This window comes from Maylandia zebra, linkage group LG6 (assembly GCF_041146795.1).
Source record: "Maylandia zebra isolate NMK-2024a linkage group LG6, Mzebra_GT3a, whole genome shotgun sequence".
NCBI classification, from domain to species: Eukaryota; Metazoa; Chordata; class Actinopteri; order Cichliformes; family Cichlidae; genus Maylandia; species Maylandia zebra.
The window spans coordinates 3,367,867-3,439,955 of NC_135172.1; the positions used below are offsets into that span (position 1 = coordinate 3,367,867).

Here is a 72,089-nt window from a genome sequence, read left to right on the forward strand (position 1 = left end):
ACACAGCTGGGAGAGATCAGGGCTAACGAGACAGGGGGAACAAAGCTGCACATACTAACATCAGACAGGAACAAGAACCTTCAAAGTAAAACAGGAAACAAAACCCACTTTACTAAGACACAGACTAGACAGAGACAGACTTGACACTGACCAAAGGCTACTAAATGATAATCATAATCACAACAGTATCAGATCATAAATCATAATATAGAAAAACACCAAGATAACTGAAACACCAAGTACCAGAGAAACATAAAGGAAAATCCATGATGCAAAAGTACCAAAACATAATGAACTCAAAATACTGGGTCCAACGGACCCAGAACCGTGACACCTAGTGTTAAGAAGTTCTATTTCTTTCTTACTTCAAATTCTGAGGCGCAGTTTGAAGTTGTAAACTAGAGTGTCCAGCACACCTCTGGATAATATTTGACTCAAATGTCAGAGTAGCAAACTCCCCTCTAGCTACATTTCATAGATGACTTGTTGGTTAGTGCCACTATGATTAATAGGCCTTCTTGCTGATTTAGAATCTTACCACTATAGAGTATATAGACTGCAGTCTTTGTCGAGCAGTCAGACATTAAAAATAAAGCAAAACAACTCTCTCAAGTTCAATTATGCAACGTATGTGTTATGTGAGAGACTCAAGTCTAATGGCTGCAATGTGGTCATCTGTTTCTGCAATGAGTTTGCACTCCTGGCTCATTTTAAACTGAATGTCAGGGGTTGAACTTTATCAGCAACTGTTCACTGAGTGTGTGTGTGTTTTAGCCTTGAGCGATGCGTTATGGCTTCTTGTCTGCTGTGACTGAGGTTTCTGTCTGTCATGTCTCTCACACTTTGTTTTGAGGTTGAATCGAGCTCGTCAGGGCTCTGTCTATTTTACTATAGCTTTCAACATAACTCCCATTAGTTTGATGAATTTGAGTTGCTGACTTAAATCACACTACCACTGAGAATACTTGGACACATGGAGTCTTGTTCAGGATGAGCCACATGCTGTGGAGTTAGACCTCATGTTCCCACTCAACTCGATACCTGTATCTACACCCAGATACGATTCCTGCCTTGAGTCATCCAGATGACTTAATTAGCGCATCCATATCGAGTGTTTGCGTAGAGAGTAGATTAATATGCTGTCAGGAATAACAACCACTGTTTAGGTCACCTGAATGGAGCAGAACAGGCTGGAAGCATGGTGCAGTTTCTCTGAGTTGGTGGTACCACAGAGTCTTTTCCCCACAGTCACAACATGCATGTAAGCGTGTTTATCTAAGCTGATTGTAGCAGTGAATGTGAGCAAGAAGGGTTGTCACTCTGTCTCTGCAATATTCAGGATATTCCCAGCTTTTCCTCTAGTCACAGTATTTACACACATCCACTATCTCACAGCAGTAGCTGCTTAACTTTGGGAAAGCAACATGGCTCAGTTGTGGTCTGACATAGTGACTGATTCTAGCTGCAGTCAGTTGGTTCTGACGATACTCTGCAGCTTCCATGTCCACAGAACATTCAGTCCATTTTAAATGGGCTTTGGTGCAGAGACGCAGACGGCAATGTTCACATGTGGCTTCTTCTTTTCACACTGCAGCTTTAACCTTTAGCTTTGAGGGCTCTTCCTCAACTTCCTCCGACCACAGGTACAACATGCCCAGGACCCACTACAGTTTGCATACAAGGCGGGTGTCGGAGTGGAGGATGCCATCCTGTACCTCCTACACAGAGCCCACTCACACCTGGATGGGGGAAAAGGCACGGTCAGGATCCTGTTTCTTGACTTTTCCAGTGCCTTTAATACCATCCGGCCCTGTATGCTTCAGGAAAAACTGAACAGGATGGAGGTGGACCCCTGCCTGGTGGCTTGGATCTCCGACTACCTCACCGACAGACCACAGTACGTCAGGCTGAAGGACATCACGTCTGACACAGTGGTCAGCAGCACAGGAGCACCACAGGGAACTGTGCTGTCCCCTCTTCTCTTCACCCTGTACACCTCTGACTTCTGCTACAACTCTGAATTATGCCATATTCAGAAGTTTGCAGACGACACAGCCATCATGGGGTGTATCTGGGATGATCAGGAAGAGGAGTACAGAAGTCTGGTGAGGAACTTTGTCGCATGGAGTCACACAAACCACCTGCAACTCAACACCTCAAAGACTAAGGAACTGGTTGTGGACTTCGGGAGGTCCAGAGAAGGTCCACTGCCGGTTCAGATAGAGGGGGAGGAGGTGGAGGTGGTCAACAAGTACAAGTACCTCGGGCTGTGGGTGGACAACAAACTGGACTGGTCATGCAACACAGAGCACCTGTATAAAAAAGCCCAAAGCCGACTGTACTTCCTCAGGAGGCTGAGGTCTTTTAACATCTGCAGGAAGCTCCTGAGGATGTTTTACCAGTCAGTGGTTGCTGGAGTACTTTTCTATGCTGTGGTGTGCTGGGGGAGCAGCACAGCAAAGAAGGACTCATCCAGGCTGGAGAAACTGATCAGGAGGGCTAGCTCTGTGGTCGGCATGAAGCTGGACACTCTGGTGACAGTGGCAGAGAAAAGGACATTAAAGAAACTGATGGACATTATGAACAATGCCAGACATCCTCTGCACACGGCCATAAACAACCAGAAGAGTCTGTTCAGTGACAGGTTGCTTCTCCCCAAGACAAGAACTAACAGACTTAAAAACTCCTTTGTCCCACACGCCATCAGACTGTTTAACTCCTCTCTGGAGGGGAGAGGGAGGGGAAACAGGAGGACAAAGGAGGGGGGAACAACTAAGCTGTAGTGCCTCTTCACCTCACTGTGCAATACTTTTGTAAATAGTCAACAGTGCAATAGACTCAATACTTGAAATGTGCAATTCACTTGTATTTTTATTTTTTATTCCTATTTATTCTATTTATCCCCTTTGTATATTTTATTTATATTTGTCTCTGTATTTATATATGTGTGTGTGTGTGTGTGTGTGTGTATATATATATATATATATATATATATATATATATATATATGTATATATATATATATAACAATTCTGTAACTGTAACTTCGGTCGTTGCTGTGCTTTTTTTGGAAGTCGAATTTCCCAGAGGAACCCACCCGAGGGATTAATAAAGTTCTATCTTATCTTATCTTATCTTATCTTAACCTGCAGGAAGGCACAGTACTGTATTCACAGGCAATGATTTGTGGAGCTGTTCCTGAGCCCATGCAGTGGTTCCCACGACAGAATCATGCTTGTTTCTAAATGCAGAGCCTGAAGATCACGGAGGCCCACTGTTGATTTTCAGCCTTGAGATTCCTCCAGATTCTTGGAATCTTTTTTAAAGTGATCTTCAAAGTCTTTGTAATTTTATATTATAGTTTTTTACATTATAGTGAAGGGTTAGGGTTTCCCTTTTTGGACTGCAGTTAACGGTGGGTTTATCTGAATTTAACTGAATCATTGGTGTTGTGTTTGCTCTCATTTGTTCATATAAAGTATTTATAAAAAGTGTGTGTGTTTAAAAGAGCCTAATTAGAAAGTCTATACACCACAACAAACAGTGGTCACTAAATTTTTTAAATGAGTGAGTCTTTAATAAGACAAGCTGGCTGTAGTTAAACCTTTACTCAAAAAGCATCTCTAGACCCAGCAGTCTTAGCTAATTATAGGCCAATCTCCAACCTTCCTTTCATATCAAACATCCTTGAAAGAGTAGTTGTCAAACAGCTAACAGATCATCTGCAGAGGAATGGCTTATTTGAAGAGTTTCAGTCAGGTTTCAGAGCTCATCACAGCACAGAAACAGCTTTAGTGAAGGTTACAAATGATCTTCTTATGGCCTCTGACAGTGGACTCATCTCTGTGTTTGTCCTGCTAGACCTCAGTGCAGCGTTCGATACTGTCGACCATAATATCCTATTAGAGCGATTAGAACATGCTGTAGGTATTACAGGTACTGTGCTGCAGTGGGGCCTGTTTTATCTCAATGACCTTGTAGTACCATATCACCCTATTAGAGCACTTCACTCTCGCTCTGCAGGCCTACTTGTTGTTCCTAGAGTATTTAAAAGTAGAATGGGAGGCAGAGCCTTCAGTTTTCAGGCCCCTCTTCTGTGGAACCAGCTTCCAGTTTGGATTCAGGAGACAGACACTATCTCTACTTTCAAGATTAGGCTTCAAACTTTCCTTTTTGCTAAAGCATATAGTTAGGGCTGGACCAGGTGACCCTGAATCCTCCCTTAGTTATGCTGCAATAGACGTAGGCTGCTGGGGATTCCCATGATGCACTGGGTGTTATTTTTTCTATCACCTTTTTCTATGTGTTTATACACCCATCTGCATTTAATTAATAGTTATTATTAACCTCTAGCTCCCTTCCCCAGCATGTCTTTCTGTCTTCCTCCCATCATCCCCAACCAGTTGGCCCCGCCCCTCCCTTTTTTGTTGTGATTTGGTGCTATATAGATAAAATTGAATTGAATTGAACTGAATTCATGAATTTACTGCAAGTTTGACTTTGGCTGGTATGTTCCACTCTGTATTGACTTTACAGTGACAGCTGTGAGTCTAGTACAACTATTTTAAGAGTCTGTCTAAACAAGAACAAAGTTGTGGACCACATGAGCTGGACAGCAGAACCATGACTCTCTACTTTAAATGGTTGTCAGTTTCCTTGATGTCTGAAGGTCAAATAGTGTCTGTCTGTGTGTCTTTAACTTTTATGACTTATGTAGTCACGGTGAAGATTAGGGATAACTCAACTCGACCATCTATCCAGACCTGTGTGGGCCTCAGGTGCCGTTTCACTGTAGAGACTCACAGGAATGGATCATTTTGATAAGCCCATTCAGCTGTTATGGTTCCACTGATTGTTAAATTGATTAGACATGACTTCAAAGCATGCTTAAATGGCACAAGTTATGTAACAATGGGCCCAAAGCAATGACAGCAGTCACTTTCTGATGGTCTTTAGACAGAATGCAGGTGTGGATTGTCTTTTGGCTGCTTCTAGTTTGGTATTAGTTATGTTTCTCTTAGATCTTCTGTGTTAGTCTGTCATGTTTCTTATCTTCTTGTCCATGTCGTGAAGTTGTGTTGTCATGTCTCCTGATTTATTTTGAAGGTCTTTGTCCTATGTCAGTGTAGTCAGCTTTGCTTCCTTTGTCTCGTTATGTCAGATTAGTGTCAGCTGTTTCCCCATTTGTTTCCATTTCCCCTAACCACCCTTGTGTGAATTTAGTCTGTTCATTCATTGTCAGGTCGTCAGCTTTTCTTCGTCATGTTTCCATGTTTCCAGGATTTTCCATGTTTATGGTTTTGCTCTTTGTATTTTTTGATCAGCATTCAGTTTTCCAAGTTTAGTTCGAGTTAGTTTCCCCCCGGTGTCCGTGTGCCTTTTGGTTTGCAATGTTTTTATTTTTTATTTTTTCAGCCTTATTAAACGGCTCGCTTTTTGTTAACATTCAAGTTTTGTTCCACGTTCCTTGGTGTGTGCGTTTAGAGTCCTCTTTGTCACCCCATTCAGTCTGCCTCTGCCAGACTGTGACAGCAGGTTTATGATGCTTTTGCGCTGGCTTCACATTTCAGAACTGGAAGCTGTGCATGTCCACTGTTTAGATACGGTTGATGATCACGGACAAATCATTTTTGATATGGGTGGTGTGAGTCTGTCTGTCTGTAAAAATTAGATTAAGCAGTTAGTCAGAGATGGCGAAGCTTCAAACGCCATCACTAAAATAACTGTAATTCAAAAAAGGCTGAGACTGGATGTGATTGTCTCCATGTACGTGACCGTCCAAGAAACCGTGAAAGGATGTGCTCAAGTGCTCCCTCCCTCCCTGTCTGTGTGTCCAGGGAAATGGCTCCCATATTGTCTGTCTTGTGACCGGCGTCCGAGAGCTGTCTGGACAGGACGGACCAAAGCGGCTGCTCGTCGTAAAGCTGTCTGTGATTGCAGCAGCAGGGGGATCACAAGGTGCCCGCTCCTCTCTTGTGGACTCTAAATGCCAAACTGCGTCTGCTGTAGCCTTTGACTTTTATATAAGACGCAACAAGCAGCAGGAAACTTTACCGATGCCTGATTATTTGATAGTGCCAAGAACATTTGTTTTTAAAGTTAAATAAAAGTGCTACACACACGTGTCTGATCTCACACGATGCATGTCTCAGGTGGTGTTGACAGCAGCATTACTGTCTTAAGACCTGCGAGAAGTAACAACATTGGCTTCATCAGACAGTGAAAGTGATGGCACTTTGAACAACGTCCACTGTGTTTGTGTAATATATAGGACGAGTCAGATTTATTATTGTTATCGGGGGCGACCGTGGCTCAGGGGGTTGGGAATCGCATCTGTAACCGGAAGGTCGCCGGTTCGATCCCTGGGCTCTCTGTCCTGGTCGTTGTGTCCCTGGGCAAGACACTTTACCCTACTTGCCTACTGGTGTTGGCCAGAGGGGCCGATGGCGCGATATGGCAGCCTGGCTTCTGTCAGTCTGCCCCAGGGCAGCTGTGGCTACAACTGTAGCTGCCTCCACCAGTGTGTGAGAGTGACTGAATAGTGGTATTGTAAAGCGCTTTGGGTGCCTTGAAAAGCGCTATATAAATCCAATCCATTATTATTATGGGCCATAGGCTTTTTGGACATCTACACCCATGAATGCAGCCATACGCGTTTACTATTGTGTTACTTTAAAAAAGTGTTTAACCCTCTGGGGTCCAGGGTATAATCGGCCATTTTTAACTACTTCTGATGTTTCCTCTACATTTCACCTTCACTAGTTACTTTGCCTTGTTTGGTGTCATTCTTTTCAGCACAACCTCACGTGTCTGAATTTACAGTTATGTTTTCATTTTGACTACTGTGTTAACACAATTGATCTAAAATCAGACAAAATTCAATAAGATGCCACACAAATTATTTGTGTCACTTCAAAAACATAATTTCTGTCCACTATAAAGGAAACATCACAGCCTGATACCTGCAGGTCTGACAGCAGCAGGTGTGTCACTGCTGTTTCTACCTGGAGACAGCAGTCGCCTCATTGTTCTGACACACAACACAACACTATCCACAACACTACACACTAACTACACAAGACAACACATTAACTACACACTCCAAACATCTCTCACATCTCAAAACTCTCTCTCTCTCTCGCCGTCACTCCTAAATCTTCCTAAACAACCAAATGTCATGTTGCCATATCAACATGGTGCATTTTTGCCATACCATATGGGCATTACTCTGATAATAAAAGTGTTCAGCAGCATTGCAAAAGACAGGGAAGTTACATGTTACATGCACAAACTATCACATAAAGTGTCTCTGGAAAAAAGAGTGTAGAAAGGCTGCATTCACCATATCGTAGCCAGTGTATCCCAGTACAAATGCACATGCCCGACCCAAAAATAGAAATGATGGCAGCGATGAAGTAAAAGATATGTAACACTAGACCGTGTCATCACTGCGAGCCAGTGAAGGGGTTGGATCGCACATCGTGTTTCACACATGTCTGAAATATAATTACAGAAGTCGTGGGATGACAGCTAACAGAAAAACATTAGAGACGTGTACCTTTTATCTCTTGGATTATCGTGCTTTAGTAGTTGTGAAATATACATACCGATCAGTCGTAGTTTTTTTAGGCATGCTATTCAAAAGTGGACACCAACACAAAGCCTATGTCTTTACGAAACAGGAGTAATGCAGCTTATTTAAGATTACAGAACCACGAAACAATCTAGTATAAGATTAGTAAGTATGTATAATAAACCTTTCTCCATATTTCATAATAATGTGAAGCAAATTCAAAAGATGGATTCTGTTCATCTGGACGTTTTCAGTGGGAGAACTGAAAAGACCACGAGTGGCTGCGATCACTGCGATAGCTTCAGTCATTGTGCAGATGTACTGTTTAGAAGTCAGCTGAGACTAAGGAAGTCACCTGGATGAGTGATGAAACATTTCTCCCACTGAAAACGTCCAGATGAACAGGATCAGCTTTTGGGATTTCCTTACCCGGATGACTGAACATGCATCATGACATGAAGCAAAGTCTTGTGCTGAAATCTGGTGTTCCTTCAAGAGGATCAAGTCCAAATACAAACCCAACATATCCACAAGTTCGCCAGCAGTTAGTTACACCCTCACACCTGAAACATATTCCTTTAGTTATCATCCATTTCATGTGCAGATGTTGTTCAAATCTCGGCCACTAATCGAAGCAAACATAAAGTGAGCCAGTCTTGTCTGAATACAGCATTTTTATCACAGTTTAAGAAATCTCACCAACAATGGCAGAAAGAGCAGAGACTCTGTTTTCTAACAACATTTCAAAGTTTCGACATCTTTTCTTGTTGGCTCATGTTATTCATCCATTTACATTTTAAACAGCATCACTAGGAGAGCGTGCTGTCAACTTCCTTCCTCACCTTAACGTGAGCGTACCAGTTTATTTATCTCCAGCTAACAATGAGCTTTATCTTTATATGAAGTTAAAACTGATGCATATGTCTAACTGATGCTGGTATCAAAACACATCCAGAGACAGGGGTGAATTCTTACAGCAAAAATAAACTCATGAAGGCGCTGCTCTGACACTTCGGTCTTTATATACCAACATCTTTGTCTTCTTTTCTTTATAAGATGTTGTTAGTGGACAGAACAGCTTATGATCCAATAATTACGCGTGGTTCTTCCTATGGTCAAAGCAAAACAGAGAAAAATCCTAATGCGTTAGTAGTGCCTCTTACTTAATGTTTAAATCAACAGTTTTCTTGTGGTAAGGTAATATTGCTGTACAACAAAAACAAAGTAGAGTAAGTCAACTACTGCAGTAATCCATATGACAAAACGTCCCCAGCTAAATAAAGAGAAATCTCACTTTCTCATGTACACAGGATGATGTCAGAGCCTCACAATCTGAAATGAGGTCTGAAACAACTACTGATGGAAAGTAAGAAAAACGAGGAACAGACATTAGGACAGTGAAGCTCTGACTTTGGTCTGATGCCAAATGTAATTTTTTTGTTTTAAGCCCCAAAAAAGGCCCCAAAATGTTTTTTGTTCACACCATGACACATGTAGACAAGCATTCATTCAGAAGACACATTTTAACCACAACATTGTTCTCTGACGTAACATCCTGTTTGATTTGAACATAGCAGGACAAAAAGACAGAACAGGCCCTATAAACTGACCAACAAGCAGAGGGAGGAAGTGCTCTGATGCTGAACTAAACCCGACTGAGATGCATATGAGACATATGTGTGTATATGATCAGGCAGAATCACTAGTACACTACCATCTTGGAAGGTATGAGTTTCCTATTATCACATTATCACTTACAAAAATATAACAATAATATAAATATAATAGGCATACATGCTTACATGCGTGTAGTATTGGGTAAAAAAGGGAAATAACCTTCTACACAGTCTACACAACGCTAGGTATTTCACCAGATGGAAACATTTTGTAAATAAAGAATAAATCACCCAACGCTGTTAAACCAGATTCCCCTCTTAAGTTTAAGTTACACCCTATTAAATTTTCTTTTTCCTTCTGTATAATTGTTATATTTTACTAATAAGAATATCCCTGAGTATCCATGCTACTCTTGTCTGTTACTCACTGAGGAGCTGATTTTGTGAGGTTGCTGCTGGTCCTTGGAACTCGCTTCTTCCCGCCGGTCTTCTGCATCTCCTGAGTACTCTGTCTGAGTCACAGTCTGGTAAAGAGTCTTAGAGGTGTTTAAAGTAAGGGAAGACAGACCAAAGCTAAAGTGTAGAAGAGCTAATAAGTCCAAAACATTTAACCTTGAAACATTTCACAGCAAGGGAGTTAAACTGTGAATAGTGAACACTCTTCCCTTCGCAGGCAGCACAGTTTGAAGTGTTATGACCCTGCTCTGTCTCCTTTTCACTCCCTCCCACCTAAGCATTACACACACACACACACACACACACACACACACACACACACACACACACACACACACACACACACACAACATTAACTTTTATTACCTCACTCAGACATCCATACCCAGAGGACCAAATATATTCCTCCCTCGTTTCTCCCACTAAGGTAAAAAGGGTTAAAAAAAAATCATGACACAGAACTAACAGGATAAAACTGAGACATATGCCTCAGCTTTCCAATGACGGTAAATAAAACATCTGGCATTCCCAGTTTTCATGTCTGCATAATTTAACTGGTATTTAACTATCTGGAAAATTTCTTTGTAGACAGTCAGTGTGGCAGCTTCCAGGGATATCCCTCTCTTGCAGGATGGCAGGAAGTACTGGGTCACAAGTCAAAGCTTGAGTCTCCAGTTACACCGAAGCGCTGATTCAGAGGAGGAAAGTGCAGGAGGACGGTGAGAAGACAGACGACCTGGAACGATGAAAACAGAGCGACACGTGAGAAGAAAGCAAAAGTAGTGTGTATACTGGGAGTGAGCAGGAGGGAACACCCTGAGAATATGAGCATTAGCAATAAATAAATATAGTCAGTCGGCTGACTGCCAGGGTGGAAATGGACCCAGGAAGAAACCTCCTGCAGAGCCAGGCTCAGGGAGGGGCAGCCAGCTGCTGTGGCCGGGTGGGGGTGAGGGGAAAGAGAGCAGAGGGAGACAGGACACACTCTGATAGAGAGGGCCAAAGATTAATCATTACACACTTATTAGTGATTAATCAATTATTATTTGTCTAATTATTTAATAATTAATTACATAATTAAACACCAGTGTCAAAATAGTGGTGTCCAAGTCCCCAGCAGCTGGTTCCACAGGAGAGCAGCAGGAAATTATTCAACTCTTCATCTCTTTAATACATATATTTATTTTAACTAGTTTGTGTCATCTGACTTCTTGAATGAATACAGCTGGGTTTAAAGCTGGGCTTTGTCTTTAAAATGTTTAAATTTAAAATCATTCTCCCCCCCATTCTTATTCCTGTCTCTCTGTAAATAGTTATATTTGATATATTTATGTTTAATGTTTGAGAAGTTTAATATTATTTCAAATACATTTTTGTAATGACTAATGTCTCAGTTCTACTACACCGCAAATACTGGCACACAACTTGACATGTAGAATTGATTTCATATTATACTAATGAAAAAATATACTAGGAACACAGTGAAGGCCAGTTATTTAAGAGAATAAAGAGAGGTTAGGTTATTTTGGAGGCAAGCTCCATTTATTAAGAATTTTTTTAAAAAGGCAGGAAAGCTCTTCAGAGGTTTGTGGGTGGCTCAGAGCAGTTGTGGGGAAGTCGCTGGGACTTCAAATGGGCTGCTCTTTTGGCTGCCAAGACGCTGCTCCCTCCGCCGAGAAGTGGGCCATCGCCCTCACCAGGACAGCCTCTGTGGAGTTGTTGGCTGCTACACGACCCAGGCCTGTTTTGAAAATGAACCTGTGATAAGACAGCATATCAAGATAGAATTGTTATTATCATATAACTAAAGATGAACCAGACTGTTCACAGATCTAGCTCTCAGTTTTAAAAAGCCTGGTGACTGTTATAGAGTCAGCTGCAGGGATTATATACAAATATTCAACTGGTTCTATACCAGAATTAAACCAGGTCTAAATAAAACAAAAGAAGGACTTTATAAGATAAACCTTCTGAGTATCACTACAAAGATTACCTACAGTGGTCCTCATACCACCGTTTGATATCAGCAAACATCGAGAGCATACACTGATATGACACCACAGCCATGCTATCATTCAAACACTGATAACAGCATACATCGAATATGGACTTGATGAGACCTTTTGAGTATGACTATAAATTTTATAAACAGTTGTCTCTAGAGCAGGGCGATATGACCAAAAATATTTATCACGATGTACATTTGAAAATTTGCGATAAAGATATAACTGACACGAGACAAAATACTTTACAACTCCTCAACTTTATTAGTGCAAAAACCCATCAATGTATTTTCACTTAAACAAGCAGCTGTTGTTTATGTGCATTAAAGTTGTATAAAAATGTAACAGTGCAAACTCCTCGCTGACAGTTTAACCAAAAGGCATTTCCAGTGGAAACTGGCCGACACATCCTCAGCATAACCATGTATAATAGCCACAAAACTTAAAAAGAGCTTATACACACACAATACGGTAACATTATGTTGAAGCACAGTACGTATCACTCCGCGAGGCTCCGCCTACGACAGCCGTAACGCTCCCACAATCCATCAAGCGGTGCGGCTTCGTAGCTCAGCAAAGTCGTACTGAAACATTTGACAGATTTTCGAGCGCCGTGCACATAAAATCGTTGCAAATTGTCCCTAATCATCACAAAGTATGGCAATGTGAACACTGCATCCATGTGACCAACGATTTTGATCAGTGTTGTCACAAGTTGTTCTAGTGTAAAATCTTCTGTGGATTGAATTGCTGGAGTCTCCCATGAAAGCCGTTTCCTCCTCCACAGAGTCGACGACCTTGCGTTACTGCTGAGCTCAGCTCAGCTAACTGTCAATTTTTCTCCTCGCACCAAGGAGGCTTATGCCAGCCCACATCAGGTGCCTGATTAGCAGCACAGTGAGCATGGACCCAGCTATAGTGCATTACCATGTCCAGACTGAAGGCCAAGTTTACAAATGCTGCACCATTTAAGGGAAAATAAACAGGCTTTGCAGTGATATAAGATTTATTTTCAAGGATCATTGTTACGTATTCCATAAAGTATTTTCTCATCTGCCTCCACAAGCACATGAACTTTAGTGCAATCCCATTAATAATTGATAGGGTTTAATATGATGTCGACATTCCCTATAACAGCTTCAACTCTTTTGGGAAGGTTTGAGTTGAGGAGTATGTTTATGGGATTTTTTTTTTTACCATTCTTCCAGATCAGTGTTTGTGAGATCACATACTGGTATTGGATGAGGTCTGCTCACAGAAGTTCATCCCAAAGCTGTTCTACCGGGTTAGGATCAGGAATATGCACAGTTAGGGGCCATCCCCACAAACATCTTCATCTTCTACAAGCTTAGTTGGCTATAGTCATTTCACCACAGATGAAACATCTGCAGATAATTGGGCTACACAAAGACCCTGGCACAGAGTCGTCACATGTCACTGTGAGGGTGGTGACCAAAATCTTGCCACAAAGTCGGAAGCATGTCTTTGCATGTTAAATCATGAAATGTTCTTTTCATGGAACCAAGGGACAGAGCCCAACTCTTGAAACAACCTCACACCATAATTCACCAGACGTTATACTTGGCACAATAAGTGCCATTCTCTTGGCAACCATCATACCCAGACAGACACATGTGAGCCAGCACTCCAGAGAGCACGTCTCCACGGTTATCAAATCCATTGGCAATGCTTTGCATTGTGCTTGGTGATGTGAGAATTGGATGCAGCTGCTCGGCCTTAGAAACTCATTCCATGAATGTCTCTACGCACTATTCTTGAGTTAATGTGAAGGCCACATGAAGTTTGGGGTCTGTACCGTTTGACTCTGCAGAAAGAAAGACCTCTGCACACTATGCATCTTAGCACCTGCTGACCGAACTCTTTGATTTTACATGGCTGAAAACGTCATCGTTGAGTTGCTCTTCCCATTTGTTTCTACGTTGTTTTAATACCACTAACATTTGACTGTGGAATATTTAGTAGTGGGAAAATGTTATGACTGGACTTGTTTCAAAAGTGTCCTCCTATCACAGTGCCATGCTGGAATTCACTTCTACACAATGTTTGTGCAGAAGCAGTCTAATGCTTGATTTTAAACAACATGGAAGTGACTGGAACACCTGAAATAAATGATTTGGATGGTGAGTGAATACTTTTGGGAATATAGTGTCTGCATTTGCTATTACAGTGATGTTTATTCCCTGTTCATTTGGAAAAATTCCACATTTATTTTATGGCATAACATTTTACCACTGTGTTGTTTTCACTTATGTGATGATGGTGTTAACTAGTAGTAATATTAGTGTTCGTAGAAGATCATTTAAAGCACACACAGAAAGTGCATCAGAGCCATTCTCTATGAGCTTAATGAAGCATGTGAATTTTAATTGAAAATGGTTTTGATGACACTTTTATCTGAGCGCTAGTGCTGACTTATTACAAACTACCCAGTAACCAGTGTTGAAGGCTGTGGACACAGGACTCATCATACAAGTAAGTGCAGCCTATTTGCTGTCAAAATTTGAAAGAGTTTTGATATAAACCCTTAAATATAAACGTTGTATATTAGAAAAATATACTTTCAAAACATTTACTTTCTAAGTTAAATCTAAACCTTCCTTTTCAAAGTAATAATAGTAAATGTAACTATAACAATTATAATTAATTCAATTATTATAATTATCAATATATAACTATAATAATTGGTCCATTATTGCCATAAAGGTAACCAGTTGCTTGCTTGAGACAAAACAACCACAAAAGAAAACAAAAGAAAACAAAAGGTAAACTTGACTTTTTCCTGCAAAAGCACGAATGTTATAACAAACTCTGCTGTATTGTGTATTTCTTGTGTGACAGTGACTGGGTTGCTTAATGGGACTGCATTCATTGACTCTCCATGGTCAAATCCAGAAAAGTGGGTTCTGGTGACTGTGTTGGGCTTGGAGATGACCATGGGTGTTATGGGAAACAGTTTAGCTCTGCTTGTCAAAGTTCTGGTAAGGAGGTTTGATTGTTCCTCACACTGATGTTTCATCTTAGATATCTTTGTGTGTAGAAAACCAAACCACTAGAGGAAGTTTTATCAATGTTATTCTTATAGAAATCAATATTTACCATTAACTGACAATTACCAGTGGTTTAATTGTTATTCACTTGTGTTATTATATCAAAAGCAATGCCTCATTATGAAAACACCCTTCTGCTAGTAAAACCTTGTCTATTATTAGCAGATTTTAATTTAAATATTTTAAATTAAGTTCTTAATCAACAAGAAATGTTTTCCTGTTCCAGAAATCTTGAGGTTTGTTAAGATGAAACTTTGCAAAGCTAATACCTACTGCCATGCTCTTTTAAAGAGGAGAGGCTTTCTTCTGACAAACAAGTCATACTAGTTCTGTCTTTTTCTAATAGAACTGTCTGTCAGGGTTTCTGGGTCTTTGACCCAGTATTCTTAGTTCATGTTCACTGTTTATATTCTGTCTGCTTCACCTCCTGTTTTATTGTGTTAGCCTTGGTCCATGTGCATTATGTTCCGTCCTCTTCCCGTTTATCATTAGGTCATTATGTTCAGCTGTGTACTCACCAGGTTCTAATCTCTCATCACTCAGCCTGTGTATTTATGTCCCTCAGTTCAACCAGTCCAATGTCGTGTCATTGATGTTATTGTGATGTTGTTCTCGCCGCTGTTAGGTTGTCCTCTGTTCAGTTCCGTCAGGTCAGCCGGTCAGTTGTCAGTCAGTCTTTCATTCATCCATTCAGTCAGTCGGCCAGCCGGCCAGCCGTTTCCTACTTCTGTTCTGTTTGTTCACTCCGTTGACAATAAAACACCAATCTTCACCTACCTGTGAGTCCAGCGTTTGGGTCCTCCTTCTTTCGTCCACGACCTCATCCTGACAGAATGACACGACCCGTGCCACGAAGACACGATGTGGACCCAGCGGACTCGGACCTCTTCGAGCGGCAGGACGCAGCGCTCTCCATTTGGGTGGAGAAGCTCAGGTGGAAACAGCGGCTCTTCTCAGAGAGGGAGCACGTCTGGCTCTGGGCGGGCCTCGGAGACGCCGCGGTCCTCCACCTGCTGCCTCACCTGCAGCGGAGCATTCGCCGCGGAGAGTGGGCGTCACAGGCCAAGCTTCGGCCGCTCGCTCTCCCGCTGCTCCGCTCCTCGCTCGCCCGCCAGCCGTTCTACTCACCGGACCTTCAACCTCGCCATGGCACAGCGGCTCCGCCTACCACCTCGGCTCAATGGAGGCTCCCGTGCCAGAGGCTCATCTGTTTACCCCGCCCGCTTCCTCTACCCGGAGAAAGCGGCACACACGCCACCGTAACATGGACTATTTCCAGCCACTCCCGGCGGTGAGTCCCAGTGACTGTTTGCCACCTTCCTCAGTTGACTCTTCACATAAGATAAATGATAGACGCCTCTCCGATTCATGGGGAACGTCCCTCTTGGACGACAATGTGGACTGGGTAGACTTTTTCTGCTCTGTTTCCCCAAAGACAGCTCAGTTAAAGACTGTAAATAGCGGTGGCAGGAAGACCAGAACACTCCCCAATAAACCCGTCAGTATCACTCACCCAGTCGTTATTTCCACACCCATTATTCAGCCATTTCCCACCAGCATGGGGGCCCAGCCTGCGCCCACACCAGTGCCAGCCCCCAGGAGGAGGGCAGCTGTGACCCGGTCTGCCTCCACACCTGCTTCTGTTTCTCAGGTGGGGGTGACTGGTGTCCAGCCACCTTCCGTGCCCGTCCCAGCGCCCAGGTTGAGGGCAACCAGAACCCAGCTTGACCCCCCTGGAGGCTTGGAAGAGCTAACCGGTCCACCTGCCACTTCACCTCTTCATCATCCACCTGATCCAGCTTTTCATGCCCTCGCACTATCACTGGTTAGGCTAGCTGAGGTGTCCCCTGCTCAGGCCCCAGCTTTATTAGCCCAGGCTGCACTGTTGTCCCCTTCACTAGCTCACTCTTTAGCTCAGCCATTAGCCTCACCGGCCTCTGTTTATCCATCAGTCTCCTTAGTCCAATCAGTTCACTCACCTGCTGTTCAGCTTCCAGTCCAGTCAGTTCACTCACCTGTAGCTCGGTCTCCACCTGTCCTCCAGTCACCTGTAGCTCGGTCTCCACCTGTCCTCCAGTCACCTGTAGCTCGGTCTCCACCTGTCCTCCAGTCACCTGTAGCTCGGTCTCCACCTGTCCTCCAGTCACCTGTAGCTCAGTCTCCACCTGTCCTCCAGTCACCTGTAGCTCAGTCTCCACCTGTCCTCCACTCTTCTGTAGTCCAGTTGCCTCCTGTTTCCCAGTCGCCTGTCCACCATCCCGTCCAGTTCCCGGACCTGCAGCCACAGCACCCAGAGCCAGCTGTGAGCTCTCCTGCTCCTCAGCCAGGGGTTTCCGCGCCTGCTGGCCCGGCCGCTCCTCAGCCAGAGGCGTCCGCGCCTACTGGCCCTGCCTGTCTCCAGCCAGAGGCCTCAGCTGCACCCACACCCGGCCCGGCCTCTGCCTCAGCTGCACCCACGCCCGGTCTGGCGTCGGCCTCTGCTTCTGCTCCGCCTGGTCCGGCTCCAGCCTCAGAGCCTTCAGCCTCAGAGCCTTCAGCCTCAGTGCCTTCAGCCTCGCCTGGCCCAGCCTCGTTTGGGTCTGGAGCTAAACGGCCATTTTCTAGACCGCTGGCTAGGCCACTGGCCGGGCGCCATCGCCGTCGTGGGCGGCCCACAGACCCTCTTCGCCTGAGTGGCCGCCGTTGCCTTCCGCACGGCCGGCCCCCGGACCGCCTTCGCCTGGGTGGCCGCCGTCGCCTTCCGCACGGCCGGCCCCCGGACCGCCTTCGCCTGGGTGGCCGCCGTCGCCTTCCGCACGGCCGGCCCCCCGAACTGCGTCCACGTCGCCGCCGTCGCCTTCCGCACGGTCGGCCCCCGGACCAGCACTGTCATCGTCGCCGTCGCCGTCCGCACGGTCGGCCTCCCGAACTGCGTCCACGTCGCCGCCGTTGCCATCCGCACGGTCGGCCCCCTGAACTGTCTCGTCTCGACCGCCGCAGCCGCCCACCGGACCGGCTCAGTGGTCACTGCTGCCTTCCACGTGGCCGCCCTCCTGAACTGTCTCTGTGTGGACTCCGTCCCTCCGTCCTGGGCCCCCTCCGCCCGCCCTGTTCTGGTTTTTCGTTCTTTTGGCCGTCGGGTGCCGGCCTTTGCGGGGGGGGTACTGTCAGGGTTTCTGGGTCTTTGACCCAGTATTCTTAGTTCATGTTCACTGTTTATATTCTGCCTGCTTCACCTCCTGTTTTATTGTGTTAGCCTTGGTCCATGTGCATTATGTTCCGTCCTCTTCCCGTTTATCATTAGGTCATTATGTTCAGCTGTGTACTCACCAGGTTCTAATCTCTCATCACTCAGCCTGTGTATTTATGTCCCTCAGTTCAACCAGTCCAATGTCGTGTCATTGATGTTATTGTGATGTTGTTCTCGCCGCTGTTAGGTTGTCCTCTGTTCAGTTCCGTCAGGTCAGCCGGTCAGTTGTCAGTCAGTCTTTCATTCATCCATTCAGTCAGTCGTCCAGCCGGCCAGCCGTTTCCTACTTCTGTTCTGTTTGTTCACTCCGTTGACAATAAAACACCAATCTTCACCTACCTGTGAGTCCAGCGTTTGGGTCCTCCTTCTTTCGTCCACGACCTCATCCTGACACTGTCATTAACTTTTACATTTAACATGCTAACTAAGGTCTGTAGAGTTGTAACTCTTCAGTTCAATTCAGTGAGCTAGGCCCTTACTTTTATGCACCTGTGGCAATGGGACTAAAAAACATTTCAATGTACAAATGAAGAGGCAGCATAATCCTTTTAAATCAAATCAAATCACTTTTATTGTCACATCACATGTGCAGGTACATTGGTACAGTGCATGTGAGTGAAATTCTTGTGTGCGAGCTTCACAAGCAACAGAGTTGTGCAAAATACAATAATGTAAACAAGCAAAATACAAGAATGGCTACATCTGAAACTAATAATATATGTACAATATATAATAGTATATGCATTTCTGGATGTGTATACTAAATATTTTTCTGTGTGTGTGTGTGTGTGTGTGTGTGTACACATATTTTACAAATTAAATAGAGTAAACAATAAATAGAATATATAAAATATACAGAGTTGAATATGTGCAAAACAGTGGCATTACTGTACAGTATGGAGTGCATAATGTTGAAGTTCCAGTAGTGAAGCTGAGGTGTCTATGACGTGTTCAGCAGTCTGATGGCCTGGTGGAAGAAGCTGTCTCTCAGTCTGCTGGTACGGGACCGGATGCTGCAGAACCTCCTTCCTGATGGAAGCAGTCTGAACAGTTTATGGCTGGGGTGACTGGAGTCCTTGATGATCCTCCCCGCTTTCCTCAGGCAGCGCTTCCTGTAGATGTCTTGGAGGGAGGGAAGCTCACCTCCAATTATCCGTTCAGAACACCGCACTACTCGCTGGAGAGCTTTGCAGTTGTAGGCGGTGCTGTTGCATAATCAGGGTGTTTGTCAGCTGAATAAATGTCCATGTCCACAGCTTGTTTAAAAATATTGATATAAAATCAAGGTGGTTTATGCATCAAAACAACTGGTTTAACTTACATGTCAACCAGTGTGTTTTTCTTTAATAAGCTTCTAATTTGGTAAGCACTTTTTTAAAGATGACTGTATGTTCACTCCTCCTCTTGTGTCATTGATTCTAAGTGCCGAGGAAAGTTCTGCTGTCGTTGCTGGTTTCCTTTTATGAGTCTAACCCTCTCAGACTTGGGTAAAAATGCACCAACACCAATGGCTATCCATTATTTCATTTGTTCATTTATTGTATGCTGGCTTTGGCCATTTTTAAAGGGTGTTCTAAATAAATATAAATAATACTACTGATTAATTAATAATAATAATAATAATAATAATAATAATATTTATAATCATCTTTATACTTTTCTTTGTTTGTTGGTTTCTCAGTGTCATGATAACTAACTCATTTCTGATAATGAACTGTGTTGTCAAGGCTCCTGCCTCCTCCTCATCTCGTCCTCCATGCTGACCATACTCACAGGAGGTCAAAAGTCCCCGTGGTGTGAGGTGGTCACCCTGCTAAAGTTTGTGCTTGTCAGCTCATCTATAGGGAGTACAGGTACTACACAGCTTCATACACATAGGACAACAGGGCTCTGTTCTGTGTTTAAACCCTTGAAAATGGAGCTTGGCTAAACATAATGGGCACTGAGTTTAATGTAAGGTAGATGTTCCATTCAAATGTTATGAGGTAAATAACTGAACCAGACAACTACTTAACTGAAAACTTTTACTGAGTTTTATTTCATGCTTTATTTCATTCAGTGCTGTGTACAAATGTCTACCCTTTTAAGACTAAACCAGTAAAAAAAAAAAATTTAATTTAATAAAAAATAACGTTTGTCCTTTGAAATCAATACACAGTACCTATTTGTAGGTAGTAATAATAATAAATAAATCTAAATGAGGTTTTTTAAAGAGAAACAAGAAGAAAAGGTAAAAAATAAAATGACAGAGCAGAAGTAAAATAAAACAGGTCAGCAACCTGTAACCACACACACATGAAAAGCAAACAAACAAAAAAACAAAACAAAACATACACAAACGAACATGCAAGCTTGCTGTATTGTGTGTGAACGTCTTGTGAAAACCAAACTTTTCCATAACTTTATGAAGAAATTCCCATCCAACTGAATCAAATGCTGCTTTTCTACAGCCAGACTCAAACATAGCCCCCACTTCTTCTCTGTTTACACATTCAGTGGGATGAAAAGCTCTTCCTATATTATCATGAGTCTTCCTATACTGGGTGATTCCAGACTGGTCATTGATTAAAAAATACATCACTTCCAGTCTTTTTGCCAAATGGTAGTATACATTTTATAGTCCCGGTCCAATACAGTGATTGGTCTATGTGCCCCCCATTCTATTATGTCCTTACCAGTAGTTGACTTACACTACTCATTGGACCCTTGTGATTTTGAAGAGAAAGGAACAGCATCACTAACAGCGTCAGCTGTGTTTGTGCTACACGTATGCCGATCTCACAGTGTATATTGACTTGACACAACACAGGGATCCAACAGGCTGTGGTGCATTGCTCCAGCTTTTAGCTCAAGCTCCAGACTTTACCAGCCCACACTCAAGTCTCACTGACTCTGCTCCCAGACCTTCCTCTCCAGCGCCCTCCTGCCCTTTCAATCTCTGACACACCCTGCACGTTTCGTACAGGCCTTGCTAGTTGAAGCTCCTGCCACACACCACATCACACCATGACGGCCAGTTGGCCCTATACAGCCTTTTGTCAGGATACTTAATTAGGTCAATTAGTCAATCTTTTGGTTTGGGAAACATAATCTGGCAGAATATTCTGAAACTCGTGAAGCTAAAACAGTTCTGAATTTACACAAGCTTTAATACAAATAAACCAGAGCTAGCAAAACATTTAAAACACAATAAGAATGACTTTGTATTGTTTTATTTCATGAATCTAGGTTGTTTTTCATGTTTGGGCCATTGTAACAACATTTTAAGGTAAATTAAGATATACTTTATTTATCTTACAGCAGTCCTATGTGTGCAGAGATCAATTGGCATCAATTCGATAGATGGCGCCATCTTTGTTGTCATGGTGACAGCATGTTTGGCTTCTTGGGTTACAGGGGTAGTTTTTGGGAGCATCCCTGTTGTCTATGCTTGGATCAGGTATGTAGCTAACTGAAAGCCTTCACATGTGCTTTGCAGTTCTCTGTTCTTATATCCATGTCAGTCTTACCGTCTTTGATTTCCAGGTACGATCCTGCTGAGACTCTCTGTACTGTGTTCTGGGAGAGCAGCTCCTCAGACATGCTGGTCTACAATCTCTGTGCTTTCTCCATTTGCATCTTCTTCCCCTTACTGCTCATCTTTGGCTGCTCTGTAATAATGGCTACTGGCTGCCACTTCAGTGACAGGTAAACCAGCTGAAAGAAGTGCAAAAACAGTTTGAGGCAATGTTGAATAGTAGCAACTGCTTATCAGACGTTGATGACTGTCAGTTATACTGTTATACTATTCTTTCAAAGCCTAGTTTATTAATTGTCTGACAGAAATCAAGCAAGGGTTAAATGACATCCTCCTCCAGTTAGATACAAATAAAACAGAACGTTTGATTATTGCTCCTGGCCATATAATCTCAGGAATTAATCAGCTTCTTAGACTCTTCTGTTCAATAAAGTCTCAGAAATTTGGGCGTCATATTTGACAGGTAAGGTCGTTTTGCGAACCACCACAAACAACTTGTTCTGAATAGTTTTGATGACCTAAGAAATTTCTAAACTCAGACTACTGGTGTCACAGGTGGAACTTCAGATGATTATTCGTGCTTTTACTGCTTCTTTTGTGGTTTACTGTAACAGTCTTTGGTAACACTTTCTATTACAACTTGGTAATAAAAAGGTAACAGTAGGGTAAAAAGGCAGAAAATAGAAACATGATATGTGGTAATTTCTAAGATATTACCTCAGATATAACCTCATGCTTCTTCTACAGCTCTTGGGTCTTCAGGTCAGGGATTGCTGTTGGCCCCATGTACTAGGATCCAAACATGTGGGGATTCTCTTCCATTGTCTTTACGCTGTACATTCTCCACTGACTCTTTTGAAAAGCAGCTGAAGATATTTCTACACAGACAAGTTTTTAATCCATTTGTTGTTTTATGTTTTCAATTTATTGTTTTATATTATTATTCTAGGCAGCACGGTGGCACGGTGGTTAGCACTGTTGCCGCACAGCAAGAAGGTCCTGAGTTCAATTCCACCATCAGGCCGGGGTCTTTCTGTGTGGAGTTTGCATGTTCTCCCCGTGTTTGCGTGGGTTCTCTCCGGGTACTCCGGCTTCCTCCCACCGTCCAAAGACATGCAGCTTGTGGGGATAGGTTAATTGGATAATCCAAATTGTCACTAGGTGTGAATGTGCGAATGAATGTGAGTGTGAATGGTTGTCTGTCTCTGTGTGTTGGCCCTGCGACAGACTGGCGACCTGTCCAGGGTGTACCCTGCCTCTCGCCCTATGACAGCTGGGATAGGCTCCAGCGCCCCCCGCGACCCTGAAAAGGATAAGCGGAAGCGAATGGATGGATGGATGGATGGATATTATTATTTTATTTTTATTTCTGGTTTTATTGTGAAGCACTTTGTCATTTTTATCTGTGAAAAGTGCTAAATAAATAAATAAATAAATAAATAAATAAGCTTGCTTACAGTCAACAGCCACATTCATTAATTCCTTAATGATCTATAGCACTTGGAAATTTGCTAGGATTTACTTTAGTGGCCTGGAAAGTAGGAATCTGTTTATTTTAAAGGTTAATGTAACCTATAAGAACTTCAAAAGAGGGGATGTTAATACCCATACAAACAGCTCAGTCAGTAATAAATAATCACAGAATCAAATTCTTAAAAAATTTAGGAAAAAACTAAAAGCTTAAGATAATCAAATCTAAACTGTTGCTATTTATCTACTACCAGTTTTGCTTGCTTATTTTTGTGGACGTGGAGAACACCCTGGTCATAGCTTAATTCTTCTCCCATGCAGGATATAATCCATTTTGAGGAGGCAAACCTCCTTACAAAGTTCCCAAAAATTCATCTAAGTTCCGATCCAATGGCAGTGAGCAAAACTAGGAAATTTTATTTGTGATCTACAGTGAGTTGGGAACAATAAATCCTCTGGGTTTCATGCTGTGAAATCCTCAAATAGCCACAAGTTATTTTATTTTTTCATTATGTTGCACATTTAACTTATTTGTTCATTCTTACCATTGTTTCTTTGTTCTGAGTCTCCATGTAGCTCAGGTGTTGGAAAGGGCCTGCCCAGCATTTCCTGACTTTTAAAGTGCTGATGATGTCATGTCTGACATCACCAGGCTAAACTAAGAGAAGGGTTTTTTCAATAGGAATGTTTTCTTTTGTTTGTTTCAGGACTATGTAATGATTTGTTGAGAATATCTTTCTTATGTAGAGACATTTAGCTGTGTAAATGAGTTAATCAGGAGGGTTCTGAGGTTTATGTGATTCTTAGCTATCTGTGTTGAGTTTAAGATTTCATCTTAAGCTAGTGGTACTGGCTAGACCAGGGGTCAGCAACCTTTAACACCCAAAGAGCCACTTGGACCCGGTTTCCATGCAAGAGAAAACACTGGGAGCCGCAAATACTTTTTGAAATCTAAAATGAAGATAACACTGTACATATTGTTTTTTACCTTTATACTTTGTGTGAACAACTAAAGTAAGTAAAGTTTATTTATTAAGTGCTTTTCACAGACAGGCAGTCACAAAGCACTGTACACAAATATTAAAATAAACAATACAATCAATAGACATTATACAGAATGTAAAAGATCAAATGTAAAGAATGTAAAGAATATAAAATACGTGGATCAACAAAAGGCTTGTTTGAACAGAAAAGTTTTTAACTGCTTTTTAAAAGAATCCACAGAGCAACTAAGGTGTGTTGCTTAAATCCATGAAGTTGCAGAGAAAATTACATTTTATTTATGTAATTAACACATTTTGAACTCTTAAAGAAATACAACAAAAGGAAAGACACCCAGCTGAACTAAAATGATCCAGCAAACAAAAACTGTTGTGAGCCATCCTCATATCGCCTTTGGGCTTTTGGAGCCTTGACCTGACTTTTAAAAAATAATTGGAAAAAAAGCTGTATGCTGCTGAAAAAAAAATAGATATTTGCAAAATTCTGCCTAAATATGTATTTTGCCTGGTTAATGTGCGTGGCGGGGCGTGGTCTGCAGCGCCGCTGAAGGGGAGGCGGACGCACCTTGGTTGTGTTGGTCTGTGTCGGGCTGTGAGCTGCAAAGCTACAGCCGGCTGTGTGCGTACAGCAACCGTGTGTGAAAAGTGGTCAATAAAGAGATGCTGAAAAGCGTGTTCGTGGAAACATCGTCGGGTCTGCCGTGATATGTTTACAATGAGACTTATGGTCCCGAACCTCTGCGCACAGCGTCTGCAAATTGGGGCTTTCATCTTTACGCAGGACTGTAAGCTGTCGTCTGTGAGGCGTGAGCGGTGTTTATTTTTAACATAGTTCACGGTGGAGAACAGCTGCCGACATAATGTGGATCCGAAGATCCACGATTGGCCTACCTGGGGTCGAAAGTCTCGATAAATGCACGGCGTTTCGACGGGTACACCGGCTTCTGCGAGTGTGACGCTTATTTTGACGATGAAAAAATAATAAGATATAATTTTATTTTTATATTTCAAAATCACAATAATCTTCCAATTTAGAACTACAAGTTAAAAAACAGAACTAAACACAAATAAAATACACTTCAGCTCAATACTTCTAATTTATTTTCCCAAACCACCCAGAGCCGCAGTATAAGGACAAAAGAGCCGCATGCGGCTCCAGAGCCACAGGTTGCCGACCCCTGGGCTAGACTAAGTTAAGGTGAACTGACAGTCAGCTGAGACTGACTATATACAGTGGCTTGCAAAAGTATTGGGCCCCCTTGAACTTTTCCACATTTTGTCACATTACAGCCACGAACATGAATAAATTTTATTGGACTTCCACATGAAAGACCAACACAAAGTGGTGCACACGTGAGAAGTGAAACGAAAATCAGACATGATTCCAAACATGTTTTACAAATAAATAACTGTAAAGTGGGGTGTGCGTAATTATTCAGCCCCCTGAGTCAATACTTTGTAGAACCAGCTTTTGCTGCAGTTCCAGCTGCCAGTCTTTTAGGGTCTGTCTCTACCTGCTTTGCACATCTACAGCCTGAAATCTTTGCCCATTCTTCTTTGCAAAACAGCTCCAGCTCAGTCAGATCAGATGGGCAGCGTTTGTGAACAGCAGTTGTCAGATCTTGCCACAGATTCTCGATTGGATTTAGATCTGGACTTTGACTGGGCCGTTCTAACACATGGATATGTACAAACTGGAGCAGTTATCACCGGACTCTCCCAAGTTCATCCTGGGTGATTTCAACCACTGTTCCCCTGACAAGTCGCTTAAAGGATACCAACAGTATGTTACATGCAGCACACATCAGGGGAAGACTCTGGATAAATGCTACAGCTCTGTACCAGATGCATTTAAAGCCCCACTCCTCCGCCCTCTCGGCTCAGCAGACCACCACACCGTGCTGCTGGCCTCTGCTTACACCCCAGTCATCAAGAGGATTAAAAAGGTCACCAAAAACATCAAGCAGTGGACAGCGGAAAGTATCCTCATCCTACAAGGATGTTTCGAAGCCACTGACTGGGACAGCCTTCTTTCTCCCTCTGATGACATCAACGAACAAGTCATGGAGTACAAAAACACTGTTGAAAAACAAATTCCCCACATGGGACCTCTGCTCAGCCTGGCAGGGCCTCAAAACCATGGCCTCTGTGGATACTGTGGTCACCACCCCCAGAACCATCCAGGTGGAGGGCAGCAACCCCTCCTCCCTCCCTGATGACCTCAACGCTTTCTACACCAGGTTTGAGATGGACAATATCACCCAGCTTGAGGAGTCCAGATCCTCAGTCAAACCTGGCAGCTCTGCACTCACCTTCAGCACTGAGGACGTGGTGAGAGCCCTCAGAAGGACCAGGGAGAGGAGCTCACCCGGCCCTGACAACATCAGCAGTCGAGCTCTGAGCCACTGTGCAGGGCACCTAGGAAGTGTGTTCTGGACTCTATTTCAACCCTCAGTCGACAGTCACACCGTCCCCCAGCTGTGGAAACACTCCACAGTCATCCTCATCCCCAAAAGAAACAACACAAAGTCTCTGAATGATCTTCGTCCCGTGGCCCTCACCTCCCTGGTGATGAAGGCCATGGAGAAGATCATAAAACAGCACATCGTAAGAGCAACTGACCCCCTGATGGACCCACTCCAGTTTGCTTACCGTGCACGCAGAGGTGTCGATGATGCAAAAATCTTCATCTTGGACTCCATCCACAAACATCTGGAGCTCCCTGATCGCTCCGCCAGACTTCTGTTTGCTGATTTCTCATCAGCGTTCATCACTCTGCAGCCTTATATCCTGCCCACTAAACTTTCCTCCTGATTTTTCCTGGATGATCAGCTAATCCTGTGGATATTGGACTTTTTGACCAACAGGACTGCGGGTCAACAACTCTCTTTCCGGTCTCCGATCCACCTCCACTGGCTCCCCCCAGGGCTGTATGCTCTCCCCCCTGCTCTTCATCCTCTACACCGATGACTGCAGATCCACACAGCCCGACTGTCACCTGGTGAAATATGCTGACGACACAGTTCTCCTGTCACTGCTGTCAGGCCCCTCACAACACCACGGGCCCGCTCTGCAGGAGTTTGTAGAGAGGTGTGACAGCTCCAAACTTGAACTGAACATGAGGAAAACCAAAGAGATGGTGGTGACCTTCTCCAGTAGGCAGAGGGATCTGGCTGCTTCAGTCACCACCACCATCCACGGGAAGCCAGTGGAGGTAGCTGAGGAGTACAAATACCTGGGAACCATCTTTGACAACCTGAAATTCTCTGCCAACACAGAGGAGATTCTCAGGAGGTGCCACCAACGGCTACACCTCCTTATAACTCAACTGCTTTGGAGTCAGCACACCCATCATGATGACTTTTTACTATGCCTTCCTGGAAAGCATCATGACCTCCATCACCTGCTGGTTCCACTCCCTCAGCCTTCATACAGGAACAGACTGCAGCACACTGCATCAGTGTGCTCTAAAATCATTGGTCAATGCTCAGTCCTGCAGGAAATGCAGGACCGAGAGGAGAAGAGCCACCTTTATCGCCAAAGCCACTCTGCTTTTTAACTCCAGACCATTTCCCACATCCATAAACATAAACTACTCTATACTCTTTTTTTAAACTGCTGACGCTTTATTCACTTTATTCACTTATTCAGTCACTTTAATTTTAAAACTGTATATACTGGATTATCTGTGTATTTATTATCTCACTCTTATTGCCTGTTCTTGTTGTCCTTATCTTTAACATCATGCGGCTGTGTGTTATCTTAATTGCCCCTTGGAGATAAATAAAGTCTCTCTGATTCTGATTCTGAGAACTAAAGAGTGGTGTATCTATAAGCACATAAATAGTGAAATCAAGACCTTTTATGTGAATGGAAGGATTTACCCATTTGATTCTAGATTTACCAATGTGGAAAAATGCTGTCTTTTTCTAGTCCCTGTCAGTACTCTCACGGCTGCGTTTTGGATTAACTGAAGGCTTTTCAGGGAGTTCTTTGGACAGCCAGATAATAATGAATTACAGTAGCCCAGCCTAGATTAATAAATTCATTCAACCAGTCCAACTCTGCTGCTGGCCCTTTGCAAACCACAGTAAACACTCAGTGAGTATTAACACATAGCAAAAGCCAACAACAACAACAAAAAACACATTACATAAAAGTATTCATGTCATGAAGGCACCTTTACAACTTTCCTTGGGTTCAGGTAAATTAACATAGCGGGACAACTAGCAAATAGTAGCTGTGCTCCTTCTTGCATTACTTTGCAGGTGCACTGCTAACAAGCAGAAATGTAGCCCAAAATTGTGGCAGATATTTCCAAACGAAACATAAACACAAACTCCTCACACTCTAATCGGAAAGTGCATGAACCTCTTAATAAACACATTATATGCTTAGTTTAATTAAAAAATGCTATGTCATACAGTAGAACACTACAAAACCAATGTGGTATGCCACTGGCAGTGCTTACCTTTGCAAACCACAGTGAACACTGAACCAAGATGGCACCGGCGGAAATGAGAAACCTGAACTACGGTGTCCTGCAGAGGATGCAGCTCAACAGCGACACCCTGTGACTTATTCCAGTCACTGCCTTACATATGTCTTCAAGTGATATTGAAGGCATACAATATAGGCATACATCTCTATGATATATAGAGACGAAACAGTTCTGGATGGCGGCAGCATGCCCAGCAGTCATGCAGGAGCTGAGGTGGAGAGAAAGGTTCTGGCATGTTCACAGGAAGAGAGAAGTGATTGAAGATGTAAATGTCCTTGGTGATACACTCAGAGGGCAAAACAGTTCTTTAGGTTGTTCATAAACAGTCGTTAGCTATTTAGCAGCGCGAACAGGAGCCGTTGACCTATGGTGATAGAGAGGAAAAAAGTCTGTCTCACTCACCACCGGGTACTGCTCCGCACGAGAAGAGCAGCAGTGACAGCAGGAGCCTCGTGGAGAGAGAAGAGATGCTGAGTTATGGAGCATCCGTTATGCCAAGACAGGAGGCAGAGTTGCTGAGCCATGTCAAGGTGAAAGACCTTGTTGATGAGGAGGCAGTGGGGCAGCCAAAGATTGGCGAGCGACACCCACTTTCCACTACTGAGGCTCAGGTGCAGGTGGGGCGGCAGGGGTGGAGTGCAGCTTTTGAGGGACCCCAGAGCCAGACAAGTCCTGTTGAAAATGTGCTTCTACTCGGGTTTGAGCAACGGTTTCTACCTCCAGAAGGGAAACCGCTGCTTGCTCCTGCTTGTATAGTTTGAGGTCCACTGGGTCCATTATAGCGGCACAGGTCCGGTCTTTCTGTCACATCAGGTCTGTGGAAAAATGGAGAGAGGACCCAAATGGACTTACGCATTTATTATAGACAATAAAATAGGAATGGGATGGGAAATTAAGATGGACTGACAGCTGGGTCAGGGGATGACTTTTTAAGTAATAGTCTAATTACTGCCACCTTAAAAGCCTGAGTTATATAGCTAATTAATAGAGACAGATTGATCTTTAAGATAGATAGATATTTAATATTGAAGCATTAACTAATTGTAGGACTTCTTTGAACAGTCTTCTATGAATGCAGTGACCTTGAACCTGCAGGTAAACCCCTTAACTCACCACAGTCGGCACACGATCTGTGATGGAGGACACAACTGTCCTGGTTCTTCTTCTATTTGCTCTTCTTAAAACGTTTTCTTCACACCTTAAGATAAAAATCAAGCTGCATTATTACATCATTACCAAAAAATATTGTACGGATATAAATAATAATACAATTGTCCATCCACCCATCCATTGTCTTCCACTTATTCACGGCTGGGGCAGCAGCCTAAGCCGAGAAACCCAGACCCCCCTTTTCCCTAGCCACATCCTCCAGCTTACTCTTTGAGTCACAACCCATAGCTTAAGACCATAGATGAAGGTAGGGACATGGATTGAATGGTAAATTGAGAGCTTCACTTTTACACTTAGCTCTCTCGTCACCCCAATGGACTGGTACACTATCCGCATAACTGCAGCTGTGGCCACCATTTCATCTATCAAGGTTTTATTTAATCTCTCCCCTAACTCGTGAACAAGAATGTGAGATACCTCCACTTCTCCACTTGTGGTAACAACTCTTCTCTGACCGAGGGTGGCACTCCACCCTTTGCTGGTTGACAATCATGGCCACAGATTTGGAGGTGCTGATTTTCATTCCTGCCACTTCACACTCTGCTGTTAACTGCTCTAATGCGAGCTGGAGGCCACCACGTGATGAAGCCAAGAAAATCACATCATCTGCAAAAAAGCACAGATAAAATTCTGAGGCCAGCAAAGTAGGAGCTTGCTGCCACCTGGCTAATCCCAGTAATTCTGTCCACAAAAATGATGAACATAATCAGTGAGAAAGGGCAGTCCTGGTGAAATCCAAAACCCAACGAAAATGGGACACCAGACACTCTACACTTCTGAAGCACCCCTCCATAGGGCACTCCGAGGGATGCTGTTTAATGCAAAACAGATGTAGATTGGTCGGTCAAACTCCCACACTCCCTCAAATATATTTGAGAGGATAAAGATCAGATCCAGTGTTCCACGACCAGGACAGAAACCCCATTGCACCTCTGTGTCCGAAGTTTAACAACCAGTACTGTGGAATAGACCTACCTACCCAGGTAGACTGAGGAGTGTGATCCTCTTGTGTACATCCACCTCTCTCCCTTCTTAAAGATGGGAACCACCACCTCAGTCTGCCGGTCCAGAGGCACTGCCCCAGATCTCCATGCAATGTTGCAGAGATGTGTCATTCAAGATAGCCCTACAACATCTAAAGCCTTTAGGAACTCAGGGAAAACTTCGCTTACCCCAGGGCTCCAGCCAACAAGAAGCTGTTTAGCTACCTCAGTGGCATTACCCTAGTGATGGGCCAGTTATTCCTCGTCCCCCAGACTGCTTCTTGTGCAGAAGGCATCTCAGCGGGATGCAGCTGTTACGGTTTGGAGGAGGACTCAAGCACAGGACTCCGGTTCTGATGCTCACAAGAAGGATTTATTTACAATTCACCAGGTGTATATACAAGAAGGTGCGGGGGGGGGGGGGGGGGGGGGGGGGGGTGCTATATACAGCTGAGTGAGGGAAGAAGGGGTCTCCAGGGAAGTCCATGGGGACACTGCCACACGGGAATCACACGGGGGAAAATCCAGGAAGCTCTGTAGACAGGGTTAAGTACGACGCACAAAGGAAAATACTCTTAACTAGACTTGCTGTAGCTTGACTTCACTAACGCGCGGTAGACAACGATCCAGTGATGAACAGCAGTCGCCTCCTGGTTTAAATGCTGATCGTCTTAATGAGACCCAGGTGTCTCATCTGTCGAGGGCGTGAACCCACAATGAGTTCCACCCCGGCGAGAGAAAGAGCTGATCAGCGTGCAGCTGATCCGCCTGGCCGTGACAGCAGCTTTCCCCTGCAGAGGACAAATGGTCAAAATAGCTTAAATCTACAATGTATATGCAGCTCAACAGCGACACCCTGTGATTTATTCCAGTCAATGCCTTACATATGTCTTCAAATGATATTGAAGGCATGCAATATAGGCATACATCTCTATGATATATAGAGCTGCATGATGGTTTGCCAGTCATGGTCACACCAAAGTCCTCCCACACTTGAGGCTTTGTTTCAGCTACTGCATGAGTCATGTTCTGCTTGCCAGTGTGCATCAGCTGCCTCTGGAGTCCTACATGCTAACGAAGCCCTACAGTGCTAAGCCTTTGTTTGGCTTGTTTGTTTGGCTCAGCGCTCTGTGGAGGGCGATGGTGATCCTTCATGGACCAATTTGCTCTGGGAGGGGGGTAGACAGTCTCTGATATGCTGAGGCACTCAAAACACTTGATGACTACAGACCTCAGTGTAGCAAGTATAAGATTTACAGCCATGCCAACAATAAACCACGTAAGCTGAAGTGTTCTCCAGCTGCTCCAAGGTTTGCTTACACATTCCAGAAAGACCCATACGTGCCATGGACAGTACATGTGGATTGAGCTGTGTGAGAGAGGAGGGAAGCAGTGGCATGGCTTTTTCAAATAACTGTTACGGCTTATCACCCAGAAACAAGAAGAGGCTCAAAGTGAAGTGAACAGAACTTTATTTACATGCACAAGGTAAATACAGAGGAGGCAAAAGCTAAAACTAAGAACAAGGCTGGAATGCATGGATATGAACTATGAGTCCTCTGACTAGGAGCTTAAAGCTATGAACATAAACTACGGTAGCAAAATGCTATGAACATGGACTATGGTATTTCACACTAGAGGGGATGGAACATGAACCGTGGCTGGCAGAGCTTGGCAGTGGTGCAAGACTGGATGATGGTGAGTAATGACAGAGGAAATCCACAGTGGCAGTCTGAACAGTCTCACTTGTTTGAGAGCTGTAGCGCTGGCCAAGCAGGGTCGCTGGATGAATTGGGAGAGTGTGGAAAAGAGGAAACCTCAGAAACCTCATGGAGAGAAATCTGGGGAATGGAGTCTAATAGACTAAGTTTCATAATCCGAGTGACATACAATGTGCTACCTACCCCAATAAATCTGCAGCTGTGGTTTTGAAAGGACCCATCCTGCCCCCTGTGTACAGTCCCAGCCACACTCAAACACATCTTGGTTGGTTGTAGGACTAGCCTTACTCAGGGCAGATACACATGGAGACACAGCCAGGTCCTCAGGTGTCTAGCTGAGAAAGTTGAGTGCAAAAGAAAATCCACACAACAATGTGTGCTGCTGGTAAAGTTTCTGGGCTGCCTTTTCACATAACAACCATCCCCCAAGATTATCTCCTTTTAAAGCAATGCACTATCAGGGACTGTAACATCTGGTCCTTTTACTGAGTGCAGGTGGAGTAATGCAGGAAGGGGGAAGCGAGGAAACAAGGCCTGGGTGAGTCTAGTGGAGTAATGATCCTTGATTTCAGACCGTGAAGGCAGGGAGGCAGGCAGGTGAGACTGGAGAAAACAGACTGAGGCTACGTCCACACTGATGTGTTTTCATCATTGACCGTGGCTCAAGAGTTGGGAGTTCGCCTTGTAATCGGAAGGTTGCCGGTTCGAGCCCCAGCTCGGGCAGTCTCGGTCGTTGTGTCCTTGGGCAAGACACTTCACCTACCGCCTACTGGTGTTGGCCAGAAGGGCCGATGGCGCGATATGGCAGCCTCGCTTCTGTCAGTCTGCCCCAGCTGTGGCTACAACTGTAGCTGCCTCCACCAGTGTGTGAATAGGTGGATGACTGGGTGCGTAAAGTGCGTTGGGGTCCCTAGGCGGGACTAGTAAAAGTGCTATACAAATACAGGCCATTTACCATTCATTTGAAAACGCATCGTTTTCTCTCCGTTTCGGCCTCCCGTCCACACTGAGATGGCGTTTTCCCCAAGGAAAAATGCAGCGTTTTGAAAACGCTCTCGAAAACACAGACATTTCAAAACGGAGCTGTCCCGTCGCAGTGTGGACACTTGAAAACGATGACGCATTTTAGTCATGTGACCAATTAAACAGAGATAGCGGAGGGCATTATGCAGCAGTTGTTTTGTTTGCTCTCAATTCTGACAGCCCTATTAAAGGTTAATATCAGTCTGTACATGCTCCAGATAGCTTTTCTTCAAATTATTTAATTCTCACTTGCTTTGGCAACTTTGTACTTTTGTGTTACTCGCAGCAACAACCCCACCTCATTGTTAGTCCATTTAAAAAATGCTTTTCTTCAACATTTTGCCGCAACATTTCAACGACCCGGAAAGTAAATAAATGGCTGACAGAAATGAGGCAGGGCGAATCTTCTTGCGCTTCACGCATGCGCAGTACTGAAACGTAAGCGTTTTCGGCCGTTTCAATCTGGACGCACAACTCTGTGAAAACGACTGAAAACGCTAGTGTGGACGGGGGTGTATCCCGGCTACCATAGGGCAATATACCCTGGACAGGTCTGTCGCACGGCTAACACAGACAGACATACAATCATTCACTCTCACATTCAGACCTAGGCCCACTAACTTTGGTCTTTGGACTGTAGAGGGAAGCCCGGATATCCAGAGAGAACACACCCAGACATGGGAAGAACAAGAAAACTCCACACAGGCACACAGAAAGGCCTGGCCCAAATGGTGGCTTTGAACCCAAGACCGTCCTGCTGTGAGGCCACAGTATTGCCCACTCATTACTGCCATTGCTGCATCAAAAGACAAGGAAAACTTCACAGTGCTGATATGCTGACTATTTCTCACTGCAGCCACTGCATGGTCCTTTAAAGGCTTACAGACACACATGCTCACTCAGTCAGAAACACACCTGTCAGATACACATGAACAAACATCAAATCTATCTCATACAGGAAGTACAGTACTGACAGAACCCATTTTTGGCCTCTGACTAATATAAAAATGCTTTTATTTAATTTTATACTTTATACTTTAAATTGTAAATATAGCTTATTTTATTTGATATTCATGTACTTGTCATAATCTATTCCGTTTTGCATTTAAGCATGAAACTTGTTAATGTATATTGAAGGGGGGGTTTTTTTGCTACAAAATTACAAAGCTTAAAAGCCAAGGATAAAATTTACATTTTACTTACTGAATTTATCCACAGATTGTTTAGCACATTAACAAAACAAGTGCTACTATTTCTTTATGTTGTTGCTTCTCAGCTAAGATTAGGCCTTGGTACACATTTGGTTTTTGTTATGGTTTTTGGGGGGTATACCCATGGTATGGGTTAACCATTTTTCACTCTCCATTTTATTTTTCTCTTCGTGTCAGTAATGAAGCAGAAGATCTGTCTAAAGTTACTCCTCTGTTGGGGTCCTGTTGTATGATCTGCTACACTCCCTTCTTTGTGTCTGAGGTACAGTGGCAATTCTTTGTTTTTTTTTTTAAATATGATGATGAGATTCTGCTGGTACACAAGCTTTACCTTGATAATGTGTACATGGGTACATCATTGTCCATAATAAAATTTGTGGATTTAAAGTTGCTCTGTCAGCCAGTGATTACCCAGTGGACTTCCCTGAGATAAAAAAGTTACCTAAAGCTTTCCTGACATGTGTGATTACTTAGGGCCAAAAAAGTTGTGGAACCAGAAGGAAAAGTGAACCACTTTCTAAGTGACCTCTGCGATCCGCTATTAAATAAAAGTGATGTGCAATCTGTTGATAGGAGTAAAACCTGTGAGGATGTACTTCGGAGACATGCAGCCGCCATCTTTATTGGCCTAGCATGCAGAAGGATGTGAAATTATTTTGCTGTCATACATGTCAGGTTTGCCAGAGGTAACACATGGGCCAGCAAAGGACCTCCAGTGTGTCTGCAACTGGCCTTGTGCTGGCCCATGTGCGGGCTACCTCAGGGAAACCAGGTCTGGGCCACCAAAGGGCCGTCATTCACACTGTGTGAAAGCACACTGTGTGGGCCAGATCCAGGCCATATGAATTTTGAAATTTGGGACCTATAGCTGTTCACATACAGATTACATAGTTTTAGTATTCCTAAAGTATAACACTTTAGGAATAAAATAGGGTCTGGAAATATCTACTGAAAAAAAGAGATTTATGATGGGGTTTAATTAACGGAGTAAGCATTCATGTACACGTGTTCTGCTGCATCATCTGAATCACAGAATCCTAACTAACCATACATTGTGAACGGCTGCAGCAGCACGGGGAATCCAGTAAATTTTAAATTAAAAGACAAGTGTAGACTAAATGCCCGATTTTGTGTAGTCTTTCCGAATGTGGTTTCAAGCCATGAGAAAGACTATACAAAATCGTATCAGAGATACCAGCTCAATTATATGCACCTGGTGTATTCCCAGGTTAAGACTGTCTTATCTAATTCCAGTTCTTACAAAACAACTTTAAGTGACTTTATTTTCATTTTCTTTGTGGAAAACATTTTTTTTCACAGCAGTTGTTCTTGAAATCAACACTGACAGAATATTTCTTCTGCTTCAGTTGATCCTGCTGGCTAAGATGGACCTGTCACCGGCACCAGATTTTTTAAGGACATTGTCCACAATTTTGTCATATCTAGACTGTGGTCTGAATCCTCTTATCTACTTTTCACATGAAGATTTTCGTGAAGCAGGACTGACCCTGCTGTGGAACAAAAGAAAACCAATGTCTGCAGTGCCTGTTCTCACTGCTATCACTAAATATAAGCTGTAAAATATAAGCTGTCCAAAATAAAATTTTAGAGGGGAACCAAACAAAAGCTGGCAAGTTTTTTTTTTACATGTTGGAACAAAAGCTCTGTTTGCCCTATGTGAAATCCTTGGTTTAGTTAGGTGGAATATTGCTTCTCTCTTTGTTTCTTTGCCTGAAGCTTTATATTGGCCCTTACTGCAACGTCATACTGAAGCAAACTCACTCGCTCACTGTGGAAGTGCAAAAACACCCCAAACCTTACAGCAGTAATCAGTGATATACATAACATCATTCTACCTTTTGATCAGCCCCAGTCAGTGATCGGGGACAAGGTACGTTTATTAACTTATACTATAAACTTACACTTTTTTCTTCAATTAGGCTACCATAAGCCCTTTAGCAATTGAGCTTTGGGAAAGTAATTTAAAGTAAACTGAAATGTCTGTAAACATGGAAAGCAAGAGAGAAGCCTGTGAACCACAGGTATAGACAGACAGGTATAGTCCACTGAATAGACAGAGTCACCAGAGAAGCACACTCATCTATACAATTCCCAGCTTCTATATCACACACATTTTACAGCATGAGAGCATACAGTGGGGCAAAAAAGTATTTAGTCAGCCACCGATTGTGCAAGTTCCCCCACCTAAAATGATGACAGAGGTCAGTAATTTGCACCAGAGGTACACTTCAACTGTGAGAGACAGAATGTGAAAAAAAAATCCATGAATCCACATGGTAGGATTTGTAAAGGATTTATTCGTAAATTAGGGTGGAAAATAAGTATTTGGTCACCTCAAACAAGGAAAATCTCTGGCTCTCACAGACCTGTAACGTCTTCTGTAAGAAGCTTTTCTGTCCCCCACTCGTTACCTGTATGAATGGCACCTGTTTGAACTCATCATCTGTATAAAAGACACCTGTCCACAGCCTCAAACAGTCAGACTCCAAACTCCGCCATGGCCAAGACCAAAGAGCTTTCGAAGGACACCAGGAAAAGTATTGTAGACCTGCACCAGACTGGGAAGAGTGAATCTACAATAGGCAAGCAGCTTGGTGTGAAAAAATCAACTGTGGGAGCAATCATCAGAAAATGGAAGACATACAAGACCACTGATAATCTCCCTCGATCTGGGGCTCCACGCAAGATCTCATCCCGTGGGGTCAAAATGATCATGAGAACGGTGAGCAAAGATCCCAGAACCACACGGGGGGACCTGGTGAATGACCTGCAGAGAGCTGGGACCAAAGTAACAAAGGTCACCATCAGTAACACACTACAACGGCAGGGAATCAAATCCCGCAGTGCCAGACGTGTTCCGCTGCTGAAGCCAGTGCATGTCCAGGCCCGTCTGAAGTTTGCCAGAGAGCACATGGATGATACAGCAGAGGATTGGGAGAATGTCATGTGGTCAGATGAAACCAAAGTAGAACTTTTTGGTATAAACTCAACTCGTCGTGTTTGGAGGACGAAGAATACTGAGTTGCATCCCAAGAACACCATACCTACTGTGAAGCATGGGGGTGGAAACATCATGCTATGGGGCTGTTTTTCTGCCAAGGGGACAGGACGACTGATCCGTGTTAAGGACAGAATGAATGGGGCCATGTATCGTGAGATTTTGAGCCAAAACCTCCTTCCATCAGTGAGAACTTTGAAGATGAAACGAGGCTGGGTCTTCCAACATGACAATGATCCAAAACACACCGCCCGGGCAACAAAGGAGTGGCTCCGTAAGAAGCATTTGAAAGTCCTGGAGTGGCCTAGCCAGTCTCCAGACCTCAACCCCATAGAAAATCTGTGGCGGGAGTTGAAAGTCCGTGTTGCTCGGCGACAGCCCCAAAACATCACTGCTCTCGAGAAGATCTGCATGGAGGAATGGGCCAAAATACCAGCTACTGTGTGTGCAAACCTGGTAAAGACCTATAGTAAACGTTTGACCTCTGTTATTGCCAACAAAGGTTATGTTACAAAGTATTGAGTTGTATTTTTGTTATTGACCAAATACTTATTTTCCACCCTGATTTACGAATAAATTCTTTACAAATCCTACCATGTGGATTCATGGATTTTTTTTTCACATTCTGTCTCTCACAGTTGAAGTGTACCTCTGGTGCAAATTACTGACCTCTGTCATCATTTTAGGTGGGGGAACTTGCACAATCGGTGGCTGACTAAATACTTTTTTGCCCCACTGTATTTTCAACATAACAGTATTTGAGCCCTTTACAAAAGCACAAAGACAAGTTACTCATCCATGAGAACATCATCCTTTGGACATCAATGAGAACATCTCTTTGAGGCCTTGCTGAAGTCTGCTCTCTTCTCTCATTTATCTTTTGAGCACCAATTTTTATTTGGCTTGCTTCACATAATTTGAAATGCTGTGCCACTGATTTTTTTATCAGAAGCTGAGGGACTGATTTTTATAACTTTTTTATGGCATTTGCTGAAAAACATTGTCAACATGTTAACAAGCATTTTTTTTTTTACAAATGACAGAGAAGGGTGGTGAAGTACAAATAACATACCTCCCAGTCTTACTTGATACCATAATTAGGGTAGAGCAGGTTGGTTATGACACATATTCTTCCATGAACTGTTAATCATTGATTCATCGTTCAATAGTCAAAACCTAATGTACTCGCTCAAAGTGGGAATCCTTTACATTTTTGCAGTTAGCTTTATCAGGCTTTATTAGATCCATAAAAACAACTGAGAACAGAATCCACATTCGATGACTCTAATTTGAATTGATGCATCACTGATATCATAAAAATATGCCAGATGTTTTTTATATCTGATGCTAAAATGAAAGCATTTAAGCATAAAAAAGGGCTTGTATGGATGAGTGTGAATGAGTGCTCCAGGAGAGTAGAAAAGCGCCATAACAAAATTAGTTCATTTAGCATTTACCAAAATTCATTTTGTCCAAGATTTTCCAAGAGGTAACCCGAGCAATGATAAGCAATTCAGTGTAAACATGTGAGAACAAAGAAGAACCACATCAATATCAAAGTGACTGAACTCCTCTCCATTTTAAGTCTTGATCATCTAAATATGAAAACTTTTTGGGATTTCCATTTTAAAGTTTTTAGTCTTAATCTAGCAACCCTGAAACTTACTCAGCCACTCAAGTCAGTCATTACAAACGTATACCCATGGATTGCCAAGGGTACTTGGTGACATCAGTTTTGACAACACAAGGAATGCCATAGTTCCTTGGGCCAGCTATCGTTATATGGCTCAGCACAAACCAATCTGGCAAAAACAAAACAAAAAAAATATCACAGCCTTTACATGACTAACTGCAAAACATTTCTTATACTCAGGGACTTAGTTGTGTGACAACCAACTCCAGGGCCAGTGAGACAACTATCTCCAACTGACTGCTTTCATCAAATGTAGAAGTGGTCTTTTCTAACTAGAACAGCTAACTGTGCTACAGAAACACAAAACTACTCACTCAAAAAATTATCCGAACTTGCACTGGAATAATGTCTCAGCAACAAGTGTGTTTGAGTTTTTTCAGCACCAAAATTATATGAATTAGTGTAACTCAGAATTCATCTGAGGGAGCACAGTTAGTTTATTGGGTGCACGTGGCCCAGCAACAGCCAGCATTCTTATCATTGCCCACTGTGTCCCCACATTTCCTGATGAGGTGATACATTTAGCTTTGATTTGATATAAAAAAAAACACCCAGCACGCCCCTGCGGGCGGTTTATCCTTCAAGCTCAGGTCCTCTACCAGAGGCCTGGGAGCTTGAGGGTCCTGCGCAGTATCTTAGCTGTTCCCAGGACTGCGCTCTTCTGGACAGAGATCTCCGATGCTGGAGCCACTCGCCTAGCTTGGGAGTCACCGCACCTAGTGCTCCGATTACCACGGGGACCACCGTTACCTTCACCCTCCACATCCTCTCGAGCTCTTCTCTGAGCCCTTGGTATTTCTCCAGCTTCTCGTGTTCCTTCTTCCTGATATTGCTGTCATTCGGAACCGCTACATCGATCACTACGGCCGTCTTCTTCTGTTTGTCTACCACCACTATGTCCGGTTGGTTAGCCACCACCATTTTGTCCGTCTGTATCTGGAAGTCCCACAGGATCTTAGCTCGGTCATTCTCCACCACCCTTGGGGGCATCTCCCATTTTGACCTCGGGACTTCCAGGTTATACTCGGCACAGATGTTCCTGTACACTATGCCGGCCACTTGGTTATGGCGTTCCATGTATGCCTTGCCTGCTAGCATCTTGCACCCTGCTGTTATGTGCTGGATTGTCTCTGGGGCATCTTTACACAGCCTGCACCTGGGGTCTTGCCTGGTGTGATAGACCCCAGCCTCTATGGATCTTGTGCTTAGTGCTTGTTCTTGTGCTGCCATGATTAGTGCCTCTGTGCTGTCTTTCAGTCCAGCTTTGTCCAGCCACTGGTAGGATTTCTGGATATCAGCCACCTCCTCTATCTGCCGGTGGTACATACCGTGCAGGGGCCTGTCCTTCCATGATGGTTCTTCCTCTTCCTCCTCTTTCTTGGGTTTCTGCTGCCTGAGGTATTCACTGAGCACTCGGTCAGTTGAGGCCATCTTCCTGGTCGAGAATGATTAAGGCAGTTGCTAGACTCAAGCGCTATGTGAAAGAAGCAATGGATCACAAGAGTAGATCACACGACATCAGTAGTCTACAAGAGAGAAAGGAAGCAGAGTTAACAATCATAAAGATGGTTCAAGAAACAGCCTTTGTTCAGGAAATAAAAACCTTGCAACACCACAATGTGATGCAGATTGAAGACAAGATTAACAAGTTACACAAGTTATGTCCACTTCTTATGTCCACTTCTTGATGACCAAGGCATTCTTCGGGTAGGCGGACGCTTAACACATGCAGCTTTGCATCCCAATGTCAAGCATCCAGCAATCCTGCCAAGAGACAGTCACGTGTCGGCACTACTGGCCGAACATTATCACGAGAAGACATACCATAAAGGATGAGGGATCACCATGAATGAACTTCGAGCTAATGGATTCTGGATTCTTGGATGCAGCAAGATTGTGTCATCTTACATCTATAAATGTGTAAAATGCAGAAGGTTCAGAAGGCGCACAGAGCAGCAGAAGATTGCAGACCTCCCGGAGGATCGGATAGAGACCACACCGCCATACACCTACTGTGGGATGGACTGCTTTGGTCCTTTTTATGTGAAAGAAGGCCGCAAGGAGCTAAAGCGTTATGACTTGCTAATCACTTGCATGTGCTCTAGAGCAGTGCATCTTGAAATGCTTGACGATCTCTCTACGGATTCCCTCATCAACTCCTTGCGTGCATTCATAGCTATCAGAGGTACAGTTCGCCAGATAAGATGCGATCAAGGCATGAATTCTGTCGGCACTAGAAATGAGTTTATTGAAGCATTTAAGGAAATGGATCAAACCAAGCTAGGGAAACTGGACTGCGAGTTTCTCATGAACACCCCAGCATCTAGTCATATGAGTGGTGTCTGGGAAAGACATATTCGCACCATAAGAAGTGTTCTCACGTCCATTCTGGAACAATCAGCCAAACAACTCGACAGCTCCTCTCTGAGGACATTCCTGTATGAAGTCATGGCAGTGATTAATAGCAGACCATTGACTACTGACCATCTACAGGGAGTGCAGAATTATTAGGCAAGTTGTATTTTTGAGGAATAATTCTATTATTGAACAACAACCATGTTCTCAATGAACCCAAAAAACTCATTAATATCAAAGCTGAATGTTTTTGGAAGTAGTTTTTAGTTTTAGCTATTTTAGGGGGATATCTGTGTGCAGGTGACTATTACTGTGCATAATTATTAGGCAACTTAACAAAAAACAAATATATACCCATTTCAATTATTTATTTTTACCAGTGACACCAATATAACATCTCCACATTCACAAATATACATTTCTGACATTCAAAAACAAAACAAAAACAAATCAGCGACCAATATAGCCACCTTTCTTTGCAAGGACACTCAAAAGCCTGCCATCCATGGATTCTGTCAGTGTTTTGATCTGTTCACCATCAACATTGCGTGCAGCAGCAACCACAGCCTCCCAGACACTGTTCAGAGAGGTGTACTGTTTTCCCTCCTTGTAAATCTCACATTTGATGATGGACCACAGGTTCTCAATGGGGTTCAGATCAGGTGAACAAGGAGGCCATGTCATTAGTTTTTCTTCTTTTATACCCTTTCTTGCCAGCCACGCTGTGGAGTACTTGGATGCGTGCAGTGTTGGGGAGTAACGGAATACATGTACCGCCGTTACGTATTTAAAATACAAAATATGAGTAACTGTATTCCGTTACAGTTACCGTTTAAAAAGGTGGTATTCAGAATACAGTTACTTTGTTGAAATAAATGGATTACACTGCGGTACTTTCCTGTTTCATTTTGTCGCGGGTCAGGACTGTTTGGGTTTTATTTGACAGCTACGTTCTGTTGTTCCAGGCGGCAGCGTTACGGTTGCCATGGTTACAGGGCGACACGCTCTCTCTCTCTGCGACTGTGTGTTTCCTGGGTGAGAGAGCGCCTTTTCGTTGTTGTTGTTGTTGTGCTAAGCTAACAGGCAGAATGCTACAAGTATAGCTCTAAAGAATGTAGCATCATGGGCAGTGTAGTCCGTGCTGCAGGGAGAATGGACTGCCATACACGTTATGGGTCTGTGAGCGCGAGGAGGGAGAAAAAGGGGAGTGGAAAGGTACGAGTTGTCATCGAGGAAAAACGGGAGCTGGAAGCATGTAAATATAATAATAACCACTTCAGCCAAGAAGAGAGCCTGACGAGCCCAGTTGTAAGTAAGCTATTTAGACTCGACTGTACACCGTGTTCCTGTTTTCCTCCGAAAACAATAAGTTCCGTTGGAGCAGCCTTTCAACGCCTCTCTCTGTCTCTCGCAAGAAAAGTTGACCCACACAACAAAGTAAAGCTATTTTTCGGCTACGAGCCGACAGGGACCCCGCCGTATTAGTCAGAGGTCCCTTTACTACAGTTCGGAGTCGCGGACCTTCAGTAATAGTAATAAATCACACAGCAATAGTACATTCATGTTGTTGTAAAAAGCATGATAATATATTAAGTAATCCAAAGTATTCAGAATACGTTACTGTCATTGAGTAACGGAACGGAATACGTTACAGAATACATTTTGGGGCATGTATTCTGTATTCTGTAATGGAATACATTTTAAAAGTAACCTTCTCAACACTGGATGCGTGTGATGGAGCATTGTCCTGCATGAAAATCATGTTTTTCTTGAAGGATGCAGACTTCTTCCTGTACCACTGCTTGAAGAAGGTGTCTTCCAGAAACTGGCAGTAGGACTGGGAGTTGAGCTTGACTCCATCCTCAACCTGAAAAGGCCCCACAAGCTCATCTTTGATGATACCAGCCCAAACCAGTACTCCACCTCCACCTTGCTGGCGTCTGAGTCGGACTGGAGCTCTCTGCCCTTTACCAATCCAGCCACGGGCCCATCAAGACTCACTCTCATTTCATCAGTCCATAAAACCTTAGAAAAACCAGTCTTGAGATATTTCTTGGCCCAGTCTTGACGTTTCAGCTTGTGAGTCTTGTTCAGTGGTGGTCGTCTTTCAGCCTTTCTTACCTTGGCCATGTCTCTGAGTATTGCACACCTTGTGCTTTTGGGCACTCCAGTGATGTTGCAGCTCTGAAATATGGCCAAACTGGTGGCAAGTGGCATCTTGGCAGCTGCACGCTTGACTTTTCTCAGTTCATGGGCAGTTATTTTGCACCTTGGTTTTTCCACACGCTTCTTGCGACCCTGTTGACTATTTTGAATGAAACGCTTGATTGTTCGATGATCACGCTTCAGAAGCTTTGCAATTTTGTAGTGATGTGACGTTCTGTATCGAGGCTTCGAAACGTGTGTCGAGTAATGGAGGGGGCGTTTCCGCGAAGCGCGTATCGAGGTATGCTTCATTTATGGGAGGAGCTGAAAATGATGACGTCCGAAGCCTCGCTGCCCGGCTGTACCACGTGACTGGTTCAGGAAGCGGTTCGAACTTTGCCGCGAGCTATGACAGCGATATAAACCCCTCAGACTTCATTCAAAATGTGGGTGTTTGATGGAGAGTTGCGGTTAGTGAGAGTTGGAGACAGTTTGGAGAGAGTTGGAGACAGTTTGGAGAGAGTTAGAGACAGTTTGGAGAGAGTTGGAGACAGTTTGGAGAGAGTTAGAGACAGTTTGGAGAGAGTTGGAGACAGTTTGGAGAGAGTTAGAGACAGTTTGGAGAGAGCGAGAGACAGTTTGGAGAGAGTTGGAGACAGTTTGGAGAGAGCGAGAGACAGTTTGGAGAGAGCGAGAGACAGTTTGGAGAGAGTTGGAGACAGTTTGGAGAGAGTTAGAGACAGTTTGGAGAGAGTTGGAGACAGTTTGGAGAGAGCGAGAGACAGTTTGGAGAGAGTTAGAGACAGTTTGGAGAGAGCGAGAGACAGTTTGGAGAGAGTTAGAGACAGTTTGGAGAGAGTTGGAGACAGTTTGGAGAGAGTTGGAGACAGTTTGGAGAGAGTTAGAGACAGTTTGGAGAGAGTTAGAGACAGTTTGGAGAGAGCTGGAGACAGTTTGGAGAGAGTTGGAGACAGTTTGGAGAGAGCGAGAGACAGTTTGGAGAGAGTTAGAGACAGTTTGGAGAGAGCGAGAGACAGTTTGGAGAGAGTTAGAGACAGTTTGGAGAGAGCGAGAGACAGTTTGGAGAGAGTTGGAGACAGTTTGGAGAGAGCGAGAGACAGTTTGGAGAGAGTTAGAGACAGTTTGGAGAGAGCGAGAGACAGTTTGGAGAGAGTTAGAGACAGTTTGGAGAGAGCGAGAGACAGTTTGGAGAGAGTTGGAGACAGTTTGGAGAGAGCGAGAGACAGTTTGGAGAGAGTTAGAGACAGTTTGGAGAGAGCGAGAGACAGTTTGGAGAGAGTTAGAGACAGTTTGGAGAGAGTTGGAGACAGTTTGGAGAGAGTTGGAGACAGTTTGGAGAGAGCGAGAGACAGTTTGGAGAGAGTTAGAGACAGTTTGGAGAGAGTTGGAGACAGTTTGGAGAGAGTTGGAGACAGTTTGGAGAGAGCGAGAGACAGTTTGGAGAGAGTTGGAGACAGTTTGGAGAGAGCGAGAGACAGTTTGGAGAGAGTTGGAGACAGTTTGGAGAGAGCGAGAGACAGTTTGGAGAGAGCGAGAGACAGTTTGGAGAGAGTTGGAGACAGTTTGGAGAGAGCGAGAGACAGTTTGGAGAGAGTTAGAGACAGTTTGGAGAGAGCGAGAGACAGTTTGGAGAGAGTTAGAGACAGTTTGGAGAGAGTTGGAGACAGTTTGGAGAGAGTTGGAGACAGTTTGGAGAGAGTTAGAGACAGTTTGGAGAGAGTTGGAGACAGTTTGGAGAGAGCGAGAGACAGTTTGGAGAGAGTTAGAGACAGTTTGGAGAGAGTTGGAGACAGTTTGGAGAGAGTTGGAGACAGTTTGGAGAGAGTTAGAGACAGTTTGGAGAGAGTTGGAGACAGTTTGGAGAGAGTTAGAGACAGTTTGGAGAGAGTTGGAGACAGTTTGGAGAGAGTTAGAGACAGTTTGGAGAGAGCGAGAGACAGTTTGGAGAGAGTTGGAGACAGTTTGGAGAGAGCGAGAGACAGTTTGGAGAGAGCGAGAGACAGTTTGGAGAGAGTTGGAGACAGTTTGGAGAGAGCGAGAGACAGTTTGGAGAGAGTTAGAGACAGTTTGGAGAGAGCGAGAGACAGTTTGGAGAGAGTTAGAGACAGTTTGGAGAGAGTTGGAGACAGTTTGGAGAGAGTTGGAGACAGTTTGGAGAGAGTTAGAGACAGTTTGGAGAGAGTTGGAGACAGTTTGGAGAGAGCGAGAGACAGTTTGGAGAGAGTTAGAGACAGTTTGGAGAGAGTTGGAGACAGTTTGGAGAGAGTTGGAGACAGTTTGGAGAGAGTTAGAGACAGTTTGGAGAGAGTTGGAGACAGTTTGGAGAGAGTTAGAGACAGTTTGGAGAGAGTTGGAGACAGTTTGGAGAGAGTTAGAGACAGTTTGGAGAGAGCGAGAGACAGTTTGGAGAGAGTTGGAGACAGTTTGGAGAGAGCGAGAGACAGTTTGGAGAGAGCGAGAGACAGTTTGGAGAGAGTTAGAGACAGTTTGGAGAGAGTTAGAGACAGTTTGGAGAGAGTTGGAGACAGTTTGGAGAGAGCGAGAGACAGTTTGGAGAGAGTTAGAGACAGTTTGGAGAGAGCGAGAGACAGTTTGGAGAGAGTTGGAGACAGTTTGGAGAGAGTTGGAGACAGTTTGGAGAGAGCGAGAGACAGTTTGGAGAGAGTTGGAGACAGTTTGGAGAGAGTTAGAGACAGTTTGGAGAGAGCGAGAGACAGTTTGGAGAGAGTTGGAGACAGTTTGGAGAGAGTTTGGAGGTTTAGGAGAGTGAGGAGAAAAAGACAGGAGAGAATGGAGCCAGATACGAAGAGAAGGATGTCCTCCCCTGTGTGGGAACATTTTGAGCTCATATCTCCCAACAAGGTATGTAAATTTCCACAGAAGATGTATTTTCATAATACTGATGGTGCAATAAAACCTATGTTAAGCTGTCTGTACTTTTGTACAAGGTGAGGTGTTTGCTATGTGCCAGGGAGCTGGGATATAACAACAACACCTCATCCATGGTTAGGCACTACAGAGCTTTGCATGAGAATAAGGGGAACACCGATTGTGGAGCAAGACCAGGTGAGCCAACATGCTGTAATGTTACTAAATGATATAACAATATCATACAATGCAATAAGTGACGTGTGTGATATTTATATTTGTGCTTTGTTTTTATTGTCTTTCCTCAGCAGAGCAATCTCAAATAGATGAAGACCTGGTTAGCATGGTGATTGAGGACTCCCAGCCATTTAGCATTGTGGAGGACAGCGGATTTAAAAGATTTGTTAAATCATTAAATCCTAGCTATGTTCTCCCCACTAAAAAGGTCATAAAAGCAGTGAACATTTAGTTTCTACAGAGTAAAATGTGAACAGGCAGGACTGAGGCTCAAAGCCTCAGTGTGTAGCTACACTACACACTGCTTCACAGCCACGTCGTACTTGTGAACAAAATGTTTTTACTTTCCTTTAGGCCCTGAAAGTCATGGTGGAGGCCAGGTACCAGGAGATGAAGGAGAAAGCTAAGGCCAGCATTGAGAAGGCAGCAGCTGTGAGTCTGACATCAGATATGTGGACCTCCATCAACACAGAGGCCTATCTTGCAGTCACCTGCCATTTTGTTGATGAGTCCAGCACATTAAACACCGTTGTTTTAGGAGTGCAATATTTTCCTAATGCACACACTGCAGAAAACATTGCACAAGTGAAAGGCACACTCATGGCAGAATGGGCAATTACTGACAAAGTCACATGCCTAGTAACAGATGGGGCTGCCAATATGGGGGCTTGTGCAAGGGAGCTAAGACTTAAACATGCCATATGCATAGCTCACACCCTGAACTTAGTGGTGAAGAAGGCCCTTGACCAGACCCCTGAGCTCTCTGACATCCGAGCCAAGTCCAGGAAGATCGTGGGATATTTCAGGAGCAGTACCTCTGCAAAGGTAAGTTCTTAAGTGGCTTAATTACAGTTTCTTTAATTCTACTTATGTGTATAGTTCTGCTCCCTTGACAATCTAATGTATGCTTTTTCAAATTGTATTTTGTAAGGAGAGGCTTTCAGTCGTGCAGGAACAACTAAGGAAGCCTCAACACAAACTACTACAGGAGGTGGAAACCCGCTGGAACAGCACTTACAATATGCTGCAAAGACTTTTCGAGCAAAGGGAGCCAGTGGGTGCTGCTTTGGCAAGTCTCACAACAGACATCCCACCTATGTCATCTGAGGAATTTGGTATAATTTCAGAGTGTCTGGTTGTCCTAGCACCATTTAACGATGCAACCACTGAGCTCTCTCAGGAAAAAAGGGTGTCTGGGTCAAAGGTCATACCTTTGCTCACTATGCTGAATCATTGCCTCAATGAACAAATGGTAGAACCACCATCCATTGGATCTTCTCTGGCTCAGAAGCTGAGGATGCTATTGAGAGAGAAGCTAGATAAAATACAGACCATGAGCATTATGTTCCTTGCGACACTGCTGGACCCAAGGTTCAGAAAACTCGGGTTTCTCAGCCCTGCAAGAGCTAGCGAAGCAGAAAAAAGACTGAAAGTAGAATGTGCTTCCGTAATGAGGGCCTCCACCACCTCTTCCTCCGCACCACCACCACAGCCATCAACGTCACAATCTGTTGAGGCTGTTTCCCACGGTACCATTGTTATTGCATTTTAGTTGCATTTATATAAACTGAATGTTGGGTTTTCCACTGTATCTATTATTGTATGATCTACTGTACAATATAAAGCGCCTTGAGGCGACTGTTGTTGTTATTTGGCGCTATAGAAATAACATTGAATTGGAAATTGAATTGGTAGTATCTCATAAGACTCTCCTTTTTGTTTAGGTAACAACCTGTGGCGTCGCCTGGATGAGAGTGTCAGGCAGACACAGACACAAAATGTGACAGCAGACGCAAATATTGAGGTCCAACAGTACATGATGGAGCCAAATATTGGAAGGCTGGAGGACCCCCTTAAATACTGGGGGAGACAGAAATATGTCTACCCTCACTTATATAAGTTAGCACTGACATACCTGTGTACCCCTGCCTCATCTGTGCCCTGTGAGCGAGTGTTTTCAAAGGCAGGGGAAATATTGTCCAAAAAAAGAAATCGCCTACGACCTGCCACAGTGGAGAAACTGTTGTTTTTAAATAAAAACCAATGATGTGTCCCCTAAACACTAATCACTGTCCTTGCCTCAATGTTACAAAAGCACAACCACTGTCCACACCTCACCTCACAGTAAATGATCATTTCCATCTTAGGCATTTCCAAATGATCATTTTCCATACTGCCATGACTACAATATACATGTTTTACACACTCCTTTTGTTGTTGACATTTACAGGCTGTGTGCAAAATGCCACACTCTTCAAATTCATGCCAACTAATATTTTTACGTCCAGTAGGTGTCCTACTAGAGCAAATGAAGCTTCATGAAGCTTCGCGTTGGGGTGAACCAATTGGATGAAAAGCTTCAGTGCTTCATGGGGCTTCATCTGCCATCACTACAATTTTGAGACTGTTGCATCCCTCTGCAAGATATCTCACTATTTTTGACTTTTCTGAGCCTGTCAAGTCCTTCTTTTGACCCATTTTGCCAAAGGAAAGGACGTTGCCTAATAATTCTGCACACCTGATATAGGGTGTTGATGTCATTAGACCACACCCCTTCTCATTACAGAGATGCACATCACCTAATATGCTTAATTGGTAGTAGGCTTTCAAGCCTATACAGCTTGGAGTAAGACAACATGCATGAAGAGGATGATGTGGACAAAATACTCATTTGCCTGATAATTCTGCACTCCCTGTATGTGATCCATCAAACCCAGAACCTTTAACACCGAATCACATACTAACCATGAAGTCCACAATCATCTCTCCACCTCCAGGAATGTTTGTGAAAGAAGATCTTTATCTTGTAAGAGGTGGCGTCGTGTTCACCTACTTGCCAACACTTTCTGGACGAGGTGGAAAAAGGAGTATTTGTTAAATCTTCAAGGCAGACAGAAGTGGACCAAAGAGCACAGAAATGCTAAGATCAATGATGTTGTCCTCCTGAAGGATGAGATAACTCTTCGCAACCAGTGGAAGTTGGCAAGGATCATTGAAGTGTACCCTGGAAACGATGGAAGAGTAAGGAAGGTGAAATTGCTGCTGAGTGATCCAACCCTGGATAGAGCAGGGAAACGTACGTCCAAACCTGTGCACCTGGAAAGACCCATTCAAAAAGACAGTCATTCTGATTGAAGCCGAAGAAGATTCTCCACCGCACTCTGCTTAAAAGATAAGTCATAATAGTTCATTCAAAAGCAGTTCATTAGTTCATAGGCAATACTTTATTTTTCAAAATCACAAGTGATTGGTGGGAGTGTAACGGTGTTTTGCATTTTGTTTGTTGAGCTGTATGTCCAGAGTTTGCTCTTTTCCACCCTCTGGTGGTGAAGTATAGAGGGTCCAGTTGTTTGCAGTTTGGGTCTCCACCCTGTCACTTTATGGTAGTGCACATGGTGTCTGCATGCTGCTCCACACATGGAGAAAATATTGTTCAAAGAGAAGAGATAAGTGAGAAAGAAGGCCATAAAGGACTATTTAGCCCCTCCTGGATGACAGCTCACGAGGTTTGTGTATTTTAAATGTTTTATTTTCTGTATTTAAGGACTTTTGATTGATTGATACTAAGTACAAGAGCACATTTTAATGTGATGTTTTTCTTTTATTGTTTTGTCCATGAGCAGTTCTCACGGGTTGTCAAGACCAGAATAAACCCTGTTTTATAACTCTACATTGTGCCTACGTCAATCCTTGAGGGTGCTACAAATCTAAATGTTAAATCTAAATGTTACAGGAAATTATATATTTAGCTAACATGCAAATTTATTGTACGGCTCAACAGAAATACCAAAATAAAAGCTTTACGAAAACCTCCTGTGCAAAAGTGTGCCGGTAGTGGTCACATTGTGTCTGCTCTCCAATGATCGTCACTTCTCACCGCCATGAGCTGCTTCACTTCTTGCCTACGAGCATGTCCAGCGATTTGGCTGGACATGTGCTGCAGCGATTGTGAAGTCGAGACTGCAGCTGCCGAGAGTCCACTACTGCTGAACCTTTGGATGGCCGACAAAACGGATCTTCCGATGTTTTCAGCTAAGTCGCTGGAGGTGCTGGTAACTCACAGTTTTAAATGTAACCTAAGACCAACTCTTTCCTGGAAAATTTTGAAGTTGCTTGGGGTGAACCGCCTTGAAACTGTACCCTAATGTGTAAAACATGACATTTCCTGTTCACACTACATACTGCTGTGACCACAGTCAAATATGGCAGTTTCTAATGTGTTCAAAAGTGTGTGGTCCAGATTGGACAATCTATGTGTAAATGAGAGAAAATAAAATATTAATGGCCCAGGCAGACTGGCCAAATATGAAGCAGATCCAATAATATCCCTTGCACGTCCCCATATCACCAAGCATACTGTGGCCGATCTGTGCCAAACATCTCCTATGCCCACCCGGTGGTGATGGAGAATAACACCTGACCAAATGTAACACTGATGTATATCATGTGTGGAACCACAAGTAAAAATTTCATCTAGATTGGATGATGATTATAATCTAGTGCACATTTCCTGTTCCCACTAGGCACTAGACACCAACTGTTGCATTTCTGCCTTCACACTGTGAGTCCTCTGGGCTTATAAACGCAGCAGATACAATAAGGCCTTTGCATGTGTGCACGGGCCCTGATAAAAGGAATAGATACAATAGGGCCTTTGCACATTTTCTGCCCTAATAATAATAATGATAACAGTGTGTGAATGTGAGAGTGAATGAATAGTGGAATTGTAAAGCACTCTGAGGGCCTCGAAAAGCGCTATATAAATGCAATCCATTATTATTATTATTATTATTATTATTATTATTATTATTATTAATAATAATAATAATAATAATAATAATAATAATGAACAGAGCAATTACAAAAGGCCCAGTGACAAACAATGACAGTCACAAAAAATAAAACAATAAGCTTTAAGAGAAGACCATATGTAGGACCTTTATGTAAGACTGCTTTCTTCCATTTGTGCAACATCTCTAAAGTTAGAAATATCCTGTCTCAGAGTGACGCTGAAAAACTAGTTCATGCATTTATTACTTCCAGGCTGGACGACTGTAATTCATGATTATCAGGAAGTCCTAAAAACTCACTGAAAAGCCTTCAGCTGATCCAAAATGCTGCAGCAAGAGTCCTGACAGGGACTAGAAAGAGAGAGCAGATTTCTCCTGTTTTGGCTTCCTGTTAAATCCAGAATTCAAAATCCAGCTCCTCACATACAAGGTCTTAAATAATCAGGCCCCATCTTATCTTAATGACCTTGTAGTACCATATCACCCTATTAGAGCACTTCGCTCTCGCTCTGCAGGCCTACTTGTTGTTCCTAGAGTATTTAAAAGTAGAATGGGAGGCAGAGCCTTCAGTTTTCAGGCCCCTCTTCTGTGGAACCAGCTTCCAGTTTGGATTCGGGAGACAGACACTATCTCTACTTTCAAGATTAGGCTTCAAACTTTCCTTTTTGCTAAAGCATATAGTTAGGGCTGGACCAGGTGACCCTGAATCCTCCCTTAGTTATGCTGCAATAGACGTAGGCTGCCGGGGGATTCCCATGATGCATTGAGTTTTTCTTCTCACAATGTGTGAGTGAGAAATGTGTGAGACCGCACTTAATCATACTGTGTTGAACAGCATGTCTTTATCCTGTCTTCCTTCTCTCACCCCAACCGGTCGCAGCAGATGGCTCCGCCCCTCCCTGAGCCTGGTTCTGTCGGAGGTTTCTTCCTGTTAAAAAGGGTTTTTTCCTTCCCACTGTCGCCAAAGTGCTTGCTCATAGGGGGTCATATGATCATTGTTTTTTCTCTGTATGTATTATTGTAGGGTCGACCTTACAACATAAAGCGCATTGAGGCGACTGTTGTTGTGATTTGGCGCTGTGTAAATAAAATTGGATTGAATTGAATTGAAGACCTCACAAGCAACTACAAAAAGGAAGTCATCAGTCACCTGCAACAACTTGAAAAGGAAAACATCATTGACCTTCCTACATACCACCGACTATACCCAGGGTATGCTATACCCTACATATATATAGACTTACAAGCCACATTGAAGGTCCCACTCAGACCCATTGTTAGCAGTATAAATTCAGCCACCTACAACATTTCCAAGCACCTCGCCACCATCCTGGCACCCCTTGTGGGGAACGCACCCCATCACATCAAAAACTCAACTGACTTCACCAACAAGGTCCAGAGACGTACACTGGATCCACATTAAACTATAGTGTCCTTTGATATGATCTCAGTCTTCACTAGAGATGGACCGATCCGATATTACGTATCGGTATCGGTCCGATACTGATCTAAATTACTGGATCGGATATCGGAGAAAAATAAAAAATGTAATCCGATCCATTAAATATCACGAAAGCACCTCACAAAACTTGCAACACGCCGTAACTCACCTCAGAACGTTAGCACGTCGGAGCAGTATGCATCACGTGATAGAGCGGCTGTGGCATGCGGGACCTGTCGGTGGTCTGGATAGCATGTGGAGCTTCGCTAGCAACCCGGCATTTCATCTCCGACAAAGTTATCCCCGAGAGAAGTAAAGCAAGTGTGTAAGTCCATCTCTGAATGTTTGTAAAGCATTCCTGCGTTAAGCTTAACAAACGATATATGGAGCGACTGCCTCTTCTTGCTGCTACTTCAATCATGAAACTGCTTAACGATCAGCTGATCGGCTTTTCTGTCGCGAGTCCGTGTCTCTAGTTTGCTTTTGGCCCACTTTGCACCAGAAAGAGGAAACCATCGGCTGAACAACAGCAGCACGTTTAAGCTTGATCAGCTGTTGTTAGAATTTATTTATTATTACTTTCTACTCCAGGATCTTTTCTACGTAGCTGACGCTGGTAACTGTGCAGGGGCGGATCTAGCAAAGTTTAGCCAGGGGGGCCGATAGGGCATTAACAGGGAAAAGGGGGCACAAAGACATACTTTTCTTTCTTATTCTCATTTAAAATGTCTAGCTTTTAATAAATAATTATCTGACACCCAAAGTTTTAATTTGATGTAAAATGAATAGAAGTCCATTACTGTATATAGTGACTATTAAGTCTAATATATATACCCTAGTAAGCTATAGTACTTTTTCCTTTGGGAAGGTAGCATCTGTGCAGTCTGCAATTTTGTTGAAGAAAGATGTTGAATCTATTTAATATTTCTTGAAAAATAATTGATTTCTGTGCATTTTTTTCCCCCTGCATCAAATTAAGGTTGATTACGTCGATTAAGCATCATGAGGTGGAGCGTGAGGGGTGGTTCCCTATTTTTTATTTATTTATTTTTGTTGTTGCTGGGAGTTGGAACCCTATTAGTTAGGTTGCTTAATATTTATGCTAAGTACTCTTTAAAATACCAGAATAGGGAGGATGTTGCAGGTTTAAGTTTATTAGATTGATCAGTATTGCTGAACTATGAAATATTTTTTTTTGCATACAGGTATAACAGAATAGCTTTAGTGTAGTTGTTGTTTTAAACTTGAGTATGAACTTATACAAAATGCAGCAAGATATTTTAAAAAAAAACAGTTTTGTTGATTAAAAAACACTATATCGGATTCATATCGGTATCGGCAGATATCCAAATTTATGATATCGGTATCGGACATAAAAAAGTGGTATCGTGCCATCTCTAGTCTTCACTCTGCATACCTAAAATATAGGCAGTGGAGACTTTCAGAAAACAACTACAGCAAGCAACGACTACCCTTAGAAAACATATTTTAAATACTAGAGTAGGGTCTCTATAGACAAAAACATGGATGTGCCATGGGCTCCCCAGTGTCACTTATTGTAGGACAGCACCTAGCTGCTGGTACAGATGACATCTGGGTCATACATACCCAAATCAAATCAAATCACTTTTATTGTCACATCACATGTGCAGGTACATTGGTACAGTACATGTGAGTGAAATTCTTGTGTGCGAGCTTCACAAGCAACAGAGTTGTGCAAAATACAATAATGTAAACAAGCAAAATACAAGAATGGCTACATCTGAAACTAATAAATATATGTACAATATATAATAGTATATGCATTTCTGGATGTGTATACTAAATATTTTTCTACGTGTGTGTGTGTGTGTGTGTGTGTGTGTGTGTGTGTGTACACATATTTTACAAATTAAATAGAGTAAACAATAAATAGAATATATAAAATATACATAGTTGAATATGTGCAAAACAGTGGCATTACTGTACAGTATGGAGTGCATAATGTTGAAGTTCCAGTAGTGAAGCTGAGGTGTCTATGACGTGTTCAGCAGTCTGATGGCCTGATGGAAGAAGCTGTCTCTCAGTCTGCTGGTACGGGACCGGATGCTGCAGAACCTCCTTCCTGATGGAAGCAGTCTGAACAGTTTATGGCTGGGGTGACTGGAGTCCTTGATGATCCTCCCCGCTTTCCTCAGGCAGCGCTTCCTGTAGATGTCTTGGAGGGAGGGAAGCTCACCTCCAATTATCCGTTCAGAGCACCGCACTACTCGCTGGAGAGCTTTGCAGTTGTAGGCGGTGCTGTTGCCATACCAGGTGGTGATGCATCCAGTGAGGATGCTCTCAATGGCACAGTGATAGAAGGTCCTGAGGATGCGGGGGCTCATGCCGAATCTTTTCAGTCTCCTGAGAAAGAAGAGGCGCTGCTGCGCCTTCTTCACTGTTTTGTTTGTGTGTACTGACCACGTAAGATCCTCAGCCAGATGTACTCCAAGGAACCGGAAGCTGCTCACTCTCTCCACAGCAGCGCCGTTGATGGTGATGGGGGTGTGTACTTCTCTGCACCTCCGGAAGTCCACTATCAACTCCTTTGTCTTTGCGACGTTGAGGGTGAGATGGTTGTCTTGACACCAGTGGGTCAGGGCGCTGACCTCCTCCCTGTAGGCCGTCTCATCACCATTGGTGATAAGACCCACCACTGTAGTGTCGTCCGCAAACTTCACAATGATGTTGGAGTTGTTAGTGGCCGTGCAGTCGTAGGTGTAGAGTGAGTACAGGAGAGGGCTCAGTACACACCCCTGTGGAGCACCAGTGTTCAGTGTGACGGGGGATGAGGTGATGCTGCCCAGTCTGACCACTTGGCGTCTGTCAGACAGGAAGCTAAGGATCCAGCTGCAGAGGGAGCTGCTCAGTCCTAGATCCTGCAGTTTCCTGTCCAGCTTCGAGGGAACGATGGTATTGAATGCTGAGCTGTAATCTACAAACAGCATTCTCACATACGTGTCTCTCTTCTCCAGGTGTGACAGGGCAGTGTGTAGTGTCAGGGCTATGGCATCATCAGTGGACCTGTTGTGGCGGTATGCGAACTGTACTACAAAGGAGAATACTTTGCCATTTTGGGACTGCACTATGTATAATGAGAAGAATGAAAACCTCAGTACTGAAGTTTACCAGGAGCCCCCACACACAGACCAGTACCTACTCTTTGACTCCCACCACCCTCTGAAAAACAAAGTTGGCATAATCAGGATCCTGCAACACCGGGGAGAAAACATTCCCCCTGAGCCAGAAGATAAAAAAAAGGAACACACACATGTAAAGAAAGCTCTTAAAATATGTGGTTAGCACAATTGGGCTTTCATGAAATCAGAAAACTGTCTATCCCCCTCCCTTGCTTCTCACCAATTTGCTTACAGAGCAAATCGGTTCACAGAGGATGTCATCACCCTTCATAGAGCACTGAGCCATCTGGAGAACAGGAAGTGCTACGCGAGGATGCTTTTTGTGGACTGCTCAGTGTTCAACACCATAATCCCAGACATCCTCACCACCAAACTGGACCACCTTCAGATACACCCTGCAACCTGCTCCTGGATCAAAGATTTCCTCACATTTTGGCCTCGGTTTTTCCGACTTGGCTCCACCTCTCCTCTGCACTGTCACTCAGCACCAGCTCCCCAAAGAGTTGTGTTCTCAGCCCTCTACTGTATGCCCTGTTCACATATGACTGTATACCAACTGTGGTGTGGCTTGCGGTGCTGTGCTGTGCAAGGAAGGCAGACGCACCTGCACGGCATCCGCAATCATGCCCTGCCGACTTAAGTATTGTACTGGGTCCTGTGTTTGGGGTTTGGTTGCGTTGAGCTTGCAGCGGGAGAGCTGCAGCTCTGTGTGTGCTAATAAAGTATGCTGCAAAGCACGAACATGCACCCGGGTCTGCAGTGGGTTTCTTACACCAACCTACACAACCAATGTAATCTCAGGTATGCCAATGACACCACAGTGGTTATGCTCGTCTCTGATGGAGATGAAACGGGGAACAGGGAGAGAATTTGTCCCACTGGTGTTTAGAAAATAACCTGAAGTTGAACATCCTTAAAACAAAAACACTCTAAATAGACTTCAGGAGGCACAGACAGGTCCATGACCCTCTCATTATGAATGGAGAACGTGTGGAATCTCTCTCCACCTTCAGGTTTCTGGGCACCCACTTTTCGGCTGATCTCACCTGGACCCACAACACCAATGCTCTGGTAAAGAAGACCCAGCACTGGCTGCACGTTCAACTTGTCCATAGGAAGAATAACCTGGAGCAGAAACTACTGCCCAATGGTCGGCGCCTAAGGTCGGTCAAGTCCCACTACTTCCCCTGGGCCATTTGGAGTGTCAACCCAAACTATCCTCCCATACCCCAGCTCCACCCACCAATTGGTGCCATGGCCTTTATCACTCAGGCTATTCCGACCAAGTCTTTTCTTTGCACTACCTCCGACCACTTTGCAACTATTTTGTAGGGCGATCGTGGCTCAAGAGTTGGGAGTTCCCCTTGTAATCGGAAGGTTGCCAGTTCGAGCCCTGGCTTGAACAGTCTCGGTCGTTGTGTCCTTGGGCAAGACACTTCACCCGTTGCCTACTGGTGGTGGTCAGAGGGCCCGGTGGCGCCAGTGTCCGGCAGCCTCGCCTCTGTCAGTGCGCCCCAGGGTGGCTGTGGCTACAATGTAGCTGCCATCACCAGTGTGTGGATGGGTGGATGACTGGATGTGTAAAGCGCTTTGGGGTCCTTAGGGACTAGTAAAGTGCTATATAAATACAGGCCATTTTCCAACGTGTGCCTTACTCTTATTTTGTATATGTCCCTGTTGATTGTTTACATTTCTCCTGTCCTATTGTTTGCTATTTATATTTTATTCTGGCACAGTTGGTGTGGAGCACTTACAATGTTGTTGTGCTTTGGGAGTATGGGCTGTCTGGCCCACTGTGCGGGCCATTCAATCCTTGCATTAGCTTAGCCACATAGCCGGCAATAATCGGACTCATTTCCGGTGGGTGATGGACTTTGTCAGGGTTGCCCTTTGTCACCGATTCTGTTTATAATTTTTACAGACAGAATTTCTAGGCGTAGCCAAGTAGCTGGAGGCTTTCACTTGGGTGGTCTCAGAATCTCATCTCTGCTTTTCGCAGATGATGTGGTCCTGTTGGCTTCATCGGGTGATGGCCTCCAGCTCGCTTTGGACCGGTTCACAGTTGAGTGTGAAGCAAGGCAAGGCAAGTTTATTTGTATAGCACAATTCAACAACAAGGTGATTCAAAGTGCTTTACAGAGTGGGTGGGAATGAGAATCAACACTCCCAATCAGAGGCCATGGTCCTCAGCTGGAAAAGGGTGGAGTGCCCACTCTGTGTCAGGGATTAATTCCTGCCCCAAGTGGAGGGGTTTAAGTATCTCAGGGTCTTGTTCACGGGTAATGGGAGAAGGGAGTAGTAGATTGACAGACAGATTGGTGCTGCAGCTGCATGGATGCAGACGATGTCATGTTGAAGAGAGAAAAAACTAAGTATTGAACACATCATCAATTTTCTAAGTAAATATATTTCTAAGGGTGTTACTGACATGAAATTCCCACCAGATGTCGGTAACAATCCATCCAATCCACACATACAAAGAAACCAAACCATAGATGTGCATAAATTAAGTTATATATAATAATAAAAAATATTGTGTATTGTCTAAAGACCTGAAATAAGGATATCACCTCAGGCTTTCAACTATGACAGAGAAGTTTTGCTGTGTTTTGTTTAAAAATTAATGAGAACTGAAACTGAAAGGAACTGTTGCATCCATAATTCAGTGACCACAAATCTTTCATAGCTGGTTGTTTTACTGTTCTGCATTTTACTGTCTTTGTTTGGCACCTAATGTTCATGTTTAGTTTAGCCTTTTGTGTAGAGACAAGTGTGAACGCTTGTCTGTCAAAAGCAAGATGACTTGTCCTATCCCGATTAATTCAGGTTACTAATTTGTCCTCACTTTAATCATATAGACAGAAAATACTGTAAAGAGTTTCTTGTTAAATGCAAATATTCTTAAATTATGTTTTTACATATGTTGCATAACTTTGTGGGAGAAGATGAAAATGAATATTTTCACATGCAAAATGTTCAGTTCATTTTTATGTCAAACATGTATAATCACCATCGTTACATAATATCATTCCACTCTTTTGTTTGAAAAGGACTAGGCAGAAGTATATACTTGACCCTACCTCAAATTTCACATTTCACTCATTTAGTTTTCTTATAATCTTTCATAAAATAAACAAACAAATAAAACAAAAGCAAAGTAAACAAAAAAAACCCATCACACTATAGTTTCTTTCATATAAATAAAAGACAGAATATATAAATGACCAGATTCCCAATATGAAACAAACAAACCAAAACATCACTATGTAAGAATTTGCTCCAGGCCCAGGAACGGCCGTAGTGCCTGTACAACAGAAGGGCTAGACTCAGACAATTTTCACTGGGAGACAAAGTGCTTGTATTACTCACTTCTTCTAGCTGAAAGCTACTCGCCAAATGTCAAGGACCCTTTGTGGTCACACGGCAAGCGGCAGGTGTTGGCTATGAAGTGGTACAGTCGGACAGTCGGACACAAACATATCACATCAACCTTAAAGCATCAAGAAAGGCTGAAACTGCTTCTCTGGAGAGCCTGGTGAAGGAAAGAGATGATTTAGGGCCAGAGTTGCCAAATTGCACAATTCCTGCCTCCCTACAGCTGGTTTCACTGTCATCCTGTAGTGGAAGGACATTTTTCATTGTCTGAAATACAGCTGGTTAGAGTTGGAAATAAAGATCCTTTTTACTGTGCTGTAGTGTATTGTCCACCTGGCCTAAATAGCTCCTTTAACCTCCTAAGACCCTCCTAAGAACTCTTCCACGGCATGCATTTTTAATTTCTCTTTGATATTTGGGCTGATTGGCACCCGATGAATATAAAAACAAAGAATTGCCAGATTTTTTTTTAACCTGATTTTTGTTTCTAAGAAAAATGAGAGCCACATGTGAGGATATTTGTTTAAAATTTCGATAGAACAGTAGCAGTATAACGTCCTCGTAAGTGGATATCAGGCCCTTGTAGAGCAAAATTGAGTATTTTGGTCTAAATAACCCAAAATGTGATGTCCACATATGTGGACGCAGGTCCTAGGAGGTTAAAGGAGTTCAGTTTTTTTATCCTCCACCTTGAAGCTGTCCAGACTGGTTATAGTCTGGGATTTTAATATACACATGATGATGACTCTGATCTTTTTGCCCGAGGTTTCTAAATAATTTTTAATAATTCCTGTCTTTCTATTTTTAAAACTGTATGTCCTGTCAAAACCAGACTAGTTCCTGTTTCAAAGTCATCCCCCTGGATAAATGACAGCATTTGCTGTTTAAAGCGTTGTCATAGATTTGAGCGATCATGAAGGAAAACTCATCTACATGTCCATCTCCTTCATTTAAAGGACCTTTTAGTTTCTTTCGACACTTCAGTTCGAGATGCGAGGGCTGCCTATTTCTGCCTACTGGATAAATTCCAATCCGGCTTCTGTAGAGCTCACTCTACTGAAACTGCACTTCTGAGAGTCTCCAGTGACATTTTGATGAGACGTGATGCAGGAGAATGCTCTGTTTTGCTGATGCTGGACCTGACCTCTGCCTTTGACACTTACCTCCTATCAGGAACCTTGGTGTAACTTTTGACTCAGCTCTGCTGACATCCGTTGGACATCGTCATCATTGAAAGAGGAGCCACTGGCTCGTAGGTGTGCAGAGACTGCCGAGTCCTGGCCTGACAAGTTAGCTCTTCTGTGTTGTGCCATCTGCTTACCTAGAGATTCTTTGATTTCCCTTATGTATAAATCAGGGCAATCCTTCTGGCGCTTAACTGTGTACACTATATTATTGTGTTTGTGCCGAGGGACCCATTCCTTAGAGTAGACCAATTTTTGGCAGAGGGTGTTTTGGAGTTTAAAAGCCATGAAGATGCGGTGAGTAGAAAAAATGTGTCTCAACTGTTAAGATACTCCTGACACATACAGGGTCACTACAGGTTTTCACGTAGGCAGCGGTTGTCCTTCTCTCCTTGATTGGCTGGAGCTTTCTTTAGGAGCCTTCCCAGCTTTGACAAAAGTCCAGCTGGGATAACCACATTTACTCAGGGCCTTCTTGATGTTCTTCTGCCTCCCTGGCTGCTGTGTCTGTGGGGATGGTGTTTGCTCTGTGTTGTAGCGTCCTGATGACTTCTAGTTTGTACTCCAGTGGATGCTGAGAGTCAAACCTTGAGTCCTGATCAGTATATGTTGGTTTATGGTACTCATCAACTTAAAATGTCAACTTTAAATGTCCCCAACACTGATGGAAATTTCATAGTCAAGGCTAACCTGTCATTTTTCATATCCTCCCTGGTGAACTTGATGTGCCGGTTCAGCAAGTTGATGTGATCAGTGAACTGTGGTACATCCTAAGATTAGATTTTCACTCAGGTGAAAATCTAATCTCAGGACATTACCAAGTCATTGGTTATAAAAGTCTCATATATTTTAACCACCAACAAACACAAATGTGAGAAAACTGTGAAACATGATGAATTTAGTTAGACTGCAACCGCAACAAAAAAACTTTGTCAATGTCAACTTAGGAAAAGAATAAAAGCTAAAATACAGCGGTTTGCACTAAGTGTCTGTATTGTAAGTATTATTAAAGACACTTCAAAGGACATTTTAGAAAATATTACATAATTCGATTAAATATTTCACAGTGTTTATTTTTTTAGACCCATGGAATGATGCATAGTCTCTCAGATGGTTTAGTGTTTTCTGTCATGCAACAGTGGCTCATAATTTGTTGGGTGTAGTAAAGAGCCGTTACAGATAAAGATCTAAAATGACAGTTTTCAGCTGCTCTAAGACGTTAATGCCTCTAGGTGTCAGTGTTGCTCCACATATTCCTCTCATGCGCCGCATTCAACTTCTAAGACACGATTAAACACAGTTACTTTTCACAGTGAACATGGTCTAGTTATAACAGTATTGAAAATGTGTGAAGTTAAAATGTTATAGGTAGTTAAATGTTAATGTTGCAGTGAAATAACTAGAAAATGTCAAAATAACAAAGTGGATAAAATACTTTGCCAGAACATTAAAAGCTTAAAGGATGCCTGTGATTTAATAGCAACGGCTGGTGTCTTTATATAGTATAATAATAAAGAAACAAAAGAAAACAATAAGTGGCCATGATATCTTGGTTAATTGGAAAACTGCACCCTCATGATTTCAATTCAATTTCAATTCAATTCATTTTATTTATATAGCACAAAACCACAACATTAGTCGCTTTTATATTGTAAGGTAGACCCTACAATGATATATACAGAGAAAAACCCACCAATCATATGACCCCCTATGAGCAGCACTTTCAAACAATGGGAAGGAAAAACTCCCTTTTAACAGGAAGAAACTACTGGCAGAACCAGGCTTGCCAACCAGGCCAAAACCAGGTTAACTGCCACGACTGGTTTTGGTGAGCTAAGGAAGACAGGATAAAAGACATGCTGTGGAAGATTTTAATTATAATCTGGCTCTCACTGATCATGCACCTGTGTCTGTAAATCTGGACAAAGTGCCTACTGTGATGCCTTTGACTAATAATATAGTTGAAGGGAAAATACACTGGGCTACCCTGACTGAGGAGGATCTTATGGTATACTTTGATCAGTCTGATGTTCTGCTGAGTAAGATTGAGCTACCAAAAGATGCATCTGCATGTTATGATGTTACCTGTACAAACGCTCAACATGTGGCTGAGTTGTGTTCTTTATATGAGAATATTGTAGAGTCCCTACTTGTGTCGAGCAGTTCATAGCCTAAGATGTATAAAGGTAAACCAGGCTGGAAGTTATATGCTGAGGAGCTTCATGCTGAGGCCTGAGGCTTGGGTGGAGTCTGGGCAGCAATTTTCTGGCCATTTTTTGACTATATGAAACACACAAATCCTAAATTTAAGTATGATTTACGTTTTATTAAAAGGAATGAAGCTACAGTAAGGGCCAATTGGGGATCAATATGGTAAATTATTTCTGGAAAGAAATCAAAAGAATGAATAGTGTTACGACATCTTTAGCAGCTAATATTGATGGTTTTAGTGGCTCTGAGGAAACGACTCGAATGTGGCAGAAACTCTTCAAATAAGCCATTCCTCTGCAGATGATCTGTTAGCTGTTTGACAACTACTCTTTCAAGGATGTTCGATATGAAAGGAAGGTTGGAGATTGGCCTATAATTAGCTAAGACTGCTGGGTCTAGAGATGCTTTTTGAGTAAAGGTTTAACTACAGCCAGCTTGAAGGCCTGTGGTACATAACCGATCATTAGAGATAAGTTGATCATATTTAAGATTGAAGCATTAATTAATGGCAGGACTTCTTTGAGCAGTTTTGTAGGAATGGGGTCTAAAAGACACGTTGATGGTTTGGAGGAAGTAATTATTGAAGTTAACTCAGAAAGATCAATTAGAGAAAAAGAGTCTAACTTAACATCAATGGTACTAAGAGTAGCTGTAGATAATATTACATCTGTGGGATGATTATTGGTCATTTTTTCTCTAATGATAAAAATTTTATTTGTGAAGAAGTTCATGAAGTCATTACTAGTTAACGTTAAAGGGATGGTTGGCTCAACAGAGCTCTGACTGTTTGTCAGCCTGGCTACAGAGCTGAAGAGAAACATCTCGAGCTAACTGTTTATAAATAAAATGTAATTAAACTTAGCTTGTAGCCTGTTAGTAACAACTAAAGTACAGTGGGGCAAAAAAGTATTTAGTCAGCCACCGATTGTGCAAGTTCCCCCACTTAAAATGATGACAGAGGTCAGTAATTTGCACCAGAGGTACACTTCAACTGTGAGAGACACAATGTGAAAAAAAAAATCCATGAATTCACATGGTAGGATTTGTAAAGAATTTATTGGTAAATCAGGGTGGAAAATAAGTATTTGGTCACCTCAAACAAGGAAAATCTCTGGCTCTCACAGACCTGTAACGTCGTCTGTAAGAAGCTTTTCTGTCCCCCACTCGTTACCTGTATGAATGGCACCTGTTTGAACTCATCATCTGTATAAAAGACACCTGTCCACAGCCTCAAACAGTCAGACTCCAAACTCCGCCATGGCCAAGACCAAAGAGCTTTGGAAGGACACCAGGAAAAGTATTGTAGACCTGCACCAGACTGGGAAGAGTGAATCTACAATAGGCAAGCAGCTTGGTGTGAAAAAATCAACTGTGGGAGCAATCATCAGAAAATGGAAGACATACAAGACCACTGATAATCTCCCTCGATCTGGGGCTCCACGCAAGATCTCATCCCGCGGGGTCAAAATGATCATGAGAACGGTGAGCAAAGATCCCAGAACCACACGGGGGGACCTGGTGAATGACCTGCAGAGAGCTGGGACCAAAGTAACAAAGGTCACCATCAGTAACACACTACAACGGCAGGGAATCAAATCCCGCAGTGCCAGACGTGTTCCGCTGCTGAAGCCAGTGCATGTCCAGGCCCGTCTGAAGTTTGCCAGAGAGCACATGGATGATACAGCAGAGGATTGGGAGAATGTCATGTGGTCAGATGAAACCAAAGTAGAACTTTTTGGTATAAACTCAACTCGTCGTGTTTGGAGGACGAAGAATACTGAGTTGCATCCCAAGAACACCATACCTACTGTGAAGCATGGGGGTGGAAACATCATGCTATGGGGCTGTTTTTCTGCCAAGGGGACAGGACGACTGATCCGTGTTAAGGACAGAATGAATGGGGCCATGTATCGTGAGATTTTGAGCCAAAACCTCCTTCCATCAGTGAGAACTTTGAAGATGAAACGAGGCTGGGTCTTCCAACATGACAATGATCCAAAACACACCGCCCGGGCAACAAAGGAGTGGCTCCGTAAGAAGCATTTGAAAGTCCTGGAGTGGCCTAGCCAGTCTCCAGACCTCAACCCCATAGAAAATCTGTGGCGAGAGTTGAAAGTCCGTGTTGCTCGGCGACAGCCCCAAAACATCACTGCTCTCGAGAAGATCTGCATGGAGGAATGGGCCAAAATACCAGCTACTGTGTGTGCAAACCTGGTAAAGACCTATAGTAAACGTTTGACCTCTGTTATTGCCAACAAAGGTTATGTTACAAAGTATTGAGTTGTATTTTTGTTATTGACCAAATACTTATTTTCCACCCTGATTTACCAATAAATTCTTTACAAATCCTACCATGTGGATTCATGGATTTTTTTTTCACATTCTGTCTCTCACAGTTGAAGTGTACCTCTGGTGCAAATTACTGACCTCTGTCATCATTTTAAGTGGGGGAACTTGCACAATCGGTGGCTGACTAAATACTTTTTTGCCCCACTGTATCTCCTTTCAACAAAGGGTCGACATGGGACAATTTCTAGAATATCACAAGTTAAAGGTCCTGCTATAAATTTTATCCGACTTAAGGAAATAAGTTTTAAGCTGATCAGGATCTGCAGATTTATTTGGAAGTAACCGTTTTAAAGACCTGAAGACCTCCATTACATTAGGAGGAGAAAGGTTAACAGATGTAATGTAAAGAGAGACCATTATACTTCATTAAGCTGTGTGACTCAGAAGAAACAAGATGTTCATTAAAAACAGCTAACAAACAGCTTCTTCCCTGGGATGGTGTTAACTAACACTACCCCCCCACCCCTACCCACCCACCAATTTCTAAACCTCATAACTCAGGGCAACTCACACATGGAGTCCAACTGTGCATTTTACTCCATGCACAGTTGGTACAGAGCACCTACAGGTCCGTTGTAAATGTACAGTGACAATAAAGGAGGGAAGTGTCATGGACCCTCAGTCCTCCCTGGCTGATTCCTCTGGATTTGTGTTCTGCCTTGGTCTCTGTCTCACTATCCACCTATTACAGATGATCTGGCTGCTATTCCCTGCTGGATCGTTGAACTGCACAGTAAGTTAAACCCTGGCTCTTTTTGTTCTGTGTTTGCACTGCCTTTGATGCCCCTGGAAATTTACTGGGTGTTTGTTCGACGCACACACACACACACACTTGCCTGGTGTGTGGTACGCCAAAACCTATGTCGAGAGAGAGTTTTTTTGTGGATTCCTTGGACCCCTTGGAGCACTGTTCCCCGTTTGCACTGTATTGTTGTGTACATATAGTCACTGTAAGTAAGCACACTGAACTTTGACCTTGTGAGTCCTTCACCTAAGTCCAATCTGCCTACTGGCAATAACAGAACCATCCAACCCAAAAAATGGACCTTTGCAGGAGGAGGCATGAGGATCTGGAGAACTAACCTCGATCGCTGAGCAGGACACAGAAGTTCGCACCTGCCATGTTTCAGGCCCTGGTGAATGATGTCCTCCTGGACTTCATTAACCATTTTTATTTTTGACAGTCTAGACAAGATCCTGATCTTCTCACAGTCCCTTCACATGAGCATGAGTCACATGAAATGCAAGTCCTCTGGTTCTTGATTGAAAAAAGTTTGTTCAATTCAATTCAATTTTATTTATATAGCGCCAAATCACAACAACAGTCGCCTCAAGGCGCTTCATAGATACAGAGAAAAACCCAACAATCATATGACCCCCTATGAGCAGCACTTTGGCAACAGTGGGAAGGAAAAACTCCCTTTTAACAGGAAGAAACCTCCAGCAGAACCAGGCTCAGGGAGGGGCGGGGCCATCTGCTGCGACCGGTTGGGGTGAGAGAAGGAAGACAGGATAAAGACATGCTGTGGAAGAGAGACAGAGGTTAATAACAGATATGATTCAATGCAGAGAGGTCTGTTAACACATAGTGAGTGAGAAAGGTGACTGGAAAGGAAAAACTCAATGCATCATGGGAATCCCCGGCAGCCTACGTCTATTGCAGCATAACTAAGGGAGGATTCAGGGTCACCTGGTCCAGCCCTAACTATATGCTTTAGCAAAAAGGAAAGTTTGAAGCCTAATCTTGAAAGTAGAGATAGTGTCTGTCTCCTGAATCCAAACTGGAGGCTGGTTCCACAGAAGAGGGGCCTGAAAACTGAAGGCTCTGCCTCCCATTCTACTTTTAAATACTCTAGGAACAACAAGTAGGCCTGCAGAGCGAGAGCGAAGTGCTCTAATAGGGTGATATGGTACTACAAGGTCATTAAGATAAGATGGGGCCTGATTATTTAAGACCTTGTATGTGAGGAGCAGGATTTTGAATTCTGGATTTAACAGGAAGCCAAAACAGGAGAAATCTGCTCTCTCTTTCTAGTCCCTGTCAGGACTCTTGCTGCAGCATTTTGGATCAGCTGAAGGCTTTTCAGGGAGTTTTTAGGACTTCCTGATAATAATGAATTACAGTCGTCCAGCCTGGAAGTAATAAATGCATGAACTAGTTTTTCAGCGTCACTCTGAGACAGGATATTTCTAACTTTAGAGATGTTGCGCAAATGGAAGAAAGCAGTCTTACATATGTGTTTAATATGTGCGTTGAAGGACATGTCCTGGTCAAAAATGACTCCAAGGTTCCCCACAGCGTTACTGGAGGCCAAGGTAATGCCATCCAGAGTAAGAATCTGGTTAGATACCATATTTCTAAGCTTTTCAGGGCCGAGTACAATAACCTCAGTTTGATCTGAATTAAGAAGCAGAAATGTCTGTGAAGGTTCTCAGTCATCCAGGTCATCGTAGTCAAAGGAGCTTGCAAAGAAAAGCGTCTGGACTTCTTTAAGTTACTTGAAGACGTTTCACCTCTCACCCGAGAAGCTTCTTCAGTTCTAAGGTCAAATGGTGGAGAGTCCCAGATATAAACCTAGTGGGAGTTTCCCCCCACAGAGGGACAAAAGGACCCCTGATGATCCTCTAATCGCCTGAGCCAAGGTGTGAAACTGGGTGTGAGTCCCAATCAGCCAGGGTTTCGGGTGAGCTCATTGTGAAACCTGGCCCCACCCTATCATGCGAATTCCTGAGGTCAGATGGCCCAGGATGTGAGTGGGCGTTAAGGCGTCTGGGGTCCAGTTTTGAGTTCCCTCCCCAGACGCCTTAACGCCGACTCACATCCTGGGCCATCTGACCTCGAATTAACGAATTAACCATCCTTCTCCCCTTCTGTGTCATTGGTTCGCACACCTTGAAGCCCAGCAAACCAAACCTGATCCTGGTAAATGTACTTGGGGTCATCTCTACATTGCCTACTCTGTCCAGTGAAAGGTAATTCATTTAGCACACACTGCTAAATTAACATTATCCCGCAAAAAATTCATACAATAACCTTCCTCAAGCGTCTGTTCCGGAGGCCCTCCCTATTCAAGGATGTTCATTAATATATGTCTGCATTACTTACTGTTATTGATCACTTCTCCAAAGCTGCTCACTGGTTACTCTTTCCAAACTTTCCCCTGCATTAGAGACTGCACAACTCTTCACCAACCATGTTTTCTGGCTTTATGGCATCCCCCTGGACATTGTGTCTGACCGCCAAACCCAGTTCACTTCACAAGTCTTGCAAATTCTGCTCTGCACGGCACCAATTGGCGTGAGTCTGTCTTCTGGTTTTCATCCTCAGACTGGAGGAACTGGAGGTCCCTGTGTGCTACATTGCTTCAACTAATCAGTTCACTTTAGCTCCCAGCTGGCCTGGACAGAGTATGCCCACAATACCATGACTTCATCAGGAACCAGACCATCTCCCTTCAAGTAGTCTTTCGGATACCAGCTTCCACTCTTTCCATCTGTTAAAGGTAAGATTTCTGTTCCCTCAGACCAACGCCATTTTTGTAGGTGCTGCTGCTTTTTGAAAACTACCCATGCTGCCCTGCTAAGGACAATAGAAAAAAATAAGTGTCTGGTCAATTGCAGTAGAATCTCAGCACCTATCTACCATTCTGATCAAAATGTCTGGCTTTCCACTTGTTCTCTACTCATCTTGTGTTGCAGCAGACCCCAGCACAGGCTGGCCACCTCAACATGAGCCGTGACACCAGAACACCAGGCACTGGGAACCGGTCCACACCTGGTGGAGCCCCCACCATGTAACAAATAGGCCCAAGCCACCACAGACCACAACCCCCAAGGGAGCAAGCCAGCAACCATACTTAAATATTAAAATATGAACTCTCACTACTAAGTGTCAGGAGATTGCAGTCAGTTTTGCTTTCTTACACCTCCCAATTTAAGTGCATCATTATAATTACAGTGGCTGCTGTAGGACAAACAACTCTTCATCTTCACTGACTTCAAACACTTCTGAACACATTCATAGTTAATGTAAACTATGTAAAGTTTGCCTCTGCTATCAGTATCTGTCCTTGTGAATTTACTCTGAAGGAGATTGTAAAACTTTGTGAAAGGAGTCTGATAAACGTTTGTGAGTCAGTGACGCTTCTGTCCAATGACAGCCAAAGTAAGGTGAGTAACTGAGGATGTCCTGAACTTTTCTGTTGGCAAACGCTGCTGTCTTTGCTATTACAGCTCCTGTTAGCTGCTGTTAGCCTCTGTTAGTGAAACTTTCTTTTAAGTGAAAAAAACATTGCTGGGCTCAGACACTTAATGAATAAACTCTCACAGAATGAGAGAAAGTAGCCAAATTGTTTGTCAGGGGGAAGAGTGATTTGTAGGTGACTGAAACTCAATAATAGCTGACATAATATTAGCTTGTACCCAGCTGTTAATATTGTTTAGCTAGCTTGGTTGCATGGCTAATCTGCTAACAATAATTGTGACAGGCTGGAGTGCTCCTCAACCTTATTTGGGCAGTGGAGGTATGTGGTGGTGTCTGGTCTGTGGCTCAACTGCAGAGGAAGGGTCATGCAATAGGTTTAGGGGCAGGGCCAGGAGAAGCTGGCGGGGCAGCTGCTATCAATTGTCTTATCATGCCTTCCCTATTTCAGTATTCCACTGGGACTGGGTGGGAGAGAACAACTGAGCTTTTTACAACTGCGAAGGAGCAGCCAAGCAGATGTGGTTGATACAGTATAAGGATTATAGATATAGATGCATAATAGATTATAGAGATAAACTGTATATAGATATAATTAGTATATTTTAAAAAATTAAACTTGCACCTCGAGCACAAGTGATGCCTGGTGTGTCATAATGGTTCTGTCAATATCACTGATCTTGTTACACTTTGCCTTTAGCATAGTAAAGTATTCTGTATCATTAATCGATTCTGCACAATGTGCATCATTTGTACTAAACCAAACTTTTCTGTGTTACAGTTGCTTTAATTGTGGGCAGGCTTCCTGTGCTGACAAATTCACAAATGTATGTGCAGTAGTTTTGGGTGTAAAAATGAGGGGCAAAAGCTAACACACATGTCCAAGAAGAAGAAGACAATTTGTTTATGTTGCCACATCAATGAAAATGTTTGTCAATATTTCAGTACAAAATAATTCTGCAGGCCTGCAGTCAGTTCCAGCTGATTTGTAATGAGTGAGCCCTGGACTTTCTGCTGTTAATCCCTATTGATGTACTCTCTCCCCCACTGTGAGTACCTCTATCTTTCAGCCTATTAGTTTTCATCGTGTCACAGACAGCCCTAATAGTGTTGCATACACACACAAACTCACAGCCGGATATAACTAAAACTATAAAACCCAAGGCCCTATTATTGTCCATGTGTGTGCATGTGTGTACCTCTGTGTGTGACAGTCTTATGGCCATGTGAGTGTGTATCTGTGTGCGTTCACCTTTTACTAGATTTTATGTGTGTTCTCAGACCTGCTGATTAAAAACATGCAACAGCAGACTGGTCGGCCTGGTGGCCTGCCCAGACCAGGGTGGTCTCAGAATTTAGCACAAGTCAGGCTTGCTTTGTTCAGGGTGGACCTCACTGGTGTCGGATCATTCAAATCCCCAGATTAAGCGTCTCTTTTCATTACATGTATGGCAAAACAATTTGGGTATTATTAAGAGTCCTGTTGTTTCCATGGAGTGACAATAAATCCAACATTTTTGCCTCTAACAAATTGCTCCCTGGTGCAGAGATTGATCCCTGGATTTATTTCATGTGAAGTTCACAGAAACTCTCTGCTGTCCAGGCTCTAAAAAACAACCAGTACCCGTTTAAAAAATGCTTATAACAAAATCTTATTTTTATTTACAATATTACTATAATAATATTTCACGATATTTTATATCTGTCACTAGACTACTGTTTTACATTGACAGACGTCAGCTGTGTGTTCATACTCCCTCAGTGAGTGGATGAAGGTTTCACTCTATGGAAAGCAGTGCTGGACTGCTAATGTGGCATCGGGGCATTTGTCTGCTGGGCCAGTGGGTTAGTAGTTGTTTTTTCTTTGTCAATGTATTTATACAGGCCACAGTCGTGCTTGAAGGACCACTGTGCAGCAGCCCTACAGGCACTGACAGCAGCCTATTTGTTCATTTTCATTACTGACACTTGATTGAACAATCTAATTTCTTAATGCAACTGGCCCCTCCCCTGCAATACCTGCACACTCACAAACCCAGCAAAAAGGCTGAGCAAAAAAAGTATTGTTTCAAATTAACAAACAATTTAGCTGGCTGCTGCAGCGCTCACAGTCATAGGAAGTGACTGTTTGTAGCATTAGCCATGAAGATGTGCAGGAGGCACAGCAGTCCCAACAACAGAGAGGGTCATTTGTAATGAATATTAGATAATACATGGTGGGACATAATTAGAAAGGGGGAGATTTAAGTCAAATGAATGGTTATTTTGAGCCCGAGCCACTCCTAATAGCTAAAGTGTAGCTTTAAATTGTCACATGGTGCACTGCAGTGAAAATATTTATAACCCCAAAACAACTGTACCAACGTGACTAAAAAGGAAAATTGCTTCAATATCAATAATCAAACAAATTGAAATAAATTCATAATATTTCTAAGCAAGTAGGTTGTAGTAGTCATACATACATTGAAAAATGTGTATTTTTAATCTCTATAAAGAA

General features: G+C 43.3%; 1 protein-coding gene across 1 annotated transcript; it reads left to right on the forward strand.

Moving 5' to 3' along the window:
• The first annotated feature begins 26,865 nt into the window (after positions 1–26,865).
• LOC143419084 (zinc finger BED domain-containing protein 4-like) lies at positions 26,866–57,604 on the forward strand. The gene is made up of 6 exons (XM_076885355.1): positions 26,866–27,227; positions 41,186–41,439; positions 46,952–47,088; positions 47,235–47,705; positions 47,812–48,251; positions 57,286–57,604. Exons 1-6 carry the CDS (start codon positions 26,866–26,868, stop codon positions 57,602–57,604), a joined length of 1,983 nt encoding a protein of 660 aa, XP_076741470.1.
• The last annotated feature ends 14,485 nt before the right edge of the window (positions 57,605–72,089 follow it).

Coding starts and splice junctions, on each gene's coding strand:
- LOC143419084 (XM_076885355.1), top strand. CDS start 26,866: ATGCTCTCCCCCCTGCTCTTCATCCTCTACACCGATGACTGCAGATCC. Junction 41,440..46,951: donor TGCATTCATAGCTATCAGAG/GTACAGTTCGCC, acceptor GTCTTTCCTCAG/CAGAGCAATCTCAAATAGAT. Junction 47,706..47,811: donor GGAGCAGTACCTCTGCAAAG/GTAAGTTCTTAA, acceptor GTATTTTGTAAG/GAGAGGCTTTCAGTCGTGCA.